Source organism: Galeopterus variegatus, unplaced genomic scaffold, assembly GCF_000696425.1.
Source record: "Galeopterus variegatus unplaced genomic scaffold, G_variegatus-3.0.2 Scaffold2473, whole genome shotgun sequence".
Lineage (NCBI taxonomy): Eukaryota > Metazoa > Chordata > Mammalia > Dermoptera > Cynocephalidae > Galeopterus > Galeopterus variegatus.
The window spans coordinates 64879-129396 of NW_007728584.1; the positions used below are offsets into that span (position 1 = coordinate 64879).

General features: G+C 46.5%; 2 protein-coding genes and 1 long non-coding RNA gene across 3 annotated transcripts; 1 reads left to right on the forward strand and 2 right to left on the reverse strand.

Annotated features, from left to right (window-relative positions):
- Positions 1-4452: 4452 nt before the first annotated feature.
- Positions 4453-7497, forward strand: KCNB1 (potassium voltage-gated channel, Shab-related subfamily, member 1; the record flags this gene model as incomplete). Its single annotated transcript, XM_008581843.1, has 1 exon — positions 4453-7497. A coding segment is annotated over one exon (2028 nt), but the record flags the coding sequence as incomplete, so codon positions are not given.
- A 15422-nt stretch (positions 7498-22919) lies between these two features.
- LOC103597960 (testis-specific Y-encoded-like protein 5) lies at positions 22920-24062 on the reverse strand. The gene has a single exon (XM_008581849.1). It carries the CDS (start codon positions 24060-24062, stop codon positions 22920-22922), a length of 1143 nt encoding a protein of 380 aa, XP_008580071.1.
- Positions 24063-39125: 15063 nt separating this feature from the next.
- On the reverse strand, positions 39126-46928 carry LOC103597956. The gene is made up of 3 exons (XR_551158.1): positions 46178-46928; positions 46001-46079; positions 39126-39603 (listed from the first exon to the last, which is right to left on the reverse strand). It is a non-coding gene; the product is annotated as an uncharacterized LOC103597956 (long non-coding RNA).
- Between the last annotated feature and the right edge of the window lie 17590 nt (positions 46929-64518).

The following is a 64518-nucleotide window of genomic DNA, read 5'->3' on the forward strand; positions in this document are numbered from 1 at the left end:
ACCAGGGGAGAGTCCCTTCCCTTCTCTGCTTGGGTCTCCCCATCATTCCAGAGAGAAGCTTGAGCCCTTTTCTGTGCAAACACTCTGGCCTCGCCCACATTCCTGGAGGATCAGAGTGCAAAGGAATGATAAGGAGCCTGTGGGCATCCCTGTGTCCAGCTGCCAGAGCCAACAATTAGGATAAGGAGGGCCTGGTCTTGAATTCCACCCTAGGGACCCCACCTGCCAATTTCTTCTCCTGGAGGACCAAAGCCCCATCTCCCACTCGATACAGACAGACAGACTCCAGGATTCAGAACCTCCTCACAGGGAGGGAATTTGGGTACAGCCTCTCAGTCCCTGGTGCTGGCTCCGGCCTCTGCTTCCCAGGTCCCAGGAGTCCTGCCCAAACCCTATTGGGCTCAGATCCCAGGAAAGCAGAGGTCTTGTTGGGGCCCGAGCTGGGGCCAGGAGGACTCTAGTGGTGGCTGGTCTCCCACTCCTGGGGCCCATCCCAGAGACCAGATCAACACTGTCCATCTGGGTTCAAGAGTTGTTTAGAAGATGCCACCTGCCTTAGCCAGTCACTGGGGGTCCACAGACCTAGTCCTGGCCTTTCATAAGCAACCAGTCCAGGGGTTGGAGGTGGGGTTGACAATAAATTTTCTGAATAATAATTTAATAACAATATATATTAAGTGACTGGTATGTGGTAATTGCTCAATTACTTTCATCTTCCTTTAGAAAAGGAAATGGAGGCTCAGAGAGGGGAAGTGACTTGTCCCAGGCCACACAGCTGGGGAATAATAACCCTGGGACTCAAACCCAAGTCCAAAACCAGCTTATAAATAGATGTAAAGCTGTGGAGTAATAAATACAATAAAAGATAAGAGTTGCTGTGCCACAAACTGATCTAAGGAACTTATGAACTCACTGAATTCTCATTGCAGTGATCCCCCCCCCCTTATAGATGGGGAAACTGAGGCACAGAGGGCTTAACTCAAATTTGGAAGTTCCCCAGACAGCGAGTATGGCCCTTACTCAAAGGGCTCAATGGGTCTGGAAGAGAAAAAAATATCGTAGGCGGGGCCAGGAAGGGTGGGGCAGGGGAGACCCCCAAGCTGTGCACAGGCTATTTGATGCATACACAAGTAGGGGCCTGGTGCACTCTGACCCTCCCAACCCAGCCTTGGTCAGCAGGCACCCCACCCCACCCCAGGATCCAGTGGGGGCTCTGCCTCCTCTTTTCTCCTTTCCTTTCCTCAAGCTGAAGGAAAAGGAGAGGGAGGGCATGTTCTCAGGTACAAAGGGGGCGCCCGCCTTAGAATAACAGGCCCCAAGGACAATAGCTGGGTGCATAATTCATTTGTCTGTCGGCAGAACATCAATTATGTGGGCCTTCTCTGGAGTTGTCTGGGGGTTAGAAACTGGAGCAGGCTTTCCCTGCCAGCCTCTGGGGAAAACAGGACCTCCCAACTCTTAAAGGAACAGACTCCCCAGGAATCTGCTCTTTCTCATGTGGGTGCCCTACTCCATGAGTCAGAGAGTGGAGCAGCTCCCCACAGAGTTCAGTCTAAGGCCCCCCGGCTGTCCTGAAAGATCCAATCCTCTCTGTGTCCCCTACTCCACAACTTGTGAGGGGCTGACTGTTATACACCAGGGTTTCTCAACCTCAGGGTTCTATTGACATTTTGGGCTGGATCACTCTTTGCTTTGGGGGGGCCTGTGCTGTGTAGGATGTTTACCAGCATCCCTGACCTCTACCCACTAGATGCCAGTAGCACCCCTCCCCCTGGCTGTGACAACCAAAATTTCTGCAAAAATTGCCAAGTGTCTCCCAGGGCTCAAAATCATCTCCATTTAAGAACCATTGACAGATCCTCATTTTACAAATAAGGAAACTGAGGCAAAGTTTCAATGTCCAAGACCAGTCAACCAATAAATGGCAGAGCTGGGATTCCACCCCCAGGGCCACACTCCTAACCTCGACACAAAAGTTCCAAAAAGTGTGCCGCCAAAATGTTTTATTCCAATAATCCCATACTTAACCTTGATGAATATTTAATACATACATTCCTAGCATGAAAAATCAGCAGTTTTGCTTATTATTTCTTAGGATAAGGCTAAAATAAAACAAATAAGATGAGATCGTTTTTGTTTTCTGTTTTTACCATTAAGGAAAGGGTAGTACAAGTAGCAGAAGAATACAAACAGAATGATGTCAAGACCGAGCAAAACAAAATGACAATTTGTTTATGGACGCATCCATTTGCATTGAAAACTATACAGTTAAACAAAGGGATGAGAAAAAATAATCTGCACAGAGGTTATCTCTGGGGTGGGGAAGGAAATATCAGTGTTATTGCCACATGCTCTGCTTTTTCACTTGGGTGGTGGGTTCGTGGGTGTTCATTTGATTACGGTTCATAAATTATACATAAATTAGGCCTGCTTTTGTATGTCTCAAATATTTCATTTTATAAACTGATTACAGAATTTTTCTTTTTCAGTGAGAGCAAATCAAGAAATTAAACTTTAAATCTATTTTTTTGAAACACAAGTTGTGTCGGATGTGACTATAGCAAAAAAAAAAAAAAATCAAGAAGTTGGTAGAACAACTGAGATTGGGGAGACGCTACATCACGCAGCGCTCCTTTTTCTTCTGAGCTGGCCCATGAAGGCTCCTTCCCTCTGCCTCTTCTCTTCATTCTCTGGCTTTTCCAGAAGGTTCCACTTTCTCTGATTTTTTTATGGCTTCTCTGTCCCTGTACAACTTGGGAGACACTGGCTTGGGGCTTGTGCTTATCATAAAGCTGATTCAAGCCTCGATTACTTGACCATTTAATTCAAGACCTCACCCTCCTATAACCTGCTCACCCCCAGGATCTCTGAGCTCTAATTCTCAAAGGTGGGTTGGCTGAGCCCAGTATAGATTGGCTCAGTCTGGATATTCTGTTCACCCCTAGGCCGCTCACATCAGCGGTGGCTAGGATAGAATGGTACAAGCATCATGACCAGGCCTGCCCCTTCAGCAGGGGCAGGGAAGGGCAAATCTCTAAATAGAAGAAAGATGCATGGAGGCCTGATGGGTTTAGGAGGCTAGATTTTTGTCCTGAGGCATCCTGAAGATTGATTATGCAGAGGAGTAATGCAAATTTGTATTTCATGAAGATGACCCTCAGAGCAATTTATCACATCCACTTGCATTTCTGCATAGTCTGAAGACTGGCCTAGATTCCATTCATTCCAACAAACATCCATTGCATCCACTGAGCCCTTTCTCTGAGCCAAGCCCTCTTTTTGATCCAGGGGACTCAAAGGTAGTTAAGCTAAGGTCCTTAGCTCCAAAAAGTTCATAGTTCGAATCAGGAGTTAATAACATGGGCCCAGGATGTCTGTGCCTCCCTGGAAATTACCTGCAAAATCTTGTGTGTCTGGGCAGTTTTCTATCAAAAGTGTCCTTAGTTTCATCTGATTTTTAACACAGCCTGAAGAGCTCATGCTCTAGGGTCAGACAGACCTAGCTCTGCCACTTTTAAGCTGTGTAAGCCAAGCTTCCTCATCTGTTCATGGAACTAATGCTACTTAATGGGGTTGTTGTAAGAATGAGATAAAATATCTCATGGAAAGTGCCTAGCACACAACCAACACTCAATAAGGGGCAACTATTGTTATCACAGGTATCATCATCATGAAAGTAGTACCCCGCCCCATTATAATTATGAACCACTGGTCTAGATCATGAGTCAGCAAACTATGGCCTGCAGATCAAATTCAGTTCACTGCCTGTTTTTGTAAAGAAAGTTTTATTGAAACACAGCTATGCCCATTCATTTATGTATTATCCAAAGCTGCTTTCATGCTATACCTGCAGAGTTAGATACAGTAGTACCCTCTTATCCACAAGGATGACGTTCCAAGACCCCAGTGGATGACTGGATAGTACCAAACCCTACATATACTATGTTTTTTCCACCTGATAATCAAGAAGGCTACTAAGTGACTAACAGGCAGGTAGTGGATAGAGCATGGATACATTGGATAAAGGGATGATTCCTATCCCAGGTAGGACAGAGCAGGATATTGCAAGATTTCATGATGCTACTCAGAATAGCATGTAACCCAAAACTTATGAATGGTTTATTTCTGAAATTTTCCATTTAATATTTTCAAACCATGGTTTACATCAGGTACCTGAAACCATGGAAAGTGAAAATATTTACTATCTGGCCCTTTATAGAAAAAGTTTGGCCCCCTCTGGGCTTGCTGATTAGCTTTAAATCATTTTAATTCTCTGGGCCTCAGATTCTACACCTGTACAATAAGTAGATTTGAATAAATTATCTTTTTAGTTCAAACATTCAGTCATTAAGGGACTCGTGAGATGTGAAAATGCTCTTGAACATTGAGGACTGCCATGCAGACCCAGGGTGCTATGATGATCATCCCGTTGGTGGTTGATAACTAAATTCCACTCTCTTCTCCTCGCAGATCCTTGCCATAATTTCCATCATGTTCATCGTCCTCTCCACCATTGCCCTGTCCCTCAACACGCTGCCCGAGCTGCAGAGCCTCGATGAGTTCGGCCAGAGCACAGACAATCCCCAGCTGGCCCACGTGGAGGCTGTGTGCATTGCATGGTTCACCATGGAGTACCTGCTGCGCTTCCTCTCCTCACCCAAGAAGTGGAAGTTCTTCAAGGGCCCACTCAATGCCATTGACTTGTTGGCCATCCTGCCGTACTATGTCACCATTTTCCTCACCGAATCCAACAAGAGCGTGCTGCAGTTCCAGAACGTCCGCCGCGTGGTCCAGATCTTCCGCATCATGCGTATTCTCCGCATCCTTAAGCTTGCCCGCCACTCCACCGGCCTCCAGTCCTTGGGCTTTACTCTGCGGAGGAGCTACAATGAGTTGGGCTTGCTCATCCTCTTTCTCGCCATGGGCATCATGATCTTCTCTAGCCTTGTCTTCTTTGCTGAGAAGGATGAGGAAGACACCAAGTTCAAAAGCATCCCAGCCTCTTTCTGGTGGGCCACCATCACCATGACGACTGTTGGGTATGGAGACATCTACCCTAAGACTCTCCTGGGGAAAATTGTGGGGGGGCTCTGCTGCATTGCAGGGGTCCTGGTGATTGCTCTTCCCATTCCCATCATTGTCAATAACTTCTCTGAGTTCTACAAGGAGCAGAAGAGGCAGGAGAAAGCAATCAAGAGGAGAGAGGCTTTGGAGAGAGCCAAGAGGAATGGCAGCATCGTATCCATGAACATGAAGGATGCTTTTGCCCGGAGCATTGAGATGATGGACATTGTGGTTGAGAAAAATGGGGAGAATATGGGTAAGAAGGATAAAGTGCAAGATAACCACATGTCTCCCAACAAATGGAAATGGACAAAGAGGACACTGTCTGAAACCAGCTCAAGTAAGTCCTTTGAAACCAAGGAGCAGGGATCCCCTGAGAAGGCCAGATCATCTTCTAGTCCTCAGCACCTGAACGTCCAGCAGTTGGAAGACATGTACAATAAGATGGCCAAGACCCAATCCCAACCCATCCTCAATACCAAGGAGTCAGCAGCACAGAGCAAACCAAAGGAAGAACTTGAAATGGAGAGTATCCCCAGCCCCATAGCCCCTCTGCCCACTCGCACAGAAGGGGTCATTGACATGCGAAGTATGTCGAGCATTGATAGCTTCATTAGCTGTGCCACAGACTTCCCGGAAGCCACCAGATTCTCCCACAGCCCTTTGGCATCACTCTCCAGCAAGACTGGGGGCAGCATAGCCCCAGACATGGGCTGGCGGGGAGCTCTGGGTGCCAGTGGTGGTAGAATTGTGGAGGCCAACCCCACCTCCAATACTAGCCATCACTCTAGTTTCATCATCGAGAGCCCCAAGAGTTCCATGAAGACCAACAACCCCTTGAAGCTTCGAGCACTTAAAGTCAACTTCATGGAGGGCCATCCCAGTCCACTACTCCCTGTTCTGGGGATGTACCATGACCCTCTTAGGAACCGGGGGGGTGCTGCAGCTGCTGTTGCTGGACTGGAGTGTGCCACACTCTTAGACAAGCCTGTGCTGAGCCCCGAGTCCTCCATCTACACCACAGCAAGTGCTAGGACACCCCCCCGGTCGCCCGAGAAACACACGGCAATAGCATTCAACTTCGAGGCAGGTATCCACCAGTACATTGATGCAGACACAGATGATGAGGGGCAGCTGCTCTACAGTGTGGACTCCAGCCCTCCCAAAAGTCTCCCCGGGAGCACCAGTCCCAAGTTCAGTGTCGGGACAAGATCAGAGAAGAACCACTTTGAAAGCTCCCCCTTACCCACCTCCCCTAAGTTCTTAAGGCAGAACTGTATTTATTCTACAGAAGCATTGACTGTAAAGGGTCCCAGTGGTCAGGAAAAGTGCAAACTTGAGAACCACATCTCCCCCGATGTCCGTGTATTACCAGGGGGAGGAGGCCCTGGAAGTGCGCGGGATCAGAGCCTCTGAACTACCCTGCCACGGAGGAGAGACTTGTGGGTGAGGTCCAAAGAGGAGGGCTGTTCGGCTTTCCTGCCACAGAGCTTTTCTGCATGAACTCTAAAACAGAAAGGCCCTGAAAAGCCCCCAGAAAGAGGAGAGACTCCAGAGAAGGCTCCTTAAGACCTTGAGAGCCACAACCAGCATGAAGTTGGCCAAGCCATGGGGTACAGCAGCTCCTTGTAACGACTCTGTTGCCCTCTCTGGGAGATGACATGAGCAGAACTCATAGCCACCACTACCATCATTCTAGACCTAACCCAGGCCACCTACTCCCCATTCTTCTCTCATGGCTTTCCATCACAGCCTCTGAGGGCAACATCTCCATCCCTCCCGGCTTCAGCTAGAGAAGGATTCTACAATAAGTGGCTGACGTTGAAAGAATGGGCTGACCAATTTGGTATTGGGGGTTGCCCAGCCACCTCTGGGAACACTGGTCCATCACCTCCTGGATGGATCCCACTCTTAGAAGGCTACAGGGAATGCTTGTGTCATGGGGAAATCTCTGCGCCATAAGCCACGATCCCAGCGCAAAACCCTTACTCATATGTCTTCACTGACTTCCGTATTCCGTAGTACCTGAGATTTTATTTTGAGATATCATCAGGGTGAGTTGTACCACTTGTACTCAATTCTAATTGCCCCCTGGCAATCTGGGAAGGGTTCAGAAGGCGGGCGCTCAGCCAACAGTATGAACTTGGAGCATCGCTTTAGGGTTGTAGGAGGAAAACGCTTCCTGTACATCACTAGTGTAGACTCAAAAGATATGCAAGTGTCACATATGCAAAAGAAATAGTTCATTCAAAAAGACTGTGTGTTACTGAAGAACAGCATAAACATCTGATTTTTTTTACCTGCAAGAGTGAAAGGAAAAAAAAAACACCCCTAATTGAAATGCCCACTTCAGACTTTTGAATACTTCCTGCTGCAACAGGGAAAACACCTACTATAATAGAAATTCTTTTTTGTTTCCTGTGGTATTCAAGCTAAAAAAAAAAAAAAGTTAAAATAAAAAGCACTTTATGTTTTTCAAAAATAGGTTCTACCAGGGACAGTGTCAACATCTTGCACTTTAAAACAAGCACTTTTCCCGTGGGCCAACTTGTTGGGACTGTAGTTGGGTTGTTGCTACATGCCTGTTTCCGGCCACGGTGGGCGATACCGTGCTGGTATCTCTGTCTGCCATATCGAAGTCTGTGGGCTCCTTCCCTGCCCCTCTGAAGCTTCCCCTTAACCCTCATGGGTCAGGAAGTCCTGTGTACAGGAGACATGCACATCTCAGAAGGATGCAGTGAGGGTTGGGCATTGGGTGTTTTACTCTGTTCTCTTTCCTGTCAACCAGCCATTGGTGTGTTTTCAGTGTCACTGTCTGTACTAAAAGCTCAGCTCTCCTTCCTGCAGCTATCAATGCAGCCAGTACAGACAAAAGCAATAAGTATTTGTGTGCATCCTGAGCAGTTCTGGTGTACTTCTTGGTGTTGGTCTTCCTGTCTTAGTTTGATGGCCTGGCGTTGTCCTGCCTACTTGTAGTCCAATGGCATGGTGTTATTGGCCATTCCTCAGTCTGGTGACATTGGGTTGAACCACTGATTAATACAATGCTATGGTGTTGGCTCATCTGTCAGTAAAGATAACATGTTATTGGTCTGCCTATCTGCAGTACAATGGAACAATGTTGTTCTCTTAATATAATGTGGATGGATGATGTCCTAAGTACAATAGTGTAGGTATGCCTATCCTCAATACAAGGACAGGCACATGTCTTCCTGATGGAACAAAGACATGGTGTTGGTTTGCCTGTCCTTAATATAATCTGTTGCTGGTCTGCCTATTCGTATAATGGCATGATCCACCTGTGAGTACACAAATATTATGGAGTTGTTCTGCCCACCCTTTGTACAAGGGCATGAGGTTGGGCCACCTGTCACAGGTATGACAACATGGGGTCATCCCACCACCCTTAAAAATGGGTGTTCTCTGCTGTATATGAACCCAGTTTATACCACTTCTCAGCATCTCTGGAGACTGTGAATCACCCCAGGAGGTTGCAGTCCAGTTCTTTGCTGTAAAAACCAAGAAAATGAGAACTTGACTCTTCCTAGATATCTTCGGAGTAGTCACACAACAAGTGCAAAGGCATTTAGGGGCAGGGAGAGTGTGAGGTCACCTGTGCTAGCTGGCACACCAGAGAGGAAGGAGCAGCGCCTCCAAAACTCTTCACCCAGCACACAGTCCGGGCTGGGGGCCTCTTGAGGAATGACTGTGGAACGTTCTCTGCCAGCCATCTTCTGCGTCTCTTCTTTGTTCTCATCACCATTTATGTCCACCATCAGCACAAATGTGACAATTCAGGGAAAACAAACAAATGCTTTTTGATAAAAGTAAATAGTGGTGATTTCCAATTCAGATATTTTTAGAGCTGATGCTGTCTGTAAAAAATATTAATGATAATTATAATAATATAGTCTATTTTACATATCAGGAAAGTGAAGATGTTTAAATATAGCCATATATAGCGAGAAGGAACTTACCACCCCTTCTTCAAATCAAGGTATTTCACCTGTTGGTTGAAGCAGATGAGAAGTGTACAGATTGGAAACAATTTCTTTTTTTTTTTTTTTTAACTAATAACCAATTGGTGCAACTCTCCTTGTAACCAAAGGCCCTTTCTGCCTTGTGTGGTCACGTAGGACCTGGCCCTTCCTTCCTCGTGTATTTTGTGTGACCTTCAAGTAGCATTTTATTGAGTCACTTTTGAAGGATGAATTCAGAAGTATCTTAAGAACCTACCTTTTCAGGCTTCATAGCCAGAGTCCTATAGAGTTCTTATAGAAACAGAATCATTGAAATTCAGCATATACTATGCTTAGAAAGTATTCCGTTTTGGTTTGGTTTTTTTTTTTCTTTTACTTGTGTGCATGTATTGTGACAATATAGCTTTTACCCTGTGCTCAATTCAAAATAGAGTATTGTAAGTTTTCCCAGCACCCCCACTCTCCAAAAAGGAATATCCCCAGATTTTTAATAGGTACACTTAACCCATACCTATGTACACGTATGTACACGCACTGGGAAATCTTTCTAAGAGTCTCCACTGAGAAGCTACGCTTGATAGATGGGTGTCGAAAGAAAAGAGGAAAGCAATGGTTTGGAGGCAAATATTGCTTTAACTGGTCCGTTTCCCACCCATTCCTGAACCACTGAGAGTTGAAAGAAACAAGTCAACCCAGACAAACAAAACTAGAGGCTGGAGGCAGATGGATGTCTGGTCCTTTTGGCGAATTCAGTGAAACTGGTCAAGAACCCAGCTGAACTTGAGTTCCAACTTCCACCATTATATGAAAGGGCTAGGGACCGGGTAGCTGTGTGTCCCCGTCACCCGAGGAGAGTCTGCGACCAGCAGTGAGCCAGGTGGGCAAGCTTTGGAGGAGACGGTTTTTTCATCTTTTTATCTTTGGGTAAAAGAAAACAACAGGACTTTGGTGCAGTCGATTTCTCAGTGCCTTCTTTAGGAATTCTATCTTAAGCACACTTTAAGGGGAAAGAAGAGAGAACATTTGTTCCCATGAAGCCCCTTTCTCTGAAAGGATTGGGGATCAAGAAGGAAGAAGCAGAGGAAGAAGAGGATACAGCAAAATCCTGAGGAGGCTATTTCCTTTCAACCTGCCCGGCTCGCCCCTGAGAATTGCTGGTGATACAAACTTTTTCAAACCTACTACCAACTTCTCCTCTACCATGTCTCGGTAACTGTAGCCTCATCTCTGCCCTTTCTCCTAATAAGATCCATGTTTCTAAGGAGAAAAACAAAACAGTATTCTCTTCTGTAAAACTGTAATGTATTGTGGATATTTGTAACTATTGTATATTTCTGTCTTGCTCCAGTCATGGCTGGAGTATCTAGTCCAGGAACAAGGGGATATTTAAAATTCACCACGGACAAGGGTCACTTAAGCCAGGTCTCTCTATCTCTCCTTTCCTTATATTTCTCTGCCAACTAGTCTCAAGTAACATAACCCCAGGCTTTTGAGCCTCAAATCAAGTAACTTTGAATGAAAGGAAGGCATGGCGTAAAGGCCCCAGGACGTGCTCCTTTGGGAAAGGAACTTTTCTGTAGCTATGAAGTTGGCAGGAGGAAGAAGGGGGCTCTTCTGGGTCCTCCCAGCAGGACAATGGAAAGCATGCTGCCCTGAGCTGACATTTCCTTGCCTATCACTGCTTATATGACAGCATCCAAATGCTTTCAGTCACTCAGCCAGGGTGACCCAAACCAGCCTTGGCTACACCCAGAAATAAGAGTTACCTCTGCATTTTCTGTTGTCATTTTTCTGGCTCTAGAAGTATCTGATGCACAGCTACGTCATAGGATGTCACGCATCTCAGAGTACTCTATTTTTCTGTTCAGATGAAATATATATATATATGTATTTTTAGCAAATTTATAATAGGGCGATTGAGTCTAATTTCTTCTTTTGTAATACAGAATAATATCTTAGGAGTTTTATTGTTGGTCATGTTGTAGCTGATACTTTCTGGTCTTTTTCATTTCTTCTCATCATCCCTTGGGCTGTTTTGGGGTTTGTTTGTTTGTTTTTTACTTCTTTTTGATTCTGATTTTCTGAGGGAGGGGCCTGACTTCTTTGTGTGGGCATTTCCTGACACTAGGCCTAGAGTCTGTCCATGTTGTTACTTTCCTTTTTCTATCTATGTGTTTCTCCTACTCATTGTTCTTAAGAATCCAGAGCATGAATGCAGGAGTGAGACCAAGGGAAGCAGAGCTGCAGAAGACCCTCAAAATAAGGATGGAACATGGGCTGGTTTAGCCTATACCCCACACCCCTCCAGAGATCTGAAGGGACTGAGCTTCCTCATCCCCAGAGGTCTTGGAACCAAAGATCTCATGCAAGCAAACTCCCTGCTGGCATGTCTGAAGTCCAGAACTCACCTAAATCCCTCTTGACTGGGCTCTTCCCAAGTCCAGCACCCCACTCCCTGGTCACATCAATCAGATCTGAAGGCCAGAGCATTTTTAGGGGGTTGCAAACATCAGAAGAACATACTGGGCCTCAGATCTCATCACCTTTTTTTTATCAGCTCTTCGTTTCTAACAACCTCACCAAAAATCAGTGGCCAGACTTCTTGCAGCCAAATCCTGAGAAGAGATGTCCCCAAAATCTGCTATCTCATCTCCCCTTCCCTTTCCAGCTGCCTGGCTCCATAGAGCAAGAGATTTGTGGCAAGGGCAGCGGTATTTTTCCAGCTTCCCCCTATCCAAGCCTTGGGGAGTTTTTGAACTATCCTGATAATTAATGCCACAAGGCAGTTTTCAGCCTCGGGTGGGCAGAGGACATCTCACTATGCAGGATCTTCAGCAGAAATTGATTAGCCATCCATCAACTCATGCAAGAATATGAAGAAAGGGCAGATAATCTCCAGCTTGCATTCATCTAGGTTTTGCTATCCCATTTGCCTTACTTTCAGCTGTGGGGCTATGGGCTCTGCCCAGAACCAGAGATTTGAGCCAATCCAGGACCCCCAGGTAGCAGTTAACAATCCCCATTAGATGAATCCCAAGAGGAAGCCAACCCAATTACAAATTTATTATTCTGGAGTATGACCCTAATCAGAGTTTTCCCACTCCAAAAATTCCTGGTAATCTGGTTTGAACCATAGTCAAATGACACAAGATCTTTAAAACTTTTGCACAAGAACAGCAACAAAAAACATAGCCTTCCAATGGTTTCCTAGGTTTGATGCCCAGATAAGCAAACACCGTGGCCCGTGGCTGTTTTCATCAAGAAAGCAGTTGCATAGTTTGGGTCTCCATCCACTGTCCCCAGTATTGTCTTAACCCGGAATTTCTCCTGACCTTCCCAATGCCAACTACAGAATTGAATTTAGAAGGGGCTCATTTCATCGAGTGAAACCTCATCTTCACCTCTAACCTGAAATCTCCATCCCTTCTTGCAAAGATGCTGAAAGATGTAAAGGCTGGCTAGGGTGGGGTAGAGTGGGAGGTTCACCTGAAGAAGGAACCACCCTGGGCAGTCAATTTCAGCTCAAATGAAGGAAGCCCTTCTGAGGTTAGGTAGGCTAACCGTGGAGCCCAGTGCCGTGGTGGGTCATGAGCTTCCTTACCCCACAGGTGTTTGAAGAGAGGGTAGATGATGTTCAGGTGGGCCCTGCACTGCAGAGGGGCTCTCGCGTTTCATGGAAACTGGACTGAACAACCAAGGAAATTCTCTCTGTTTCTTGGTGCGTATGTGCGTGCGTGCTGGTGTGTGTGTAGATGGTTTGAACATTCTGGGCACAGGCTCAAGCCACCGAGGCAAAGGCATGGAGCACAGTGAGAAGGCACTCAAATTCTAGGATTTGGAGCTGTCAGAGGTGGTGCCAAAGAGGGGAGGATACTCTACTTCCTTCCTGTCCTGGAAAATATTAATGACCCTGTCAATCCATCCAACCCATCCCAAGTGGCCTAACAGGTGCCACACTGGGATGACACTCATGTTCCCCTTCCCCAGCCAGCCAGGAGCAATTCCATGTAGTCCCCCATCCTTGACTAGCTGTCTCAATGGTGCTTCAGCCCTTCTGCCCAGACCTTGTGCCCTCATGAGCCTGAGGCTTTCTAAGAGACACAGTCATCTTTTACCCACTAGCCAGCCCCTCAGTGAACAACTGCCCAGGCAATAGTAAATGACACCATTCCAAAAGGGCTTTTTTTCCTGGTAAACAAAGCAGGAGATCCCATTCAAGACTTTTGAAAGTCCCCAACCATGAAGTAAATCAAAAAGGGCCAAAAGAAAGAGGCAGCCATAATCTAGTTTTATAGCAAACCCAGGCTTCAGCTGACCTCAGGTAGAAATCCCTTTCCCCCACATCTGTGGCTTCTATCCAAATTGGTCTGGATATTGTCCAAGGACAGCATCTGACAAGAGAGGTTTTAAAGTCCCCTCCCCCAACTCGATTATGTATGTTGGGTTTGGAGGAGGTGGGACTTCAACCTCAGGATGAACCCAAATCCAGGTGGTCTTTGGTTGCTCTATTATGAGGTGATGCAGCATGATATGTTTGGATGGATAGACTGAGCAGCTGCCCTCCTCCAAAACCAAAATACAACAAAAACCACTTTCCTAGACCCCCATCCCCTTGAGGCTCTGCCCTGCAGGAACAGCTCAAGTTGCAACAACTCAAAGCTTCAATAGTAGGACAGTTCAGGGAAATGTAGGACACTCCCAGTTCTGTCCCATTAGGATGCTCTCGAGGGCCATGCAGGGACCACCCCACACTTCCTGCCTCCCTGAGCTAAACCAGGTCTGGAAAGAAGGGGGAAGCTCAGGAGAAGATGCCCAAGATATTCCAACTTCTCCATGTCTTGTGGCCCCCTGGGGCTCTCTCTTAGATGAGGTGGACATCTAAGAGTTGGGTGTGCCTGAATGGGGGGAAGAATATGGAGGGACAGGAGGATCAGCAACCACTGGGTGGGTAGCTGGCCCCTTTGCTCTGCAGACCTATCTTGACCTCAGTCCAAGGTCAAGGGCTGGGAACCCCATTTTCTGCACCAAGAACTCAGGGTTATGCTCCAATGTGTGCCCTTGGCATATAGTGGTCATCCAAACTGTGAGTGAATGTGTGAATGACTGACCTCTGAGTGAATGAATGGGTGAGCAAATATAGGGGTGAATAGGGGAGCTGATGAATTCTTACTTGGCTTGAGGTATTGCTAACCAGGAAGGGAGGAGAACTGGGGGCCCCTTCCCACTGAAGCTGGTAACCCTACCAATGCCATCTGTTCTTTGACTAAATCTGGGGTCAAGATGACATCCAAATTTGACACTCGTGGGCCCGAAACTGAGAAGGGCCACAGCCCTCTCAGAGCCACACTTCCAGGGGGCCCATGGGCAGCCCTGGTCTCCTTCTTCCTTTCCTGTCCTTCATCTTACAGCCTCATGTACTAGTTCAGCTCATGCATAGCCCATGGGGATACCACAAAGTGGCTTCCCCATGGGCTAAGCCAAGGGTCTAAAGTGGGGGTTTCTCTTTGTCTGGGACTTGCTGGGGTAGGAACTTGGGAGCCAGCATCTGGAAACTGGATTGCATTCCCTGAGCCACGGGAGCCTAGCTGGGTAAGGCGAACAGCCTGTCCTTCAGCTTTTAGAGCCAATGGTCTCCTTTGCTCTGAGCCCCAAAGCCCCCTACGATAGCATGCCCCCCGACCCCATCAGCTAAAACCCTCTGTCTCTCCCAGGAACCCATGGTGTGAGATTGGGGCTCTTCTGCCAGCAAAGCCATTCTGATCACACTACCCATGATGGGGGCCAAGCCAATCACATTAGCCATAAATGACCAATGTCCTTAGCTGCTCGTTTCTCGGGGTCGCATCTGTGGTTCCTGTTCATCTCTTGTCAGTTGATGTCTCTAGTCCTTCCTACAAAGGTGAAAATGAGTTGCGCCCATGCGCGCACAGACACACATACACACACACACACACACACACACACAAAGGAGACCAAACAACAAAAAACCCAGTGTCTTTTTATGCATGTGGTGAGATAAAATTGTGATCCTTGTGTGACCTCCAGCTGCTGTCCTGTCTTGTAAAATATGTCCAAATGTTTAAGAATTTCCAAACACATGGTCCCTTAATGAAGTCTGCAGAGTTCAATAAAAGGTATGGAGAAAACAAGCNACAGCCTGTCCTTCAGCTTTTAGAGCCAATGGTCTCCTTTGCTCTGAGCCCCAAAGCCCCCCACGATAGCATGCACCCCGACCCCATCAGCTAAAACCCTCTGTCTCTCCCAGGAACCCATGGTGTGAGATTGGGGCTCTTCTGCCAGCAAAGCCATTCTGATCACACTACCCATGATGGGGGCCAAGCCAATCACATTAGCCATAAATGACCAATGTCCTTAGCTGCTCGTTTCTCGGGGTCGCATCTGTGGTTCCTGTTCATCTCTTGTCGGTTGATGTCTCTAGTCCTTCCTACAAAGGTGAAAATGAGTTGCGCCCATGCGCGCACAGACACACATACACACACACACACACACACTGGGAGCCAGCATCTGGAAACTGGATTGCATTCCCTGAGCCACGGGAGCCTAGCTGGGTAAGGCGAACAGCCTGTCCTTCAGCTTTTAGAGCCAATGGTCTCCTTTGCTCTGAGCCCCAAAGCCCCCTACGATAGCATGCACCCCGACCCCATCAGCTAAAACCCTCTGTCTCTCCCAGGAACCCATGGTGTGAGATTAGGGCTCTTCTGCCAGCAAAGCCATTCTGATCACACTACCCATGATGGGGGCCAAGCCAATCACATTAGCCATAAATGACCAATGTCCTTAGCTGCTCGTTTCTCGGGGTCGCATCTGTGGTTCCTGTTCATCTCTTGTCGGTTGATGTCTCTAGTCCTTCCTACAAAGGTGAAAATGAGTTGCGCCCATGCGCGCACAGACACACATACACACACACACACACACACACACACAAAGGAGACCAAACAACAAAAAACCCAGTGTCTTTTTATGCATGTGGTGAGATAAAATTGTGATCCTTGTGTGACCTCCAGCTGCTGTCCTGTCTTGTAAAATATGTCCAAATGTTTAAGAATTTCCAAACACATGGTCCCTTAATGAAGTCTGCAGAGTTCAATAAAAGGTATGGAGAAAACAAGCTTGGTGGAGTTTGTTTGATTTTCAGGAGGGTACAGGGAGGTGGCGGGGGGTCAGGTGAAGATCTATAAGGAGAGCTAAATCTGGGAGCCTGGGAACCTGGAGGGATAGCACTGGCTTTTCCTCTTCCCCCAGAAGAGGGAGGGCATGAAAATGTAACTGGCTTATCACCCCTAGTATGCAAGCTAGTGGTAACCCACCCCATTCTGTGTTCATGCATCAAATCCCCGACGCTAGCCATTTGGTTCTCACGTCAACTATGCCTGGGTTCCTCTCTCATAAAAATGTTTCTCAATAGAAAGTATGAGCTCAAATTCCCACAGGGCCAAGCAGGTAACATAAGTGGGTAAAGCAACCTAGATAAGAGACATAAGGGAGTGGTGGTGAGTGTGGCAAACTGAAGGATACACACACTGTCTATTTATTTATTTATTTTAAATTTTATTTTGTCGATATACAATGTGGTTGATTATTGTGGTCCATTACCGAAACCTCCCTCCCTCCTCCCAATGATTATTTGTGTTGGATAGATTTATTTAGTATTTTTTCTATTCATGTATCTTCATACATCTGTGTATTCTTTTTAAAAAATTAAAATCAAATCACCTTGTTATTTTGAAATATCTTATAAATTATAGATATTATATTGGATGTTAAAATATATAATGTGTAATGTTCACTTCTCAAATGTTATGAAATATTTATCTAAATTTTCATATTACATAAATGTATCTTTTTTTAAAAAATTTTATTTTGTCGATATACAATGTGGTTGATTATTGTGACCCATTACCGAAACCTCCCCCCCCTCCTCCCCTCCCTCCCACCCAACAATGTCCTTTCCGTTTGCTTGTCATATCAACTTCAAGGAACTGTAGTTGTTATGTCTTCTTCCCCCCTCTCCCTGGTTCACACACACTGTCTAAAGAGGTGAGCACAATTCATGTCCAGCTCGTTGTTTCCACAGAGGCATGTAGCCCAGCAATGCCAGGTCTTTTTAAGAGAAGTCAGAAATCTGGATTTTTGTGAGAAATATCCCAACTTTTAAATGTTAGCAACTAATTCCAATTTTCTTAGTCATGTACTGTCCAAATTAAACACATCTGTGGGCAGACTCGCTTATAACAGAATACCTGAAACTGGGTAATTTATAAAGAAATGAAATTTATTTCTTAGAGTTTTGGAGGCTGGGAAGTCCAAAGTCCAGGGAAAACATCTGGTGAGGATCTTCTTTTTGATGGTGGCTCTCTATAGCAACGCAAGGTGTCACATGATAAGAAAAATGGGATGAGTAAGAGAGCTAACCTGCTTACTTCCTCTCCTTTTAAAGCCATCAGAACCATGCCCCTTAATCCATGAGTGGATCAATCCATTCATGAGGGCCCAGTCCTCACAACCCAATCACCTCTTATAGGCCACATCTTTCAAGTACCATAACTGGATTTCCCACGCTCTTAACACTGTTATAATGGAGATCAAGTTTCCAATACATGAACTTTGGGGGTACATACTTAACCCATAACACTACCCCTTTGTGACCTCTGCCTTGACCGCTAGGGCTCAACAATTTCTATATTAGTTATCTATTGCTATGTAACAAATTACCCCAAAACTTGGCAACTTGAAGCATTATTGTTTTAAAGATTGCTGTTATCTTTATTGTGATTCTAGAATTAGGTGACACTTCATTCCATAAAATAGGGTAAGTGTTCCCATGAAGCATTTATTATCTCATAGGTTTTGTGGGTCGGGAATTCAGAAGCATCTCTAGCTGTGTGGTTCTGGCTGGGGGTCTCTCACGAGGCTGCAGTCAAGACCTCAGCTGCAGCCATCTGCTTGACTGAGGCTGGCAGATCTGCTTCTAAGGTGGCTCAAGAGGCCTCAGGTCCTTGCTAGTTGCTGTTGGGGGCTCTCAGCTGCTCACCATGTGACTGCTCCTTGGGGCGCTTGAATGTCCTTCCACCATGGTAGCTGGCTTCCCCCAGAGTGAGTGGTCCCACAGGGTAATCAAGGAGAAAGCCACAATGCCTTTTGTGACCCAGTCTCAAAAATCAGACACCATCGCTTCCACCAAATTCTATTTGTTGGCGGTGAGTCATTAAATCCAGCTCACACTGAGGAGGAGGGGAATCCTACCTCTTGAGAGAAAAGTATTAAAGATATTATGGACAGGTTTTAAAACCACTATATACCAAATCCCAGTTAGTGGAAAGAGTAGTTCGTAGACTTTAGAATTTCATACCACAGTAAAATTTCCAATTAAATTTGGAGAAGTGTGTAAGCCTTGCCGGCATTTTATTTTACCAAGTAAAGATGTTGAAAAAGTAACTACCATGTGCTAGGTACTTTCACCATCACCTAGTAAAACAAAGGGTATTTCAAACCCCCAAAATATATCATCTCAGAATAAAAGACTTTCCGTAAAAAACAAAACTTTTATTGTTTTTTAATAGATCAGAGCTTCTCAACCTCAGCACTACTGACATTTAGGGCCAGCTCATTCTCCACTGTGGGGACTGTCCTGTGCATTGTGGGATGTTTAGCAGCATCCCTGACCTCTACCCACTAGATGCCAGTAGCACCTCCCCACATTTGCAACAACCAGAAGTGTCTGCAGACATTGGCAGATGTCCCCTTGAGGACAAAATCACCTCCAGTTGAGAATCACTGAAGAGGGCCAAAATCCAAAATCCAAAGAGGACCATGAAAAGTGAAATTTCCTTCACACCTCTGGATCCCAATCCCCCCAACCCTACAGGCAATTACTGTTACAGTTTCTCATGTATCCTTCCAGAGATAATATTTGCAAACACACACACATACACATGTGAGTGTGTGTGTGTTGTTTGCTTTGTTTTATTTTATGCCACACAAATAGTAACACACCATATACACTGCTCTGTACCTCACTTTTTCATTTAATATATCTTGGAATCATTCTGGATTAATACACAAAGAGCTTCCTCATTCTTTTGTAAGCCTACGTCCTGTGCTATTGTACATGGTAATTGCTGGTCTCCTGCTGCTGAGCGTTCAGGTTGCTTCCAAACTTTTGCTATAATAAACAGTGATGCTTAAATGAATGGCCTGTTGGCAGTTCCTCTGGGCTCTGCTTTCAAAAATAGATCTGGAATCTGCATTTCTCACCCCTCCACTGCCACTAGAGTCTATTGCCTAATGACTGCAGCAGCTTTCAGGCCGGGCTCCCTGTTTCTGCCCTTGATCTCATTCAGGCTCTTCTCAACACAGTGGCCAGAGGGGGTCCTGTCAAATTGTCAGTCTGATTATGTCACTGGCCGTCAAAACCTTCCCCTCACATTTTGATAAAAGCCCAAGTCCTTGGCATAGTCTGCAAGTTCGAACATCCACAGGCTCCCACCTGCCTCCTTACTTCGTCTTCCCCTGCTCTCACCCAAGGGTGCCCAACATCACCAGCCTCCTCCCTGTCCCTCTAACATGCCCACCATGGGCCCACCCAATGATGTGGCCTCCTTTGGCCCCCTCCTGGCCCTCCACCCTCTCTGATCTCCCGTCTTATTACTTGTCCCCTCCCTCACTTGCCTCCAGACACACCAGCCACATGTCACACACGCACACATCCATACACACTTACACTCCATCTCTGTCTTGGCTTTAGTTTTCTCCGTAATACTTATCACCTCCAGACACATTCTATTTATTTACTTTGTTTATCTCCCTCCAATAAAATGAAAATTCCACAAGGGCAGAGGATTTTTATCAGTTTTGTTCACTGCTGTCTCTCCGGTGCTTAGAAGTGTGCTTGGCATATAGTAGATGCTCAATGAATAATTTGTTAAATGTTGGATAAATAAATGCCTGCATACATGGCATCATCTCATGCTGCGTGTATATGTCTTTAAAAAAACATTCTTGGAAATCATGTTGTTGGATAAAGGGCTAATAAGCTTTTTATGATTTTTTAAATGATTACAACAAAGTTATATAGGTAGCCCAATGTATACTCTCACCAGTAATTTGGAAGAGTGTGTGAAGAATAGTCTTTTCAGTGGAATTCATTTGCCTTTATGAAAATCTCATTACGTTGTCCTTATTTTTCTCCTTGTCTGCCACAGACTGGAGAAATCATCAGAGGCTGCCTGCTGTCTTTGGCCAGAGCCTCTGATACATTTCAGAGCCTCTGATATGTTTGATGCTCACAACCACACTGAGAGCAGTGCTGGTCCCATCATACAGATTCACACACTGAGACCAGACTCGTATGACTTGCCAAAGGCCCTGCCACATGTTTGCAGCTGAGCGAGGTCCTGAACCACATCCCTGGGCCCCTCGTCAAGTGCTGGCTTTGCTACAACCCAGAAGGCAGGAGGCCATTCTGAAAACTTTCAGGCCTGCTTATGGGGGCTCAGAATAACTTCACAGTCTCCTAGGAGCACCCTCCATTGGTCTGTAGGCCGTTCATTTACTCATCAAACATGTACTGGCCTCTTCTGCTTGTCAACCATGGATAAGCATTGTGATTCTGCAATAAATTAAAAGACCCTTCCCTCCTTTCTTTCTTCCTTATTCCTTCTCCTTCATTTTCCTTCTTGCCTTCTTGCCTTCCATACACATTTATTGAGCACTTACTATGTATTAGGCCCTCTGCTTGGTGCTGGGGATACCAAGCTGATTCAAGCAGAGTCCTTGCCCTTGCAGAGGTAATAATCTAAAGAGAGAGACCACACTCATTCACCCCAGACACAGGCGAGGGGGCTTCGGAGAACCCCTCACACACACACATACACAGATTGGAGCACCTTCAAGAAGGGAAGGGTGGCCCAAGAGCTCCTGCTTTCTGGGTGCTTTGCCAAACCCGTACTGTGTGTTATTTCTTCCAATCCTCACGAAATACCACTAGGAGGACATATTATTATCTGTATTTTGCAGCAAAGGGAACTGAATCACGGCACAGAGATGACTTGTCCAAGATCCCCCTGCTAGGAAGTGGTAAAGCTGGGATTTTAACCCAAATCTGTCTGATTTTACCAGGTTACTGCCTCTGCCAAAAGGATCAAGGCTGATAATTCATCATGCTCAATGGTGCAGAGTTCAAGAGGGCTGCGACTGGAGCTAGACTGCCTGAGTTCAAAATGCCAACTCCTCTACTTACTAGGTACTGGCATAAGGAAGGTCTCTAGCCTCTGTGCCTCAGTGTCCCCATCTGCAGAATGAGGCTAATTCCCTTAAGCAACAGTTATGTATGAAGCTCCTCAGGGCCAGGAATAAGGTGAGGAGATCAAGACAGGGCTGTACACATGCAGGGTTGGATCCTGTCTTTATTTGAAATTTTGTTATTTTGTGATTCGTGGATTTTTGTCATTAATTTGTATTGTTTTAAATATTGCAGTAAAATATTCTTTATCTTGATTCCTGAGTTTTGGCACCCCCTTCCATCTTGCATATTTTGATATTTGGGGGATGTGGCACTGAGCAAAGCAAATCCCTGCCTTCAAGAGACACACATCCTAGTGGGGGAGGCTGCCAATAAAAAGATAAAAATATATGACACTTCTGGTGCTAAGAAAAACGAAGTTGGGTAAAGAGACACAGAGAGATATAGGACTAAAAACAGTATCCATCTCACAAGAGTTGGTATAAAGATTAAAAGAAATGATCCATGCAAAGGGTCTAGCACAGAGGCTGGCACAGTAAGTGCTACATAAACACTGGCCATTAATGCGATTTTCTGTGCTGGGCTCAAGGGGCACACAGTTATAGACACCAGAGCTCTGCCCTCCAAGAGTTGGCAGCTTGGGGCAATGTTACACAAACTGTGTGTTGAGACCCGCTGGTACAGGGGTTCTTAAATTTTGTGTGCCATGGGCCCCCAGGGAAATCTGATGCAACCCACAGACCCTTTCTCAGAATAAAATAAAATACATAGTAAAATAAAGTGCATAAAATAAAATACATAGGTTTAAAAAGGAAACCTATTTTATTGAAATGCAATTATCAAATTATTTTAAAATGTGCAATATAGTAACACATGTACTTCTTTATTAACAAATTAAATAATAAGGGCTAACAATGAGCCTAGTAATTACTGCAATTTTGATGTGGTGAAGAGCATAAAAGATATTTTGAAATATCTGCAACAACCATAATGAGATATAAAATAGTCTGTGATTTTTTTGTGGTGATAATGTCACCAGAACTGGTAATACTACGATTTGTTGTATGTATTCACAATGAATTTGTTGTATGTATTTCAACTAGACATCAGTGAAAATACAGATACAGAGTTTTGTCCTATCCAAGTTCATAGACCCATAGTATGAACTCCTGCACGAGGGGCTTTGAAATCTATTTCATGGGTTATGACTAGTACTTTTTTTTTTCCTTTTTGTCTTTTTTTTTTTACTGACCGGTAACGGGATCGCAACCCTCGGTGTCGCGCCCGCACCACGCTCAGCCAGTGAGCGGGAACCGGTCTCCACATGGGATCCGAACCCTCAGCAGGAGCGCGCACTCTCCAATGCACCACCAGGCCGGCCCAATGACTAGTACTTTTTTTTTTTTTTAACAGAGATAAAAGTTTTTATTTTTCCATCATGCATGCAAGCTTACACTATTTGTACTGTTTAGGAACAGAGAAATTATCAAGTACAACAACCAGTTACTGATTACTCTGAGGAGGTTATTTTCACAGAACATAACATTTTCCAAAATATATTTCCAAGACTAAAGTTATGAGAACATGACAAGCTGTTATCAGAATCCTAACAGTCACACGAGTGGGGGATTGGGCCACAGTTCCTCGTTGATTATCTCAACAATCTTGTCAGACTCAATGGAGCTGTGGTTTGAAAACCACCCAAAGAAGCTACGGTTGTTTTCTGAGTTTCCCTGGCTTAGAGACTGGAGATCATGCCCTGGGAGCCACTGGATTAGAGTGGAACGAGACACCACCTGACCTGAAGGACCACACCCATATTCCTTGATGAGCACCTTATTTTGGAAATAGGGGTTGCGGCCGAAGTAGAACTTGATTTTGTAGCCCAATCTGGCAAGGCCAAGCTCTTCCACCTCCAAGCTGTTCAAGTAGCTGAGTACCTCTTTATCTTGGCTATTCAGAAAGGATGATAGCTGGGGGTGGTTCTGAAAAGCTTGCCTCCAGAAGCCAGGGATATTCTGGATCAGGAGCTTCCTCCGCTCTAAGTGGTGCAGTCGCAACTGCCCAACCTTGCGCGACAGGCGAAGGTAGGCCCTGTCCGCCTGGGCGTTCATGGTCTCCAGCTTCAGCTGGACATTCTCCATAGTATCCATGCTGCCTTCTGTCACCGGGGGCCCTGACCCTGCATTCTTCTCCACCTTCTTTTCCTCCTCCATTGAGACGGAGGTACACTCCCTGGCCGTCCCTTTCTTCGGCTTTCCACTAGCTATGGCCTGAGGTGCCCTCCCCACGGCACTATGGGTTTCTGGGCCCTTCTTCCCAGCTGGGCCACGCCTATTTCCGATGCGGGGGCCATTTTTCGGCCTTCCCACGGTTCCCGTAGTTCCCACGAAGACAGTGTCTGTGGACAGGCGCTCTGAGATAGAAGTGGCCTTCCCCAGGCCGGGCCTGGTCGCGGCCTGCCCTTGGTCCCCCGCAGCTCGGGCCCAGAGCGGGAGGCCACAGTCCACGGGGGGTCGGCGGGCAGCCTCCTCCCCGGGCCGGGGGCACGGCGCAGACGCAGCGGTTTCCAGGCCACCCCAACCCGCGCCAGCCGGCACCTGTGCCACCGTGGTGTCTTCCTCCAGCCTCTGGAACTGTGGAGGGTCCGGGTGGTGCGGACCGTCGTCAGGAGAAGCACGGACTCGGGCTTTGGCGTGGCCTTTGCCTCGGCTTTTGGCGCAGGAGTTCTTCCGACCCTTACTGCGGCCGCTCATGATGGCTGCGGACAAGGCTTCAAAGCCACGCTCCGACTCCGCCCCCCGCGGCGCCAACTTCCGGTCTCTACCGAGCGGGCCTCTTCATGGCAACCGTGAATTTTACTTCCGGTGGTTGTCCTTTCTCTTACGATTCTGGGACAGCTGCATCTGGCACGGGCCTCAAGCTGCTTCTACTCATGGCAGAAAGTGGCAGGCAGCCGGCGGGTACAAGCAGATCACATGGTGAGAGGAAGCAAGAGACTACTAGTACTTTTTTAATGAAAAAAATATAATAGACTGGAGTAAAAATAGAAAAGAATAGGATAGGAATCAGCACACATTGCTCATAAAAAGTTAAGTGCAGAATCATGAAACTTTCATGTCACTTGTGCATGTGTGTGTGTGTGCGCATGTGCACAGGCATGCTACAGGCCATGACACAAAATACACTTCTTCCTGCAACTCATGGTCAAAAATATCTGAGAAACAATGGTGTGGGGCAAGCTGGCCCAGCTCAGCCACTGCCACAGTGCAGGCGCCCACAAATACCCTGTCCCTGCCTCTGAGCTCCTACCAGCCTTGGTTTGGCCCCATCTGCCCTCCAGCTCATGCGTGAATATGCATATAGACCCAACCTCAAAAAAGGCCATGCTGTCAGTGGCTAAACAGCCGTCCCTCCTCCTCAGGGAGAGGAGCAGGTGTGACAATGCCCATGTTCTGAGCTCATGCCCTGTTTGTGGACCTGTCCCTGCGGATGGCCACATGGTCCCACAGCAAATATTAGGAGCGCTGTTTGAGCACAGCCAGCTGGCGGCATGTCTGGAGGTGCCCGGCTGCAAGAGTTCGGAGCTAATTAAACCACCTCTGATGAAACACTGCAGGGAACTAAGGTCGGGTAGATATTGCTGAGCTTTTTCTGTATGCGTGTACTTCTTGCTCCCAATCCTGGCTATTGAAGGGGACGATCTGGGAGAAGAGACAGTAATCATAATAACAAAACCTCAAACGGAATCTACGCTCCAGTCTCCCAAGCGGAAAGGACTTTGACACTGTGCAGATGGGAGGTGAAGAAACAAGGATTCCATTGTCAGATGTTTAGGCAATTAGCCCTGTGCTAATATGCAGAAAATCACTATCGGGGAAAGATGGGCTTTGAAGGAGATTTCAAGCTGCAGCTCAGCCTAGTGGTTCAGAACAGAAACTTTGGGGTCTGAAGCACTGAGTTCAAATTCTGGCTGCACCACGTCCTTGCTGTATGACCTATAGCAAGTCACTTTCCCTCTCTGGACCTTCGTTTTCTAATCTGTAAAATGGGGAAATAATAGCAAGCATCTACTTTGAGGGGGTTCTGGGGTCCTCAATGAAAGGATGTAAAGTGCTTAGCCCAAGAATGGGCATACAGTGAGTGCTCAGTAATGGTAACTCTTATTGTTACCATCTTTTTTATTCTTACTGTGGCCAGGGCACAGTTCTATTCCCTAATGGGGACTTATTGTCCAGACTTAGCACCTCACAGAGCTGGAAATCACGGAGAACATAGAATCATATTAGTTAACATTTATTGAACATTCACTATACACCAGGCACTGCTCCAAGCACTTTATATGCATTTGTCAACCAATTCTTAGCAACAACCCTATGAAATCACCATCACAGGTGTCATCATGAAATTATCATCATCAACAACCCTGTGAAATTACCATCATCCTTAGTTTACAGATGAGGAACTGTATTGGTTATCTATTGCTGCATGCCAAATTACCCCAATATTTATTAGCTTAAAGTAATAATAAACATTTATTATCTCACACAGTTTCTGTGGCTCAGGAATTTGGGAGTAGCTTAGCTGGACAGCTCTGGAACAGACTCTCTCATGAAGTTGCATCAGGATGTCAGCAGGGGCTGAAGTCATTTGTGACTTAAAGGGCTGGAGGATCTGCCTCCAGGATGGCTCCCCCACATGGTTGGCAAGCTGATGCCAAGCTGTTGACCGCAGGCCTCAGGTCTTCACTGCATGAATCTCTCCTCAGAGTTTCTTGAGTGTCCTTACAAGATGGCCGGTGGCTTCTCCCTGAAAGAGTAATCCAAGACAGGAGCTATAATGCCTTTTTTTCCCCAATTTTTATTTTTATGGTGGCAAAATACATATAACATAAAATTTACTGTCTTAACCATTTTTAAGTGTGTAGTTCAGTGGTATTAAGTACATGCAACCATCACACCATCCATCCCCAGAACTTTGTCATCTTCCCATACTGAAACTCTGTGCCCATTGAATAGTAACTCTCTATTCCCCTTTCCCACCATCCCCTGAAAACTACCATTCTATTTTCTTTTTTTTTTTTTTTTCCCTTTTTGTCTTTTTTCGTGACCGGTAACAGGATCGCAACCCTCAGTGTCGCGCCCATACTGCGACCAGCAACGGGATCGCAACCCTTGGTGTCACGCCCGCACCGCGCTCAACCAGTGAGCGGACCGGTCTCTATATGGGATCCGAACCCTTGGCGGGAGTGCCGCCACGCTCCCAAGCGCCGCACTCTACCGAGTGTGCCACTGGGCCGGCCCAATTTTCTGTCTCTACGAGCTTGACTCCTCCAGATACCTCATGTAAGTGGAATCATATAGTATTTGTTTGTGAGTGGCTTATTTCACTTAGCATAATGTCCTCAAGTTTCATCCATGTGGTAGCATGTGTCAGAATTTCCTTCCTTTTTAAGGCTGAATAATATTCCATTGTTACAATGTCTTTTTATTACCTAGCCTTGGAAGTCACATGCACTGTCGTTTCCAAAATATCCTATTGGTCACACAGATCGGCCCTATTCACTGCAGAAGGGGACCACCCAAAGAGTGAATACTGGGAGGTAAGAATCATTGGGGACCACCTCAGAGGCTGGCTACCACAGAACTGAGGCCTGAGAGGTTTAATGATTTACCTCAGGTCACCTAACAGGCGAGTGACAGACCCAGGACTTGAGAGCTTGTTTAGAAGTTCTAGCAGGGGAGCACAGTTACTTGTATATCCTTGACCAAAGAATGGTCCTCTCCTCTATAGGGAAAGGTTGCCTCTTCGACCAAGCATGCAGCTTCGAGAAGAACACACGTGGAACAGTGATGGAGGAAGGGGACACCTGCCTAGTCAGCCAGATCAGCCAAATCGACCCTGGCAATCAATGGGGTGACAGATGTTGCAACCAGATCGCCCTCACATTCTAGACCCAGGATTTGACAGATCACATGACACCGGGGTGTTGTGTAACCACCCTACAATATCCCCACCCCTCACACCTTGGCATGGCTTCCACTGGTGAAGACAGAGACACCAGAGGTGGGGGGGGGGGCCAGTGGTCATGGAGACTCCCTGAACAGAAGGTCAGGAGGCCCAGGTTGGAGTCTCAATTCTGACACTAATTCACCATCTGACCTTGGGCAAGGCACCATCCCTCTCTGGTCCTCAGCAACCTTCATTGTCAGGCAGGGACAATAATAACTACTTCTCACGTTATTGAGGTAAGTAAAGAAAACAAACACACAATACAATGCTTAGTCCACAGACAGATATGCAGAAGTAATACATTTCCTTCTACATTGTTTTAAATGTTTATTTGTTTACTGGGTACTAATCTCATGTGGTACCCAACTGGAAAAGTATAAAAGGATCTGCAAGGAAATCTCCCTCTCACTTGGTCCTGGTCCTTCGGCCACCCGGTTTCCCTCCCAGAGACCACCACTCTTCCTAGCCTCTTGTTGAAATATGACACTTCTGTTTTCTTAAAACAACCTACTTTCCAAGGACCCGCTGAGTGGGAGAGAACATAAGCTCAGCCCGTCTTGGGGCTAAGAAGCTTGGGTCTCACCTGGTGGCGAGGCATGGAAGGTGGAGCGGGGCAGAGACTTCTAGTCATCCGTTATCTAGCCACATGAGTGACTTTGCAGACGTCCCTTGTGCCAAGCATGTAGAATCTTGGAGCCAAGTAAGGGAAGGAGCTGGGATTTGAACCCAGACCCGGAGTCCAAGCTCTTCAGCACTACATTACTCAACTAAGCTCAGGGAGTTGGTCCTTGCAGCATTAAGGAGAACCTCAAAATTGCAAGCACACAACTACTCAACAATGATGGATAGCGCTGCTTCTCACTGGAATAAAATGCATTACTTAAAATTTTAACTGTGGACAGTGTGGAGATATTTAAAATTCTTAAGTAACAATGCAAGGTTAAAAATAAATAAATTCTAGACACAGCTAAGGCACCACATCTTCCAGGAGGCTTTCCTCATCCCTTCCCCCGTCAAAGGCTAGATCAGGTGATTCCTTGGGGGTCCTGGAGCCTCCCCCATCACAACTGTCATGGCACCAGGCTCTCACTTCCTGTGGCTTCTGTGAGGTGGTTAACCCAGCAGATGCAGGGGCAAGATGGTGTGGGCTTAAATCCTGGATCCTCTATTTTCCAGCTGTGTGGCCTTGGGCAAGTTACTTCACCTCTCAGTGCTTCATGAATGGGTATGAGTAACAGCTAGCTCTGAGGGCTGTAGTTAGGATTAAATGTGTTGTCTCATAAAATCCTTGTCACATGCAATAAATATTAGTTTCTGTGGCATGTCCCTCTCTGCACCAGACTGAGCTCCATGCAGGCAACAATATTGTCTCATTCTTCCCTGCATTCCAAGCACCCAGCACAGAGCCTCCAGTGGGATAGGCATTCAGAAAGGGTTTGCTGAGCCCATATCCTGCAGCTGCTGCAGCAGGGCCATCTCCATCAGGCCTTCCAGCAGGCACTGACAGCCGCTGACTTGAACCTGGTGATGTGTGTGTATGAAACTGTGGACCCAGCCCAGGTTTTTGAGCAGCCACCTTGCGCATTCTCCCAGCCCAGGCTCCTTTCCCTCATCCAGCAGCTGGCATCTGACCTTGGCACTCAAACTGACCTCAAGCTCACACTACCTGGAAGAGGCTGTCATGCACCTGGACCACAGCAACCCCATCATGCGGGACCACATGAGTCCCATGATGGCCCCGGTGCACTAGAAGCTCTTCCAGTTCCTGCAGGCTGAGCCACACAACTCACTGGGCAAAGCAGCCCAGCATCTCAGCCTCATGCTGCATGGCCTTGTGACCCCCAGCCTCTCTTAGCAGCTAAGCCTGTCTTGCCCAAATGTGGGTGGCACTGTAGGCCAGCAGACAGGACTAGGCCAAGGCAGGATCATGTCTGCCCTTTACCTGCTCAGACCCCTACCTCTGGGGTGTTTGGGGTGGGGAGGCGGGAGCACTGGCCATGGTCTATATGTTGCAGTAGCCAGCAGGTTTAGGCTGGGCCCACAGCAGGTATTATGCCTTCCTGGGTTCTGCTATGCCTGGAGCATGACACCGAGATTATGATACCACTTGAGTTGAGTTTTCTATGTGCCTTTTTACCTCCAATTTGGATCATTTTGTTTTTGAAAAACATTGAGAAATTCAATTAAATGCTTTTGAAATAAAATGGAGTATGTGTGTGCAAAAAAAGGAAGAAAGAAAGAAAGGATTTCCTGAATGAATCCAGGCATATATTCCACAAATATTTATCGAGCACCTTCTCTGTGCCAGATCCTAGGGAGACAAGGTGAATGAGACAGATGTGGTCTGTGCTTTCTAGTCTCCTAGGGGTTTATAGTCTCCTGGGGGGAATAGCCAATAAATAAATAGGCAAATAAGTAAAGAAAAACATAGGCTATTTCTCAGTGCTGTGGAGAAAGTGAAACAGTGGTGTGATACAGAGTGACTGGGGAGTGTTACTCCAGATGGGCAATCAGGGAAGGCCTCCTTGATTGACAGGAAGGAGCTAGCCCTGGGAAGAGCTGGGAGATCAGCCATCGTCAGGCAGAGGGCACAGCAAGTGCAAAGGCCCTGAGGCAGGAATGCTCTCAGGAGGCTGTCTTGGCTGGAGAAGGCAAGTGAGGAGAGTGGTGGGCAGGAGGTGGGAACAGTCAGCAGGGGCCCATGGCACAGCACTGTGTCAAGCAGGATAGGAGCCTAGAGCTTCCTCTGAGAGCAGGGAGCAGCCAAGCAGCTGTTGGGGGGTTTACACCAGGGAGCAACACTGTCCTTGCATCCAGGATTCCCCACATACTGAGAACAGTCCCAGCCTAAATCTGGAGGCATCTGCTTCTCCAGGCAGCATCTGAGCTCAGCCTGGAGTGGTTCAGCCCAGGAGTCGCTACCATCCATCCTTGTCGGCTTCCTCCTGAGTCAGACTCGATGCCCCATTAATATAAATGAGGCCCTTGGCTGACTCAATTTCCAGATGACTTCAGACGTTCAAGATCTCTATTCCAGGAAATGTGAAATTTATGTAATGAAAATTAAAAGAGAAACTGGGGAAGCAGCTCCTTAAGTGCCTGCTTCCCGGGTAAGTGAGCCAAGGTCTGTCATCTGCAGAAGATGGATGAAGGTGCCACCAAAAGCTGCTGGAAGCCTGTGACCACCAGGGAGGCAGGAAGCATGTAGCAGAGAAGCCCCCAGACCCCCTCCTTTCCCTCAAAAAAAGAGCCATGATAATAGCAGCTCACGTCCATTGCTACATGTCCAGCCCTGTTCTGAGTGCTTTACTTACATGGATTATCTCATTTAACACTCATGGCACCATGATGAGATAGGCATTACTATCTTCCTCATTTTACAGATGGGGAAACTGAGGCTCATACAAGTGTTGGAGAAATGACTTGATCAAGGTCACACAGCAAAGGAGCAGCCATAATGGGACTCGGGTCTATTTTACTAATATTCCCACTGACCCTCTTGTCCAGAGCTCAGCCAATGTGGAATAGCAGAGAGGCTCAGGAGTCAGAGAGACCTGGGTTCAAATTCAAGCTCCAACTACTAACCTAATGTGACTGTGGACCTGCCACTTACATTCTGAGAATCAGTTCCTTTATAAATAGAGTCGCTTCTCCACAGGATTCATCTCTGAATTAGAGGAGACAATGTATAAAGATGCCAAGCACAGGATTTCAGCTGCACTTTCAAACTAGTTTAAAAACAACAACTGTAAACTCATAGAACTAAAAAGTCTTAAGGTGACTGACTTCAGGTATGGCTGGATCCAGGAGGCATCGAAGATGACTTAAGGGTTCAGTTTTTCTCTCTCTCCATGTAGTGGGCCCTCACTAGGTGTTCCAGGGTTACATCATTCTTACAGCTAGAAATCTTGGTAATAAAAAGAGCTCTTTTTCCCTATGGGGCAGCAAAAGTCCCAGGATTCACTCTGATTGGACCACCCTGGATCATATGCTCATCCTATAACCAATCTCCATAACCAGAGGGATGGACTATGCTGATTGGGTCACCTGGGTCACATGCTCACCCCTGCAGCCTAGGGAGGGGTGCAAAAGCCCAGGTTGAACCACTTGGACTACAAGGGGGAAAAGGTAGGTTCCTTAAAGGAAAACTGGGGTTCTTTTACCAGAAAAATAGGGAATGAGTGCCATGCCAGAACAAATACCAGATGGTGCTCCTGGCACATAGTAGGCCCTAAATAAACATATGTTCAATTGAATGAACAAATATCTACCCCCAGAGATGGTCATAAGGATAAAATGAAATAATGTATGCAAAGTCCCTGGCAAGTAGTACTCAATAAATTTTGCCTTAAAGGAACAAAATGTGCTCAAATTGGGTTTGGATTCTGATCACATGCTGCTGAGCACAGATGCTGGAAGAAGCCAGAAGGAAAGGCTTCCCTCACCTCAGCCAGGCCTCCTCACATGCATTCTCCATCCCTGGGGCAAGGCCAGGACTAGGGTAAGGAGAGTGAGGCACTTGCCTTGGGTGGTAAGGGGACACCACAAAACTGAGTAATCAAGATAAACATTTTAATGCAATATTTTTTAAAAACCAACATTAATGAAAAAATCCATGATGAACAAAATATCAACATTTAAAGACATTCATATACACACATTTGCATATCATTTATATCCAAATGTCCAGACACACACACATATGAAGGTTCTCCCAGACATATTTATATATATATATATCTACTTATGTGTATGCACAGGGCCACTGCATTGCACAAATCTAGGGGCTCCCATTTCATTGCAATCTGCATAAATGGCACCCCTGAATTGTGAGGCACAGCCTCTGTGGCTGAACACAGCAGCCCTGAACACGAACAAACATGTACGTACATTGCCACCCACATGTAGATGCATAACCACCCTACACCACCATATGTGTGTCACATAATGTGGCACATGCACACATGCCAAGACATAACTGCACAATATAGTCACATACATGCTCACTTTCCTGCCTCAGGGCCTTTGCGTTTGCTCTTCCCTCTGCCTGGAGTGCTCGTGCCCCGAATAACCATGTAAATCCCTCTTTTGCCTCCAAGTTGTGCTCAAAGTCACTTTCTCAGTGAGGGCTTCCCTGACACACTCACATCCTTACCCCTTTCTAAAGTTGCAACACACACACACACACACACAACACACACAGTTGGTACCCTCCAGCTCTGATTTGTTTTTCTCCTTAGCACTTATTACCACTGACATCATATGTAATCTTCCTTTTGATCATATTTAATGTCCATCTACCCCACCAGAAAGTCAGTTCTACATGGGCATAGGTTTTTGCCTGCTTCGTTCACTGCTTTACCACTTATTACCACTGACATCATATGTAATCTTCCTTTTGATCATATTTAATGTCCGTCTACCCCACCAGAAAGTCAGTTCTACATGGGCATAGGTTTTTGCCTGCTTCGTTCACTGCTGTGTTCCAGCCTCTAGAACAGTGCTTGGCACATAATGCATGCTCAATAAATATTTGTTCACTAAATGAAAGAAGCCAGGGAAGTGGGGATCCCTGAGAATGATTGAGACCAAATTTCCCACTACCCCAGGAGAAAGGCAACCTAAAGGTGATTTCAAGAACTAAGGCACAATGCAAGATACATTCTAAGTGCTATAAGAGTATTATTTAGTCCTCGTAATGGTACTGTGACGTACTATTGTCCATCCCCATTTTACATAGGAGGGAACTAAGGCACTGAGGGGTTAATTCATTTGCCCAAGATGTCACAACACAGAAATGGCAAAGCCAGGATTCAAACTCTGGTAGCCTGGCTTCACACAGCCCAGACTCTATACACAAACACACACACGCACGCACGCACCTATACACACACACACACACACACACACACATACACAAACTTATGTAACATCGCCAGGCCCTTTTAGCTTTTAAGCAGCTCTCAGAAATGAGAACTCCCCCCTTCCTCCCAAGTATGCGTTTGGGTCCCCTCCCTATGCCATTGTCCCTCCCCCCCACCCCCATTGTCCTCACTGCATCCTGGCCAAGCGCAAATCTTCGTCCCTTGTGACGCAGGAAGCTGTAGGCAGTCCAGTTGTCATGGTGACGGCCACCAGCCCCTGTAAACAGTCTCGCCTCCCAGCTGTTTGGCTGGCTCACTCCTACCACCCTCAGGAGCTGTTCCCTGGGCCTTACTCCCCACTTGACCCTTTCTGGGTGGCTGGGTGAGCCAAAGATCCAAACGTCTATCCTGTTTCCCACTTGGGGGACCACAAGAGGCTTGGAAGAAGAAAATCTGGGTGCCCACCTCCCTCCCAGCCTCTTCTTGGCTATGCAATCTTGAGCAGTCCCTTCCCTTCTCTTTGTCCAGGTCTCTTGTCTTAGCCGTACAGGTGGGCATAAGGAGTTAATGAGTTCCTGCCTTCCTTCATTTATTCAACAAATAATCATCGAGCACCTACCATGTGCCAGGCAGTGGACACAGTGGGGATACAGCAGCGATCAAGACAGACCAGGTTCTCAGGCAGATAGACAAGAAACAAATGCTGAGAAGAAAATAATATAGATGATTGTGTATGACTAGGGGGAGCAGTTCAGGGGCTACTTTTCTCAGAGTGGCTAGGGAAGGCCTCTCTGAGGAAGTAACATTTGAAAATGAGAAGACAGCCATGCAAAGATATGGGAAAAGAAGTATGCTAGAAAGCAAATGCAGCATGTGCAAAGGCCCTGAGGCAGCAATCACTTGGCCTGTTTAAAGGACAGCAGGCCCTTTCCTCAAAACGATGCTTATAATTCTAGGAGGACAGGCCCAAGGTAGGAACTCTAGTGCTGCAGGTGGAGGGAGGGAAAGTGAACATTGACAAGGGATGTTGCTCAAGATGGTGGGAGGAGTGACCTCACAGCCGGCTGCTGCAGGTCTAGCTTCCAGAACCTACAGGAGCAGCGCAGACTCAGGGGTCTGAGCTTCTGCACCAGGAGAGCATAAAAGAATAGCAATAACAACACAGCATGTTCTAGATGCTTTACATATATTAACTAGTTTAACCCTCACAACCCTAGGAGAGAGGTTACTGCTATTCTCATCATCTCCACTTAACAGAGGGAAAACTAAGGCAATGAGATACCTGCCCCCAGTCAAATGACTATTGACTGGCACAGCTAAATACATACCTGGCTGCAAAGCCCATGACCCCAACCGCCATGCTAGAATCTCTGTAAATGAGCAAAGGGACTTGGCCAAAAGCCTCCAAGAGTGGTGGGGCAGTGGCGGATGTGCCCTGTGCAGAGCACTCCAGCTCCAGCCCATTGTGGCAGCATGTGGAAATGCAGACCCACCATGGCAAGATGTTCTAATTTTCCAAAATAAGCCATACATTTATGTGAACTCTCCTAATTTTAAAATGTTGACTGGTTTGTTATTTCAAATATCAGGCAGTCAAATAAAACATGGCTTTATTGTAGACTTCTTGGTGGGACTTGCTACATAATTTTCAGAGCCTGGTGCCAAATAAAAATGCAGAGCCCCTTGTTCAAAAATTAAGACTCTCAGGCCAGCAACGGCAGAACATCGAACCAAGCTCAAGGCCCTTCTGAGCGTGCAAATGCCCAGGTTGCATGTGCATGAAGCAGGCTCTGCCTCTAATGCAGGCAACTTCCTAAATACCTGTTGAATCAAATGGAAGGGAGGGAAAGAGGAAGGAAAGTGAGCATGCTTCCCAACACCTACTATGCAGCAGACACAGATTTATAAAATAGCTAACACTTGTAAAGCACTCACACGTGCCAGGCACTGAATGGATTAATGCATTGAAACCTCACACCAGTGCTTTACATGCTATACGATGGTGCTATAATGATTCCCATTTTCCATATGAGCAAGTTCGGACCCAGGGAAGTGACATCACCTGGTTATTGCTAATGCTGCAGGGAACTGATCTGGGTGGCAAGGGCTGAGGGAGAACAAATGGGAGAGGGGGGAAAATGAGAGGGAGAGTGAGGCAAGAGGAAGAGAAGCCACCCCAGTCCCGTTTCCCAAGCTGGGCTGCACTCAGGTCTCTGCCAAGACCGTGTGGAATTCAGGGAGGCCGCCGCACCCCAGAGAAGGGCCCGTGGCATTTCTGAATCACGGTGCCATCCGCCCCGGCTTGGCTCTTCTCCGGCGATCCAATTACTAAATGTAGCCGCATTCTTTAAAAATGTCTTTCCTCTTATGTAATGCAATAGTGACAAACGCCAAACAGATGGTGCTGTGACAAGCTTTTTAAAAGTTGATTAGGAGCTCATCTTTCAAAATTAATGTATGGGCATTTAAACGAGCTTCAGCCGGCCACAAAACTCGATCAAGAATCCATACGGGACGAATCACTTGACGGACTGGCCATGCTCACCTCCTTCCTGGCCAGGGTTTGACATGAGAGTTTGGGAAATGTTAATAACTTGGGTGAGGTTGACTTGTGAGCAATGATCAGAAGACACCTGGTTTGGATTGGACAAATGGAGAAATACCTCGGACCTCCCAAAAGTCCAAGAAGCTGGCCCCTCCTCAATCTATTCACTGAGACCTTTTTTTTCACACTTTTGCGTTGTCTTCAAGAGAGCGGACCATCTCTCCCTGCCTCCCAGAGGGAAGTGGGTTAGTCACAAACCATGTCAGATGCTGCCAGCGAGCTGTTTCACCCCCACTGATACTTCCTCAGTGTTCTGGGATGAGATCATCTCATTTGGAGCCAATTATAGATGGAGAACGCTGGGGATGTGCAAAGAAACCTCCCTCCCACCATCACTGGCCGTACCCTGCAGGGATGGGCAGGAACAGGAGGCTGGATGTCCAGTCCCAGGTTCAAGCCCAGAGTTTGTGAGTGCCACACATTCCTAAGCTACAGCTAGGATGCTGGGCTGTTGGCTAGCTGAAGTCTGTTGGCCTCCAAAGTTCAGAACTGGATGAGCCCTTAGAGATCATCGCTATTGAGATGAGGAAACTGAGGCTCCGGAAGGGAAGTGGCTTGCTCAGGGTCACACAGCAAGTTGGTAGCAAAGCCAGATAGATGAATCACAGCTCCTCCACCTCCCATAAGGAAGACCATTGTCTGGAATATGCCCAGCCCCCACTCCTGCTGCTTCTGATACCAGCACCCTGAGTTTTCCCAGAGGAATCATCCCTTCCCCGACTGACCCCTCCCCCACTTCAATGATGAGTACCTGACCCAGCCCCGGCCAGTCAGAACAGTCCGTCCCCCACACCACCCCCATTGGTTCAAGAATATGAACCAGAGATGGAAGATGAGCCGGGTCAATAAGCAGCAACCCCAGGACTTTAGCTGAGGCTGAGGGCATTGGAAATGAGATGCTCTCTTCCCCTGAGTGATGCTAAACTGGGAGGAAGAAAGCCTAGGGCTGTTGGCAGCCACCTATGCCACCATAAGGTGCCTCCCAAAGAATAAAGCCAACACAGAGGTGGGCAGTTCAAAAGAAAGTGATACAACAGCTTCAACTTTTAAACCCCTGGATCTAGCCATACCTGAAGGCAACCCTATCCTGGATATTTTAATTATACAAGTTAATAAATTCCTCTTTTTGCTAAAGTTGGTTGAGTTCAGTTCTGTCACTCATCCCCCTTTGGGGGATGACTAATAGGGCCTTGACTAATATAAAAATTGAAGGGCCTATGACATAGGCCAAGCCTCCAAAGTGTCACACTGTGTGCTTCTTGGATGGAGACACCTCCCCCTTCCCAGCAGATTCCCTGACTCCCTGCATGAGCTCCAGCAACAACCTGTAGAAGGCATACCCAAGGTAAATGCACCATTTCACGGTACCCAAGAGATGGCTCTGCCTTCTGGGTACCCATAACTAAGGTGTTCCCCACCATAGATTCTGCCTTCCTATTTGATCAAGAGCACAGGCTTTGGAGTCCAGTTCAAATCCCAGCTCCAATATTTCCTAATCATGAGAACTTGGGCAAATCACTTGGTCTTCCTGAGCTTCAGCTTCCTCATTTGTAAGTGGGGAGAAGATCGCCTGCCTACTTTACAGGGTCTTAGAGGAGATTAAGACAGGCACAACTATTTACGTGCTAAAAAAAATGGTAGCTACAAGAGATTCCAAAAAGCATATACTACAGAGCCTGGGCAATTGTCAGGCACTTATGGTCTGCTTGGAAAGATAGCACCTACACACATAAATCTATTTCCACATAAAACAGCCTCCTACAGCCAAAACAAGTATAGGGGTAGAGGCAGGGAATGTCCACTTCGAGGGAACCCATTCTGGATGTGAGTCAGGCAGCCCCTTGCTGGCCTCCTGGCTGGTCCGCTCCCCTCTTCCCTGAACCCTTTCTGGATGTGAGTCAGGCAGCCCCTTGCTGGCCTCCTGGCTGGTCCGCTCCCCTCTTCCCTCCATCACCCCAGCTCCTCACCCCAGACCAGCACACACAGGTGCTGCCGAAATGTTCACCCAGTGACTCATTCACACTCCCAGAGAGTGGGAACAGACAGTGATTCCCAGGAGCACCCAGAGTCCTGATTTAGGAAGGAGGATCGGGTAGCAGCAACATTTGGGCTGGTTGCTGGCCAGCCCCAAGGACAGCTGGGAGATAAATGTCTCCCCCAACCCCATGGGAGGGAAGCCTTACCAGCTCCCTCAGAGCAGAGGGACTGAGTCACAATTCCATACCCCCCAGCCCTGCCAAAGTTCTTTATTCATTACAATGGGGCTTCCTGAACTGGGAGGCTCATATTTGAGACAGTCTGACACAAACCCCAGATAGGGCATTAAATAATGACTCCAATACTGATCCATACTATGAGACAGATGCACCTTGAAAACATTCTGCTAAGTGAAAGAAGCTAGTCACGAAAGGCCACATATTGTGTGATTCCATTTATATGAAATGTCCAGAATAGGCAAATCCATAAACAGAAAAACCTTAGTGGCTGCTTAGGGCTGGGGGGCGGGGGGTCCGAAGAATGAGGAGTGACAGCTAATAAGTACAGGGTTTCTTTTGGAGGGAGACAAGTCTTTGAGTATACTTAAAAGGATTGAACTGTACACTTTAAATGGGTGAGTGGTGTGGTATATGAATTATATCTCAATAAAGTTGTTAAAAATATTAAAAGCAATTGACTCCCAAGGGGAGAAAATTAGCCCCCTTTCAAATCTCTTCTAATTTTTCTAATTTGTCAAGGAGCAAGTCTCCACTGGGTACTGGTGTATCCTTACTCTCTAACACTTGTTAATTTCTAGTTTGAATAAGGAGAGCAGGCTTCATGCTCAGTGTCTCGGGCAGACAGCAGTTCCTAGCCAGACTTGTCTGGTTTCTATTGTATTTATTTTTCTGATTGTCTTCTTATTATGGAAACTGACCATTCCATTCATTTATTAATTCATCTTTATTCAACATATATTTATTGAGCATTATTGTGTGTCAGGCACTGTTGTAGCCTCAGTGACACACAAACCAAAATCCCTGCCCTCATGGAGCTTACGTACTAATGCAGGGAACCTAAGCAATAGATGTGGCTTATGGTCTCGAATCCCCATGCGGCCACTCACTAGCTGTGTGACCCCAGGCAAGTGGCTTAACCTCTCTGAGCCTCAATTTCCACACATGTAAAATGGGGATAATAACTGCACCTAACTCAGGATCCAATGAGCCAATATGTGTAAAGGGACAAGATGGTGATTGATACTCCATAGGTGCTTAATAAATGTTTGCTATTATTATTTATTTTCATTTATAATTGTGATAAAAATATTTCCTCTTTAAACACATGTACTTAAGTTTAAGTTTCCTTTTCAAATAATTTTATTTAAGTCTAAAAAAAAGGGAAGGTGGGAAGTTAATTTAAAAAATAAGAGTACGGTAAGGAGAATAAGACAAAGGCCACAAGAGTGCGTTTAGGAGATGAAATCTGGAAAGCCCTGAGTTGGAGGAAGATGTCAGAAGAGCCATGACTCCCAGCTGGCACTGAGTGGAAATATAAAGCTATTTTCAGCCTCAGCACAACAAGGAGACTTGTTCCATCCATCTCAAAACTGCAGACTTCTCCCCACTTGTTTGTTCTGCAGGATCCCAAGCTGTGGGATTTCCCTGCCATCCCCAGAGGCTCTGGAAAGAGGAGTTCTGTACAGTCAGGGAGCACGGGCACTAGATGAAGACGAAGCTGTGGACCTCAGGGCAGGAACAGTCCCGGAGCTGCCTGAGTCTCTCCCAGGTCCCTCAGCACAGGGGGTGGCTGGCTGCTTGCCATAGCAACAGCTGGTTCCTGCAAGAGATGGGCTGGTCAATCGGCTTATGACTTCCCTGGGCTCCAGGGACATTCACCTTCATGGGCCCCTTCCTCCACAGTTTATGACTGCATTGCATAAAGACAAATATAATCCAGGCTGGATTCATGATTAGTATTCGTTATTATTGTACAGGTTTTTTCTCCTGGTTTTAAAAGAAATTAAAATCAAAACATTTTTGTGGTCCCTGAAAGTATGTGAACACTGTACCCTGATGAAGACATTAGCCTTGAGAATGGCCACCGAGCCACCGATGCTCAGAGGCCACACAAGGCAATCCAGAGTGAACTCTTGAGGGTCTGGGGGATGGCACTGCCCCATCCTTGCTGAACATACCGGGGCAAGTTGCTTAACCTCTCTGTGCCCTCTTTTCCTCCTCTGTTGGAAGGCAACACAGTGTGGTGGCTTAAGAGCACAGGCTCTGGAATCAGATGGGATATGTGACCCAGCTCCTAGGAGCTTCCATCTCCTTAATGGAAAACAGAGATGTCAATAAACCACCTCTCGGAAGTGTTGGGAAGGTTATGAGATGCTGTGTATGGATGAAATAAAAATGATAATAATGATAACAATAATAATAACTATTTCAACAACAAGTATGAACAATCTAATGCTACAAATGCAACCACATGGATGAAACATGCAAACTCCATGTACAGTAAAAGCAACCAGATTCCAAAGGGCACATCCTGCATGATTTTGTTTATGTGAAGTTGGGAGAAAAAAGAAATTAAACTATAGTGTTTAGGGATCTGCACCAAGGTTAGTAAAGCTATAAAGGAAACTGCACAACAGATTACCAAAAAAGTCAGGACAGTGGTTTCCTTTATGGGGAGGGGAGGTGCTGAGGTTAGGATGGGGTGTTGGGGGAGCTCGAGGACTGGCCAGGTTCTGTTCCTTGCCTGGGTAGTGACTACCCAGGTGCATCTCTTTTCCAAACATTTGTTAATCTGTTCATATATTTTTAGCGAATTTTTTGCAGGTATAATTCAAATTTTTAGAATTGCAAAATGATAACAACAATAGCAGACGCTGATTCAGTGCACATGCCAGGCACTGCTGCAAGCTACCAAGCGCAGCACCTGGCACAGAATAGGCGCTTCGCAAATGACAGCATTTAAAGTTACTGTTATTATTGCTGTCCTCATTATATAAAACAGAGTTAATGTCCCTTGTCTCAAAAGGACCAGTCAGGCCTAAATGAGAACCCATGTGAAAAGCGCCTACTTGGTGCCCAGCGCACAGTAGGTGAGTGGCTCATGGCAGTGTTTCTTCTGCTTGTCACAAATTCAGAGACACTTCTTGGGCTAAATAAGCCCTCTGAAAATCCCCAACTGCCAGGCTAATCCCTCTCCAGGCCCATGCCCTTTGCTCGCCCGCTCTCGCCAGCTGCCCATGGAAAGAATCCGGCTGGCAGCTCATTTCCCTGTGTGCTTTGATCCCCATGCTCTGCCCAATCCTTCCTGGTGAGCTCATGCCCCAATCAGACCTTCCATCACCTGTTCTGTGAGCCTGGCCCTTGGAGGGGAGTGTGAAGAGATGCCTCTCTCTGGCACAGCCCTGGGTCTCCTTTCCATTCCTTCCCATCCCTGGTAGAGACAGGGGTCTCCGTGACTCTCCTCATCGCCACACCAAAGTGCCATGTTCTACATCCCAGAGTATTTATGTCAAAAATGAGAAATTTGGAATTAATCAGAGCCTTCGGGCTTATCCAAACACGAATGGATAAACTGAGGCTCTAAGAAGTGAGTACTATCCCAAAGAATGAATCTCTAATGGTGGCATCTCAGGTACAGGACAGGTAAGTGGGAGATAGGTTGAAGAGGGGCTGACAGCGAGGGCCTCCCTACCATGTGATAACATTGTCTGACATTTATATATTGTTCATCACATCCATTATTTCTCATTTCCCCAAAGTAGGCATTATCGTAACTATTCTACAGATTAGACATGACAATAGCAGCTGCCACTAATGAGTATCTACAAGGGGCCAGGTGCTGTGCAAAGGGCTCAGAATCCTTCCCACAGTCCTACGTGGTGGGGACTATCAGGGTTAGGTGGAGGGCTTGCCCAGAGTCACATAGCTAATAAGGGCCAGAGGTGGAATTTGAACCACCAATGTGCAGTCCCAATGCCTCTTGTCCAAATACATCTGCCTCTAACACCCTACTGGCATAAGAATTCCCTACTCCAGGTCTGCAGCAAGTGGGGCTGCTAAATTTTAAAAAGAAGGAAATTAACACCCTTGGAAATTGTAGAAGAACTCCCTGGACAGACTCCAGAGAAAGCCCACGTTCGAACAGTATAATAATCCCTGTGCTGGAAAAGCACTTTTAGTGGGAAACAGTCTAGATTAGACTTTAGAGTTTGGCTTGGGGGTCTGAGCAGTTTTGATTCAAATCTCATTTCTGCCACTTGCTAGGTGTGTGACCTTGGGAACCTCTTTGTATCTCAGTTGCCTCATCAGGAAAGCAGGGATCCTAAAACTATCCACTTCAGATTCTTGCAATGTTTCAGCAGCATACTGTGTGTCAGTGTGACCTCAGCAACTTCCACACTCCCCTCACACACTCTGCGCCTGCCACCATGGCCTCTTTTGTTCCTCCAGTGCAGCAGGAACACTCCATCCACCTCAGGGTCTTTGCACTTGCCGTTCCCCTTGCCTGACATGCCCTTTCCCCAGATATCCACAAGGCTCCTTCCCTCATTTTTTTCAGGTCTTTGCTCAAATGTCACCTTCTTTATGTCACCCTCCTTAAACAGGCTTTAAAAAACAACTCCCAGAACTTCCCCCTCACTCTTCTTTCTTTCCCTAACACTTATCTCTCATCTAACAATTATAGATTTACTTATCTATTATCTGTCCCTTCACAGCAGAATGTTGTCTCCATAAGGGAAGGGACCACAGCTGCTTTGTTCATTGCAGTCTCCCCAGTGTCCAGAACATTGCCTGGCATGTGCTCAATAGTAAGTGCTCCACAGACAATTACTGAAAGGAAGGAAAGAAGGAAGGAAGGAAGGAGGGAGGGAAGGAGGGGAGGAAGGAAGGAAGGAAGGAAGGAAGGAAGGAAGGAAGGAAGGAAGGAAGGAGGGAGGAAGATAAAGAGTTTAGTATAATTCCAACTCATAGTAAGCACTCAGTAAATGTTAGCTATTGTTACAATTAGTATACAAAGTGCTTCCCAAGACACCCTGCCCTTGTGGAGGCACTCTAGGGGGCTGATGTAAGGCAAATCTGGATCAAATCCTGCTGTGTGACCTTGACTAAGTCACACTGCCTCCCTGAGTTGGTTTCTCCATCCAAAAAATGAGGGTACCCAAACATGGCTTTTAAGGGAATCATGAGGATTCAGTGATAATGCCCTTTTCTTGAGTGCTTTCTGGATGCCAGGAGCTGTGCTAAGTCCTCAACTTGCACAATCTCAAGTAATCCTCACCACTGCCCCATGGGGAGCTACTCATTACCTGCATTTTCAGATGAGGTACTTGGGGTTCAGAGAGGTTATGAGATTCGCCAAAGGTCACACAGCTGGAAGTGGCAGGAGCCTGGCTCCTAATTGGCTGATCTCGGACACTGGAACCAGGACCCTGATGGGTCCCACCCTGTCCAGGGAGCAGCACCCCAGCATCTCCTGGGGTGCCATCTCAGGCAGCAGAGAAGCCCCAGGCTCTACAGGGACACTTGCCCATGCCCAGGTCCCACTGCTCACCCTCTGGCCCCACTGCCATCCCCATAGCAGCACTGGCTCCTGGCGTCCTGGGTAGGCCATTCATACCTCACACAGACCGTGTGGCCCTGGGTCAGATACCTTGTCCATTGGGCATGGGGTGCCCTCACCTGCCCACAGCTCCCTGGAATGGACCCCAACCGGAACTGGACATATTACCTGCAGCCACACAGGGAGACACCACCCAAAGCACCATGAGCACTGACAGAGCACCTACCATGCACCCAGCCCTATGTGGACCCAGGTTGGTACCATTTTTCCCTAACATAGAAGCCTTTTGAGCAAACCAATTTAAATCACAGGTTGCTTACGACAAAAGACTCAACTCCTGCTTTTTAAAGTTAACATTATTGAGGCTTATCATGTGCCAGGCAGGCTCTATTCTAAGCACTTTATCCAAAAGACTATATATTTTATTTTTCATCTGCCTCCCCATTATGTCAGCTCCACAAAAGCAGGAATTTTTGGTTTTTAACTGTTGAGTCCAACTCCTAGAATTGTACCTGGCTCAATAAACATTTGCTGAATAAATCATTTGGTCCAATGGAACAGGGAAACCTTGCAAGGTAGGTGTTGCCCCCAGTTTTAAGGTTAGGAAACTGAGGATCAGAGAGACAACTTGCCCAAAGTCACACAGCTAAGTGGCGTTGCCTAAAATGGAACCACCTAAACTGAAAAAAGCCTAAATGGATACTCTTAAGCACTCCACCACATTTTACAAAAGATCCTATTTTATAGAGAAGATTTATTACGAAAATTATTTAAAAGGGAAGCTCCTCATTTTAGGGTATCTTAAATAGACCCAAAATGCCAATTTACCCAACTTCTCCTACAAGTAGCAGTAAAATAGCTCCCCCTGCTGGAGGAAACGCAGCTTGTCAAGGACTCGGGGGAGACTCTGTGTGGGGCTGCTGCCCCCTGGTGGCTGCAGCCTCTGGGAGGCCTGAGGAGCCAACAGTTTTCTTCTTCCAGGGACAGCCCAAACCCAGTTCCTTCCTCTCTGAGTTGCCCCATAACTCCTCAGGAATCTGTCCCCTACCAGAAGCTGGTGACAACTGGAAATTTTGTCTTTCCAATCCACTTTCTCTTCCCCTTTTGGTGGTTTATTTAGGGAACTCTTGTCCCTATCCTATGAGGTCTCCAAGGGACAATCACTCAGGGTTCCTAGTCCTGCCTCCCACACCTGCCATTAGGTTGGCAAATGATTGTTGCTGACCAAGCAGAGTTCCCCATATTCCTGGCCATAGTGACTGGCTCAGGGATGGGCCCAGGATCCAAGCAGGACCAATCAGGGTCTTCTCCAAAAATAATACACTGAGTCTAGAAAGAGAACACCTTTAGGGTTACTAAGCTGGGAGGGTATGGGGCTGCTTATCCCCATAATATCCCCAAGATGACCATCGTGGCCACTACAGGGAGAAAGCCAGCTTGAGAATGAAGACGGCCCATGGAGTGAAAGAGAGAGAAATGAGAGCAAGTCCCAGCAACATTACATGTACTCTTGGCTCCAGCCACGCTTGAAGTGACACTACGTCAACACTCCCTTTCCAGTTATGTAAGTCAATAATTCTCCTTTTCACTTGAAGCAGTTTGAGTTGTATTTCTGTCACTTGCAATCAAAAGAATCGCAACTAAAATAGTTCTCCTATCCATCTCCATTGCCTCTGATAGTTATTGAGTACCCAGCACGTGCCAGGCAGGCATCATCCTGGAAGCTTGAGCTCATCACCACGATCCTGCAACATGCTGGTCTGTCTCCAGTCCCTGCAATCCACCCTTCACAAGCCAAGAGGGCTGCTGCCCTGGTCCAGACCACCTGCATCTCTCACCTGGACCACTGCAGCTGCCTCCTTGTTGCTCTCCCTCATTCCCTCCTTACCTCTTCACAATCTGTTCTCCAAATAGTATCCAAAGGGAGCCTGTGAAAACCTGTCAGATCATGTCATTCCGCTGCTCAAAACCCTACCATGATTCCCATCTCATGAAAGTGCCTAATTCCTTACCATGCCTACAGGCCCTCTGTAATCTGCACCCCACCCCCATTGTCTTTCTGACTTCATTTCCTGCTCTCTCACTCTCCCTGCACTCCAGCTGGTTTTCTTGCCGATCCTTGAGCGTACCAGGCATACCCTGCCTCAGGACCTTTGCACTTGCTGTTCCCTCTTCCAGACATGCTATTCCCCCAGATATCCTCCTCCAGATCTTAGTTCAAATGTCACCTTCTGTGAGGATATCTCTGACACCCCCGTCCCTTCCCTTCTTATTTTTCTCAATAACACTTAGCAGCATCCAACGTGTTGTTTATTTGCTTATTGTCTCTCTCCTCCCACTACTCTGTCCATTCAATGAGGACAAGTATTTCTGCCTTTTCTTGTTCTTTGCTGTAGCCCCAAGACCTAGCACAGTGCCTGTCACATAGCAGGTACTCAGTAAATGTCGAATGAATGGATGAATAAATGAAGTTGACTGGAGACCAATTATTGAGGACTTTAAAATCCATGTTAATGAGCTTACAATTGTAACAGTGTAAGAATGGGGAGATATTAAAGCTATCAAAGCAAAAGAGAGACGTGATAAAAGAATTTTAGTTCCAAAAAATACCTTCACAAATTTTAGTTTGACTGTAGGTTCATTGGCTTCCACTTACCCTACTGTCTCCGGCTCCTTGGAAACACTTCACTTTTTCCACTCTTTTCCATAGCTACCTGTGGTTATCAGAGCAGGGACTGTGAGTCAAGGAGAAAATAGTTAGATAGGACAATACCTAGGCTATGGCACCATAGGGACACCAGGGCTGGGTACCCCTGATGTCTGAGTCACTTACATGACAGCCTTGAGGAGACTGTGGGATCTTGGAACTGGATAGGTGATCCCCTCCAGGGCCCTTTATACAGGTCTGGAAGCAGAATCATATTTATCTCTGACACTCCAGGGTCTGGTGCATAGTGGGTCTCAAAAAAGTTTTTTAAATGAATGATTTGGTGAATGAATAAGTGAGTGATCAAGAAAGAGTAGATAAAAGAGCCAATAACTGAATGAATGGAAGGATGGTTGGCTGAAATGATGCAAGAAAGAACAGAAGAATGAATGGATGATGGGTAGACACACGAGAAGATGGAAGGACAGAAGGAAGAAGAGACAGACAAGCAGAAAAATGGATGAATGGGAGAGATGAATGGAAAGAAGGATGGATGGAGAGTTAACAGGTGGATGGACAGGTGAATGAATAAAAGAAACAGATGGATGAAAAGATAGAAGAATGGAGAAAGGAAGTGCAGAGGGATGAATGGGAAAATGGCTGTATGGATGGACAGATGAATGGATGCACAGATGAATGAGTGGATGGCGAGGTGTAAGAATAGAAGAAAAGAGATACAGCGTGAGTAAATTAATGAGTAAAATTATTTTGTTGGGCCGGCTTCCAAGCTTCTTCCTTCCTAGATCAGACAGAAGGAACATAGAGGAAAAGGACTGATAGTTCACAACAGGTTGGTGATTCCTTAGGAAAATAATCCAAAGGAAGTCCCTCTTCTTTCCCATTCTCTGAGAGATTAGGCTGAGTTTAAGACCTCGCATTGAACCTTGTGACCTAGCGGAGGCCACACCAGGGCATCCCCGGCACCTCTGCCTGCTTCAGTCAGGGGAACTAGACATGGTTCCCTAACACACCCACCAGACAGCCTCCTCCCCTCTTCTCTTCCAACGCCATAGTGCTTAATGCTTGTGACCTAGCGGAGGCCACACCAGGGCATCCCCGGCACCTCTGCCTGCTTCAGTCAGGGGAACTAGACGTGGTTCCCTAACACACCCACCAGACAGCCTCCTCCCCTCTTCTCTTCCAACGCCATAGTGCTCCCTTTGGTGCAGCCTAAAGCAGTAAGGAGAGCCCCAGACAAGCCCGGGTTCTAGTTCCAGCTCCCCCTCTTAGAGCTGAGTGGTCTTGGTCAAGGGACTGCACTTGTCTGAGCCTCGTTCTCATCAGCAAAGTGGAGATAATATTAGTACCTACTTCACGGGGTTATTGTAGGAATTAAATACGATGCTATACAATGAGCACCTGGGACATAGTACATACTCAACAAACACCTGCTGAATTCCATTCCTTGCTCACTGTTCCAGCCACTAGGTCCCTGATCTTTATGATCTACCCCCTCAATCTGCCTTCAAAACCATCTCACCTGCATAACTTAGTCCTTGTCCCCTCACCATCTTATGAGAATAATAGCTGCATAACAGTAGCTCACACACATCAAGCAACTTACAAGGGGGAGAAGACACACTCGCTGAGCACCTACCTGGTGCTGGATCCTTTGCCAACACTACCCCAGTTTACACTCATGACTCATCCAACCCTGAGAGATCAACCTTACTATTCACATTTTACAGAAGGGGAAACTGAGGCTCAGGGAGGCTACCAAACTTCTCCATGACCACATGACTAATGAGTAGCAGAACCAGGACTCCTCCCAGACCGCCAGCTGGAATCACATCTCGCCTGCTGGTCACTGCTGTATCCCCCATCCCAGAACAGGCCTGGCAGAGAGTAGGTGCCAGGGCCGCCTGGGGGATGAAGTGAGTGTCATGCAAGGCAGCAGGCCCAGTGGGCACTCAATAAATATTCATTGAGAAAGGATTAAGTGTGTATTACTAGCCCCTGGCCCTATGCCAGATACTAGGAGAAGAATGACCCCTGTTCTCTAAGATCTCCCACTCTGCACATAAGGAACCAGGTCATTTTAACACAGGTGACATGTAACATGATGGTGATAACAGGCAAGCTGTTGTCAAGGCCAGAGGCTCAGCCCAACCCAGCCTCGGGCACTGGAACCTACTACATGCCAGGCCCCATTCTGGATGAGGGATAGAGCAAAAAACAGGCTTGGAGATAGGGGATCTGCGGTGGGGGTAGGGGAGGTCCTAGTTCTGCTACTCTTTAGCCATGTATCTTGGGCAGGATTTGTAGCCTCCCTAAACCTCAGTTTTCCCTTCTGTGAAGTGAGAATAGTTAACAATGACCTCACAGAGTCCAGTCACATGGTAAAGTGTTTGGCACATGGTGGTGGTAGTCAGGACTATCTTCCCAGGGAAAATTGACATCTTTGAAGGTAGGCAGAGGGAGGAAGAAAATGAGGCCATGGGAGGCGAGAGCCAGAGCAAGTAGAACTTTCATGCCCCAGGAGAAGTGTGGGCTTCACCCTGAGGGCAAGGGGTACCTTCTGAAGAATTTAAAGCAGGGGGTGACGCTATGGTAGGATTTGAGTTTTAGAGTGACCTCCCCTCCCTGCCAGGCTGTAGTCTAGGGAGAGATTGGAAGGGGATAATTTGGCCCTACTGGTTGCTCTTCTACGTTTTAGGAAAATCACTTTCACTCTCTTGGTCAATTTCTTCAGCTGTAAAATGGGCATCACTATTTTTTGAATGATTCTATATAAAATCCATCTGTCATTTTGGGGGGACCTCTGGTCAAGATGGCAGAATACACAGTCCCCAGCATCACTCTCTTCCACAAATCAACTAATTTACAACTATTAAAAAGCAATGACAGACAAGCTGGGGCCACAGGAGCTCAGGGGAAGAGGAGGAGAGACCTGTGGAGTTCATGAAGGTGGGAGAAGCCACAATGAGAGAAAGACAAAACTGCTCTGGCCATTTTGTGCCATGGCCGCTTTAAGTCTGGAGCTGCTGAGTGCACAGAGCAGGAGCCAGCAAAAGCCGCGGCTGTGCCCTTTGGATGAAGTTGCTTGGAGGCAGCAGGGGAGAAGAGGGCCTTGGTGGCTCCCAGACCAGCAAGACCACTAATAGGGTTCCTGTGGACCCACATAGGAGTGAAGAGCCACAACAACTGTAAAAAGGGAACCACTCAGAGGCCAGTGAGTCATCACAAGGGACTGGTGTACAACCCGTCCCATGGGAAGTGTTTGCAGCATGGGTGGTGGGGGAGATGGGCCCACCAGGGGAACACTAGGGCACAGCAAGGACAGCTGATCTGCCCCCCAATCAGCATAGGACCACTCAGAGGAGAATGGTCAGGAACATAGAATTGCATGGGGTGCAGTTTGATGTAAAGACTCAGGCCCAGACCTGTGTTTCTATGTAGCCCAGCTGCATTGGATCTCACTAAACCCAGAAGTCCTATAAAGCCAACCATTAAAACCTGAGCTGCACAAAAAGCCTTCCCCAGGGAATCAGGAGCAAAGCAGCAATTTAGCTCAACCACAGAGCTCAAGCATTAATCCCTACAGGAAGTTCCCTCACTTTAGAAGTAAGCAAAGGACAACATATTAGTTCCAGCACAGAGTTTAAGTGGTGGAAACAGCAAATAATCCAACACAGAACTGAAAGAAAAAACAGAGTACCCACAACCAGAGACAAAATTTGATATTAACTAGTAAAGGTCTCATTTCGCCAAAGAACACCGATAACACCTAGAAGGACCAGAAGTCCCCCGGGCTACCAAACCAGAAAGGGGGGACAACCAGGCATACCGCCAGTGCCACAGGGCCCACCCCAGGTCCTGAGGCACGGATCCAGGGACCAGACCCTTTGCCCACAACCAGACACACCGCCAGTGCTATGGGGCCTACCTGGGGCCCTGAGGCACAGATCTGGGGACCGGACCCTCTGCTTGCAACCAGGCATACTGCCAGTGCCACGGGGCCCACTCAGGGTCCTGAGGTACAGAGCCAGGGACCAGACCCCCTCCCACAACCAGGCACAACACCAACACCATCAACAACTAGGAGTATGCCAAAAACATCACCTCCATGTGGGTGGCCCACCACAGCCACCACAGTAGCCATGGCTGCCACAAAAGCATCTAGATGCCACAACCACCATATAGATGATCTGCCAGCCACTGGAGTGTATTGACACAAGGAGAGTCACCAGCAGAGACCAGAGAAAAGAAGAGGATGTCCCTCTCCACAAAGCCCATTCCGGAGTGACAGAAGAAGCATCTGCTCTATGATAATATTGGGGGACCTGATCACACCCCTCAGCATTGGACAGTTCATCTAAGCAACAAGTCAACAGAGTAACCATTACTCTTTCAGAAGGAGGGAAGAAATCTAGTGTTATGAGAGGTGGGAGGGGGAAGGGAGAGGGGGGTGGGGAGAGATTGGACAAACAGCATAAAGGATAAGTATCATTTGTAACAATATATATGTTAGTAAGATTGATTTGATCAACATATGCCAACATTGAACCCCCAAAATATGTATAATCAATTATGATTCAATAAAAATTTAAAAATAAATAAATAAATAAAAGCCCTCTGTCAGAACGGGCAGTGTAGCAGCATCTGTTGTTTTGCCTGCCCTGCATCCATTCTCCCCACCTTCCTTTGAAAACCCTCTCCTCTCCCCACCCTTCCAGCTTCAAAGGGAGCACAAACCCCAGGTGTGGTCAATCAGAGTATCCCCTTACCATGGCCATAAGGATAGGTTCAGCAATGGACACATGACCCAGATCAAGCCAATGGGACTTCATCCTAGGCCATTTGCTGGAACTAAGGGAAAGAGGCCTGCTCTTCCAGCTGCTAGTCTGGTTGCAGGGAAGGCTGGAGCTATCAAAGACCATTACAGTGGACAGCCTGCCTGAGAATGAGATCAACCCAGAGGAAAACAGAGCTGAGCAATGGAGAGAGATTCCTAGCATCACTGCTTGAGCCACTGGATCCAGCCATGCCTAAAGGCAGTCCATGGAATTTTAGTTATATGAGCCACACATTTTTGCTCAGGTCACTTTAAGTTGGGTTTCCTATCGCATGCATTTAAACAAAGTCCTAACTGGTTCACGCAGAGAGAGAAATAGGAAGAAGAACTGAGATGCCCAGAGAAAGTCAGAACTTCTTACCTTACTCACAGCTGAGGAGGGGGGATCAGGGCAAAGGAAGGCAAAGTCCCACCCCAAACTCAGACTCCACCCAGGAACTTATGGAGGGTCCTACAGTCCAGCCCGACTGCTCCCACTGAGAGCCTCCCCCGAGGCCCACCCCAACTCATGCAAGGACTGCTGGCACTCCGCTCCCTGGTGGCTCCAGTACTCCATGCAGCCTGCCCGCTCTTCCAGAGGGGGACAGGGGACGCCTCCATTTCTTGGCTCCTGCAGGACATGCCTCCAGCGAATACGGTAGGAGAGCTGGCAGGGCTTGACACATCAACTCCAGCCACTCCACTCTGCCACCACGCAGGAGACCACTGGAAGAGAAGATGGCATCTTCAAGGGAGACTTCTCTGGGGATTGGCTGGCCAGCAGCCAGTCTTCTCCACCTTCCCCACACTTTGAATCCCCAAAACCACCACACTGAGCACTAGGACTCTTGCAAACCCGAATCTACACCTTCCTCAAAAGTTTCCCCCAAACTGTTTATAGATCCACCTAAACTGAGACTAAAGTTTCACATTGTATTTATCCATTATCCTGCTGAAGATCGTTTAGGTTGTTTCTATCACTCACTCCTTCAATGAACATTTCCTGGGCACTTAGGGCAACTGATTTCACCTCTCCACACCTCAGTTTCTTCCTCTGTCATATGGGAATAAGGACAATATCTACCTGATAGGGTGGTCTCAAGGATTCAACCAAATATGACATATAAAGCACTCAATGAATGCTGACACATAGCAAGCACTCAATGAATACTAGCTGTTCCTCTGCAGTAGTGAAAATGAACCACAGCTACACTGTCAACAACGTGGAGTGGAAAGAAGTTATTTGCAAAAGGATAGACACATCCAGTGTGACACTATTTAATGTGACACTATTTAATATACAGTTTAAAACCTGCAAAACAGTACTATATAGCATTCAGGAATCCGTGCAGGTATAGTAAATACAGTCATGCATTGCTTAACAACAAAGATGTGAGTACATTCTGAGAAATGTGTCATTAGGCAATTTTACCACTGTGCGTTATAAGGAGGAACAGCAATGAATTTTCCTACTATCTACACTGGCCACTAGTTGCATGGGTGGGGCCCTCTACCTATGTTACAAAGTCTCTCTGTGACTCACTTTCCTTATCTGATAAATTGTGCTGTGGATTGAATGTCCCCACAAAACTCATTGAAAATTGCCCTCCATTGTTAACAGTGATAAGAGGGTGGGAAATCCTATTATGGTAACTGAAAGGTGGGGCCTTTAAGAGGTGATTAGACTGTGAGAACTGCATTCTTGTGAATGGAACAATCCATTGATGGTTTAATGGGTGGTACTAGGTGTGGTTCTGATGGCTTTATAAGGAGAGCCAGTGACAAACTTAGCTTTCTCTTGGTCAGCCCATTCTCACCATGTGATATCTTGTGTCTCTGTGGAGAGTAACCACCAAGAAAAAGGCTCTCACCCAATGCATCCCCTGGACAGGGGACTTCCCAACCTCCAGCCTCCAAACTGTAAGAAATAAATTTTATTTTCTTATAAATTACCCAATTTCAGGTATTCTAAGTAACAGAAATGGACTAATACAAATGGAAATTAGAATAACACCACCCCCACGAAGTTATGAAAATTAAACTACAGGTGGGGATTGTGCCTGGCACTCAGCAAGTTCTCAGTGAGTGTTAGCTAACTACTATTAACTATTATCTTACTATGGGATGGGTGGGAACCAGATAAAAATGCAAGAATTCTGAAGTAGACAACAATCCTTTCACTTAGGGTCAGACCTAATGTGTTAAATGTTTGGCTTTTTATCTTAAAGGACTGACCTACCTTTGGGAGGGTCACCCCATGGATAAGCGAGGCACTCCTCCTCACCATAGCTGGCAGGAGGTTTGTTTACACCAGCATCACCACAAACACATGAGTAATGTGTTGCTCTGTTATATCACAGCAGCTACGACATCACTAGGCCGTAGGAATTTTTCAGCTCCGTTATAATCTTATGGGACCACAATCACCCATTGTTGACTGAGATGTCGTTATGCAGTGCATGACTGTACATGCATATACAGTCAATCCTCATTATTTGCAGATTCTGTATTTGTTAATTCGTCTGTTTGCTAACATTATTTGTAACCTCAAAATCAATATGTGCAGGGCTTTTACAGTTACTCACAGACAAGTACAGAGCAATGAAAAATTGGAGTCACCCAACATGCACATTCCCAGCTGAGGTCAAACAAGGCCCTGCTCTGCCTTCTGTTTCAGCCTCCAACAGAGATGACCAGAGGATGGAAACAGGAGGGGCGGGGCCCTGGGCCACTGGGCAAGGTTCGAATTCCAACTCTGGCACCTGACAGTGGGGTGGCCTCAGGTGAGTCACTTCTTAACACATTTTTGTAAAATAAAGAAAATGAAATAGTCCTGCTCTGCCTTCTGTTTCAGCCTCCAACAGAGATGACCAGAGGATGGAAACAGGAGGGGCAGGGCCCTGGGCCACTGGGCAGGGTTCGAATCCCAACTCTGGCACCTGAGAGTGGGGTGGCCTCAGGTGAGTCACTTCTTAACACATTTTTGTAAAATAAAGAAAATGAAATCTACCAGGATGAGTTTTTAGGATTTAAGATTATAATCTACGTGAGATGTGTGTACATATTTCCCCTAGAAGCAAGAATTCAGTATTTGTTAATTCATTGTTTGTGGTGACTTCACAGAACATAACTACCTGAACCACAGGAATGGACTGTACATATTTACATATATAAACACAGACATGCATACACACGGGAATTATAAATGCCAGATTTAGCATAGGGGTGATCTCTGATGAGGACAGGAAAGATGACTGGGGAGGGGAACATAGAAGCTCCAGAGGGATTTGGCAAGGTTTGTTTCTTAGCTTCTCATGAGAGCTTGTGGTATTATTCTCTTCACACTGGTGTAAGTCTGAAATATTTCATCCCTTGAGATGCTCCATATGTGCCTACCACAGTAGGTATTTTCCAATGATGTGGCTCCTGAGACCTTCACTTCTTTGTTCCAAGTCCATAGTCCCAGGCCTGGAGCAACTCAGACAGGGAAAGGCAGTCTGGCAGAAACATGGAATCTGTGGACTTTCCCAGAGAGAGAAGTTATATGGATGTGCCAGCAAGTCCTGACGGGCAAACGCACACACACACACATCTCCTGCACACACAGGGCAGCTATCACCATCAGAATTAATTCACGCAGTCCACAGTCGACTGTGACCACTGTCCTGGGTGGTGGATACACCGCAGTGAATAACAAAGACGAGCTCTGCCTCCAAGGAAAAGGACTCAGCAGCTATGGCACATGTCCTGGTTCAGCGACATGAAAATGTGGGGGAAAGAAGAATACACCCTTGAACTGAGGGGATGGGGACACTGTGTCACAAAAACAGCGTTGCTTCTGGCATCTCAGGAAATCACATTTTCTTTGCATAAATCTCAGAGGTTTAAAACTTTTTTCTTGGAGCAAACAATTCTTCAACCTGCCCATCTTAGCAGAGTTGAAATGCTCAGAGAAGGGAGGAAGGAAAAAGGAAGAAAAGGGCAAGGAAGAAAGGAAGGAAAACAGGACAAGAAAGGGTGGGCGGGGGGAGGAGGGAAGACAATCTAGACCTCGTCAAGTGCTTTCACCACCCACCTGATAATGCTCAATTGCATCTTTGGTGCTGGACCAAGCGAGTCACATACACGACTTCATTTAGTACTCACAATAATCTCATGAGCTTGTGCTCTCCCCGATCCATTCTCGGCCCTTCTTTGCCCTGCCCTGTTCTCCGGGAAGCCCGTGTATCACCCAGACTCCCTGGCCCCCTGGCTGCCAGTTGAGTTGGGCCAATGGGGGGCACCAGCAAAGTCCAAGGGCAACAGGAGAGTGTGGCCAAGGCATTTATTGCAAACTCGGGACATTTATGCATTTATTCATACCGTGTCTGCTTCCTCCACTAGAACATCAGCTCCACAGAGACAGGGTCCTCGTTCCCTGCTGTATCCCATTGCCAAGCACAGTGCCTGGCACACAGGAACTCAGTAAGTAAAGCATCAGCAAATGAGCAAATCTTGCCTTAGTGACAAAGGAAATATGACAGGTTGACATTACAAAAAGCTACCACCAGATGACAGTGTTTCTCAAAACAAAGCCCGTCCCATTTTTTTCTGAGTAAAGAGGAAATTCTAGCTTTTCGGTGTAACAGAAAAAGGGAGGTGGGGTGTTAAGGCTGCTCCTTGAGCCCTGGAGACCCAGATAACATAGTGCCAGCTGAGCCTGCAAGGGTCAGACTAATCTCCCACAGTCCTCTTAGAATCACTCTGCCCCCCAAGCAACAGGCCCAGGCTCAGCAGGAAATGCCTTTCTGGACTATCCAAACCCCACCTTCTTTGAACTTCACTGCCTAGCCCCCTGCCCATCCACCCTCCTCATTGTCTACCAAAAGGATTTTTCTAGAATACAGTCTGGCCTGCACCTGAAATCTCCTAGTGCCCCTCCTGTCTCCTACAGAGGTGCTTCACAAACAGACTTTTTAAATAGTAGATCATAGATTGAGACCTCCAAGCCTAGTGCCTAAAAATCTAAATTTTCCTGCAACTCATGCACAGTCATTCAGTATCCCCTCCCCCTGTTTAAGGTCTCAGCACACTACCATTATTATATACCTGAATCCCCGGGCGTCGTGACCCGGCCCAGCTCCTGGGCACACAGTAAGTAGGTGATAAAAGGATGTTAGGTAGCTCCCATTTCGAATTTTTAAAAAGTGCCCTCTCTCTCTTTTAAATATAAATTCCTGAAGTAAGTTGCAGTAATGTCTCGGGGTGGAGGGGCCCAACCAATCACTTTCCTCCCCGACAACAGCAAAGTTGGGTCATATCCACTTTACAAGGTGACAGAATTTAGATTTTTGTCTCCAGTAGGTGCGAAATTTTTTTTTTTTTTTTTTAAAGATGACCGGTAAGGGGATCTCAACCCTTGGCTTGGTGTTGTCAGCACCACGCTCAGCCAGTGAGCAAACCGGCCATCCCTATATAGGATCCGAACCCGTGGCCTTGGTGTTATCAGCACCGCACTCTACCAAGTGAGCCACAGGCCGGCCCTAGGTGCGAAAAATTTACTTCTGGGATTGAAAAAGAACACAGTCCTCCCCCACTAGTGACTCAACCAAAGCGGCCCCTAATTTTAGAGCCCGGTGCGTACCACTCTGGACCGGCTTTTACGGAAATGCTTGGACCCTGGCCCGGTGGCCGCAGCCAGCACGGGGACCGCAGGGGACCTCTACCTGCGCATACACGGGCCCCTCCGCCTGGCGGCCGCGCCTGTGCAAACACGCCTGCTCCCAGCCCCTGACTCCTCCGCCCTTCGGGATCACTCAGCCCTGTCCCCGCGTCCGCTCTCAGCGTCCCCCCACCGCTACACTCCAAGCCCTCTCCAGGCGTCTGCCCTCCCCTCGGTTTCTCATCACCCTCCCCATTTGCCTTACGACCCCTCTGCCCGCAAGGCAGCGCGTGCACCCCTCCATGCCCCACGCCCATCCCCCAGCCAGGCTGGCCACATAAAATACCCGCCCAGTTGGATATGAATTTCTAAAAAACAGCCAATAATTTTAAATACATGTCCCATGCAATATTTAGGACATACCTAACCTTAAAAAGTATGCATTGTTTATCTGAAACTCAAGTTTAGTTTGGCGCCCTGTATTTTTATTTGCTAAACCTGGCACTCCACTTCAACCCACGCGCCTCCCTCCCCCGAACCCCTCCGTCCATGCCCCGCGCATCTCTCTCCGCCCGCAACTTCAAAGCCCACTCTTGCCCCCCATGTCCCGAGCGCCTGCGTCCCCCCGGCCCGCGCGCCCCTCTCCTCCCCGCCTCGCCCTCGGCTTCTGTGCCCCTTCCACGCCCAGAGCCCCCTAAGTGCGCGGCTCCCTTCCCCCGCCGCACTCCCGTCCCCGCACCTGGGCACACCCGCGCGCCCGCGCCGCGCCACACGCCTGGTCGCAGAAGCACCGCGGGGGCCCGCGGGCGACGCACATCGGGTCTCGGCCCGGGCAGCAGCGGGCCAGCGTTGCCATTAGTGTTAATAGACACTTAAATAATAATACTAATACCTTCCAATCATTTAGGGCTCACTATATGCCATGCATTGTGTTAAGTATTTTATATATATATATATATATATACACACACACACTAACATGTAATGCCCTGTTGGGCCTTTAAAAAGCTAACACCACCTTAAAGTGACATTACAAGTGGATTAACGTGGCAGCCTGGGAGAAAGCAGGGTGGGAGTGTCTGCGGGAACCTTGCCTTAGCCCTTATTGACCACACTTGTGAACACTGCGTAATTGCAATAGCTAGGTATTGAGACAGGATGCATGCCCTTAACCGGAGCTCGGGCGGAGGCTCCCAGCCCGACCCCTCCCCGAACCCACCTCCTACCTGTCACCGAGCTGATGTCCACCCCCATTCGTCCTGTCCAAACTTTGCGCAGTCCCTGTGGTCGTGAAATACCAAGATAATGATAATAATAACCGCCACAAATTTGCAGTTTCCCGTTGCCCCCAGGTTTCAGAAAGATAAAGGCGATACAGGAGTCATCAAAGCATTACGTTATGATAGATAACAATAGCGTATTGTTATAGTAATAGTAATAGCCACTATAATACAATTATAATAGCAATAATACCAACAATAACTGCCAATATTATTAATAGCCATAATAGTTACTGGGTTAAGGAGCCCGGGGCCAGGCTGTGTACGGGGCTTTCTTTATATGCCATCAACATTGCCCAAACCCTTGGATACACCTTCATTTTTTGACTTATTCCTCTACCTCGACTATTATTTCCTAGATATTTCTCTTTAAATGCACTCACATTTTAACTTCAAATAATTTTTGAAAACCTGTATCACTCAAGCGAATTCGAAGACAAACCATAGTCTGGAAGAAAATATTTGCAAAAGACACATCTGATAAAGGACTGCTATCTATCCAAAACACACAAAAACTCTTAGAACTCAAGAAGAAAACAAAAGACCCGATTAAAAAAATGGGTAAATGGCCGGCTGGTTAGTTCAGTTGGTTAGAGCACAGCTTTATAACACCAAGGTTACAATTCTGGTTCTGACCCCCATACTGGCCAGCTGTCAAACGAAAAAGGAGGTTGGGGGGGCAAAAGAATTAAACAAATACCCCACCAAAGAAAATACAGAGATGGCTAATAGCATATGAAAAGATATGCAACATCATATGTTATTAGGGAATTGCAAATTAAAACGACACTAAGATACCACTACATACCTGTTTAGAATGGTTAAAATCCAAAACACTGACAACACCAAATGCTGATGAAGACATGGAGCCACAGGAACTCTCATTCTTTGCCAGTGGGAATATAAAATGGTACAGCCACTGTGGAAGAGAGTTTGTCAGTTTCTTAATAAAAACTAAACATACTTTTACCATAGGGCATGTTTGCTCCTTGGTGTTTACTCAAATCAGTTGAAAATTTATGTTCATACAAAAACCTGCACATGGATGTTTATAGCAGCTTTATTCATGATTGGCCAAACTTGGGAGCGTTTCTTCAGTAGGTGAATGGATAAATAAACTGTGGTAAATCCAGACAATGGAATATTATTCAGCACTAAAAATAAATGAGCTATCAAGCCATGAAAAGACATGGAAGAAACCTAAAAGTATATTACTAAGTGAAGGAAGCCAATCTGAACAGCTTGTATACTGTATGATCCCAACTACATGATATTCTGGAAAAAGCAGAGCCATGTGACAGTAGAAAAGATCAGTGGTTGCCAGGGGTCGGTGGGAGGGAGGGATGAACAGGCAGAGTATACAGGATTTTTAGGACAGTGAAACTACTCCGTATGATACTATAATGGTGGATACGTGTCATTACACATTGTCAAAACCCATAGAACGTACACCAAGAGCAAACCCTAACGTAAACTATGAACTTTGAGTGATAATGATGTGTCAGTGTAAGTTCAACGATTGTAACAAATGTACGACTCTGGTGGGGGATGCTGATAGTGGCGGAAGTTGGGGAGGTGGAGAAAGCCCCGAGTTTATAAGAACTCCCTGCACTTTCTGCTCAATTTTGCTGTGAACCTGAAACTGCTCTAAAAAACAAAGTCTATTTTTTAAAAGAAGGAAAAGGAAAAAAAAAACATATCATTACTATAAATGGAAAGTCATCAATATATTTCATAAGTAAAGGGGAGGAGTTTATAAGAACTCCCTGCACTTTCTGCTCAATTTTGCTGTGAACCCGAAACTGCTCTAAAAAACAAAGTCTATTTTTTAAAAGAAGGAAAAGGAAAAAAAAACATATCATTACTATAAATGGAAAGTCATCAATATATTTCATAAGTAAAGGGGAGAAGGAAAGAAAGGCAGAATGACAGAGGACGTGCAAGGATGACGTAAGTGAGCTTAATCCTCATGTACTGGAGCAAAAATCAACAGATAATGTCTGATAAATCAACGAATGGCCACGTAAGCACATTATTTTGCTCTATGGAAATAAGAACTAGAAGAATAGCTACAAAGGCTAGAAGTGGTTGCCATGACAATTAAGCATATGAAGATACTCAACCTCCTAATAAGACATTTCAAATGTAAAAGTACAGAGACACGTTCCTTTCCAATTCGATAGCAGAGATCAAAAAAGGTTGATTTTTATTTGAATAGAATTGGGAGGATGTGTGAAAAGGGGCCCTTGGATATAAAGGTGGCAAACAACTACATCAGTGCAATCTCTTTAGAGGACAGTTTGCCAGTAGCTATTGAAATGACAAAATCACATACATTTTGACTCAGGAATCCTTATGGATAGAGCCACACAGGTGGAGAGAAATGTGAGCACAAGGTTATTTGCTGCTTCACTGTAATATTGAAAGGTTAACATCAACCTTAATGTCCCTAGTAGGGGTTGGTTAAGTGAATTATGGCTCATCCCCAATGGAATATTGTGCAGCCTCCTAAAATAATAAAGCAGTTATTATAAGTACTGATATGAAATACCTCTGAGATACACTGTCAGGTGAAAAAGCCAGGTGCAGAACAGTATTTGTAGCATGTTACCATTTCCGTTTTACTTCTTAAGGCTATTTATATTATATTGCTGACATATGCACAGCAATCTCTGGAAGGCAATGTAATAAATTGGTAAGAGTGGTTACCTTTGGGGAGAGGAGCTGGGTGGTGGAGATGGAAGGTGGGGGATTTGGTTTCTCTCTTTACCTTTATGTACCTTTTGAAATTTTTACCACATGCCTTGTATTACCTATTCAAATAAATGTGAAAAAATGTTAAGTGATTGCCTCTGGACAACTGAACAGGGAGTGGGAAGAAAGGGATGGTTGCTATATGTATATATGTCATATTAATATATAATATATAAAATATTAACATGTAATTAATATTAATATGTAATTTGTAAACAAAATGTTTACAAAGAAAGATTTACAAATGTTTACAAAAAGAGAGAGATCTCTAAAAGAGAGAGGAGGTATCTATGGACATGAGGGTCCAGTGAGGGTGGGCAGCCCCTCCTAAACGTTGTGTGCCCTCATGATAAGGCCCAGTGGCTTCCTATAAAGTTCCCAGCCTCCTTTATCTCATTTCTCTCTGTCCTGCCAGATTTGAAGCATCCAAGTAATTGGTGACCTAGTTCCCAGAAAACTTCCCTTGCCATCCTTTTGTAAGGGCCCTGGAGACTGCAGAGCATTTGGCAGATGCCACATCTCTAGGCACAAAGAGAAATTTATTCTCCTCTCCACTGAGCTGGGAAAGGGGGGCTCATCAGAGTGTGGAGGGTGGTCCAGCCGAAGTGGAGCACTCTCTATCCATGGGCGGAAGGGTGCTGTGCTTTGGATGGGGGCAGGGGACTGGTAAGTCTCTCTTCATATTCACTTCTGTCTTGGTTATCTACTGCTGCCCAGCAATAAGGAGTCACCCCAGAACTTAAAAACCTAAAATGATAGCTTATTATTATCTCTCATAGTCCTGTGAGTTGGCAGGGCTCAGCTGGGTGGCTCTCGCTTGAGTCCCTGATGCAGTTGCCATCAGTCATCACAAGCTTGATTGGGCTGGGTGTTCAAAACAACTTCTTCACGCATATGTCTAGTGCCTCAGCTGAGATGACCAGAACAACCTGGGAATTCCTGGGCATCTTTTCCCGCTATATTTCCCTTCCCATATGGCTAGCTTGAGCTTCCTCACATCATGGTGGTCTCAGAGCCATCAAACTTCTTTTATGGCAACTGGCTTATCCCAAATCATTGCTCCAAAAGACCAAGGTGGAAGCTGCAAGGCTTCTTATGACCTGGCCTCAGAAGTCAGGCATGTCACTTCTGCTATATCCTATTGGTTATGTGGGGCCAGTCCAGAATGGAAGTGAGAAGGGTTACACAGAGTGTAAGTAGCAGAATGTGTGTTTCTCCATGGGCCATCTTTTGAGGCCAGCTACCACAATGCTGTTTGCCATTCAACACTTTCTTCTCTTAGCTCTCCTCCTACCTCACCAGTCACTCCTTAGTCTCTTTACGTGATTCTTCCTCATCTTCTGGCTTCAAATTAATCAAGTGCTCCAAAGCTCAGACCTGGGCCTCTTCTCTATCTCTACTCTCCCCCTTAGTGATCTCAACCAGTCTCATGGCTCTAAACACCTTTGAGCTGACAACTCCTGAATTTACATCTCTAGCCTGGATCTCTCCCTTGAAGTCTAGACTCCAATCTCCAACTTCCTACTCAGCATCTCCATTTGGGTGTCTCACAAGGACCTCAACCCTAGCAGCTCTAAATCCACCTCCCATCCTCTGCTCCCAGCAAACATTCTCTTTCCAAACATTCCCCAACTCCATTAATGGCAACTCTATCCTTCCAGTTGCTCAGGTCAAAAATCTTGGAATTAGCCTTGATTCCTCAGTATCTTCACCCTCAGCAAATCTTACAAATATGCATCACTGCTCACCTGGACCAGGTAAATAACCTCACAACTTGTCTTCTTCCATCTTTGTCTCCCTAGAGCCTATTCTCCATCCAGCAGGAAGGAATTCTGTTAAACTTAAGTCAGGTCATGTCCCTCCTCTCGGAAGCTCAGAAGCCTCCAATGTTTTCCTCACCTCACTCAAAGTCATTACAAGGGCCTGCATGACCTGACAGCCTATTATCTCTCTGGCCTTACCTCTTGATGCTCTCTCCCTTGCTGATACCACTTGAGCCACACTGACCTTGTTGATATTAGAACACACCAGGTTCATACCTCAGGGCCTTTGCACTTGCTGTTCTTGCAGACTAGAATGCTCTTTCCCCCCACATATCCTCTTGGCTTGTTGTTAAACTTCCTGCAGCTCTCTATTCTAAATATCTACTCACTGATGCCTTTTGTGGACAACCTGATATAAAATAATAATGCTTAGTCTCCACCTGCCCCAGCCCTCCATAGCCCTCTCTACATGCTATTCCCCAAGTACTTTAGCATCATCTGACATGCTATATTTTTACTGTTTGTTTGCTCTGTGTGCATTTCCCTCCACCAGAATTTAAGCCACATGAGGAAGAGCCTTAGTTTATGTGGTAGGCAGACTTCTAAGATGGACCCCACTGATCTGGGTGTTCACACACTTGTCTTCACTTGTAAAAGCCCCTTCCCTCAAGAGTGGGCTGGACCTACTGACTCACTTCTAATGTATAGAATAAGGCAAACAAGATGGGATGTCACTTCCATGAGTAGGCTACAAAATACTGTGACTTCTGTCTTGCTCACACTTTCCTGCTCACTCACTCCTTTGATGAAACCAGCTACCATGCTGCAAGCTGCCCAATGGAGAGGCCCACCTATAAGGAACTGAGTCGGCCAACAGCCCCCAGGAAACTGAATCCTGCCAACAACAGGGAGAGTGAGCTTGGAAGCGAGTCCTTCCCTAAACAGATCCCTCACCAGTCAAGCCTTGAGATGAGACCACAGCCCCACCCAACACCTGTCTGCAGCCTTTGAGAGGTCCCAAAGCAGAGAACTCAGGTAAGCCACACCTGGATTCCTGACCTACAGAAACTGTAAGTGAATAAATGTTGTTTTAAACCACTAAGCTTGGGAGGTAATTTTTTACAAAGCAATAAATAACTAACTCAGTTTATTTCACAGATGTATCTCCAATGCCTAAGGAGTATTTGCTATTAAAAAAAAAAAAGCTCTGTTAGGTTTGTATATAGAGTGGTGGGGAAGAGCACAAGCTCTGAAATGAATTCAAATTACAGCTCTGCCACTGACTTGCTGTGTGATTTGGGGCAAGTCATTTTACCTCTCTGGACCTCAGTTTTTATACGTACAAATGTAGCTTCTTTCATTCACCCAACAAACATTTATTAAGTCCCAACTTTGTTTCTCCCACATCCAGCATCCAGTCCCTCAGCAAATCCTATGATCTCCATCGTCAAAACATAGCCATATTATATGGATGTGAGGGATTCAAGGATGAACAAAACAGATGCAGCCCCTGGTTTCACAGAGCTTACAGTCTAGAGGAGAGAAACATATTACACAGATAATCACACAAATACATAGTTAACAGCTGTGATAAGTGCTATGCAGGAAAGAACCGAGGAGCCATGTGAGAGTGTAGGAGGTACCTCATCCCTCTGCAAGTCAGAGAGGGCTTCTCTGAGGAGGTGACATTTAAACTGAGACCAGTACAAAGCACCTTTTTTTCCCTTTCTTTCTTTTTTTTCAATTACACCAGTAAAAGTCCTAAATTTGAATCCCGTTGGATCCATCTGGGTTATATGCACATCCCCAAATCAATCACTGGATCCAGGAAAATGAAAAATGCTGATTGGTCAGAACAAAGTTATGTCTCTCCCCAGGAGCCAGGGTTTAGGGTCAGCTTCACCCAAATCTTAGGGACTGAAAGTGGCAGAAGAATGGTTCTCCCCCCAAAATACTGGGTTGGGTTGTTATCAGAAGGGATGTGGATGCTGGGCAAGAAGAAACAACAGCCATCCACTGTAGGGATGTAGATCAAACTTCACCTTCCCCACAAAGGTCCAGCCACTCCCCCAACTGCAAGAAAATTAATCACTACTGCTTTGGGGCCAACGCTGTACCTAAAATGTACCATTTAGCACATATATAAATAACTCTTGGACTGGCTGGTTAGCACAGTTGGTTAGAGCATGGTATTGTAACACCAAGTCAAGGGTTTGGATCCCCATACCAGCTAGCCACTAAAAAAAATTTTTTTT

Bases quoted from the DNA above. Each gene is read 5' to 3' on its own strand.
- LOC103597960 (XM_008581849.1), bottom strand. From the start codon at position 24,062: ATGAGCGGCCGCAGTAAGGGTCGGAAGAACTCCTGCGCCAAAAGCCGA.